The following is a 72,089-nucleotide window of genomic DNA, read 5'->3' on the forward strand; positions in this document are numbered from 1 at the left end:
AGACTAAATCCACATATTTCAAAAGATGAATGACTAAATTGGTCCAAAGTTTCGAAATGGACTAATTTCAAAATTCACTGAAAGTTAAGGGAGCAAAAACATATTTAACCCTTATCCAAACACAAGGTAACACTTAATACTTTTTTAGACTTTGTCTAGTCTAACTTCTATTATATATATATATATATATATATATATATATATATAATCATTCAAACCTATATAATAATGAAATGTTGTACACACTAAATAATTTTTTAGATGACCTATGATATTATATATTATTATTGTTATTAAAGTCATGGATTTCTTTTAATCTTCTCACTTAGGGATGACAAACATATCCATGTCTGCAGATATCCACGGATAAATTCTGCGACGAATAGTTGATACCCACGGTAACGGGTAGTAGGTATTCTAATATGCGTTTATATACGAGTCAGGTGCGAATATCATACTATCTATTACTCGTTACTCACAAAAAATTAAATTAAAATTAAATTTGTTTTATTAAACTAAATTTAATTAAAATTAAAAATATATTTTATTAGATTAAATTTAATTAAAATGAAAATTTAATTTATATTTTATTTTGTAATTTTATTTTAAAAATGTATAAAATATATATTTTTTTAAATATTTGTGGATATTCATGGATTTTAAAATATCTGTAGATATTTTTAAGCGAGTACCCAACGAGTAAATAGGTAGATTGCAGATGGAGTTTTAGATAATATTATTCGTGCTTGATTTGACCCGTTGTTATCCCTATTCTCACTTTCTTCCATTTTTTTACTTAACACACTATTATAAACATTCTTATGAAGGTTTAATGTAAAACTTTGAGAATAATTTTTCTTATCACGATCATAAAACTTGATGAAAATATTAGTCTATTATCATACACTTTATTTTTAGGTTAAATTACTCTTTTAGTTCCTCTATTTGTTATGAGATTTCAGTTTGATCCTCAAGTTTTTCGTTGTCTCAATTTGGTCATCATTTTCTTAAAAATGACTCAATTTGGTTCTCAACGTTAACTTTGACCAGACGATGTTAAAGTCAATGTCACATGTCAATTTATGGTTTTTTTGAATTATTTTAATTTTTTTGAATTTTTTAATTTTTTACACGTGTCACTTCATAATTGTGCCACGTATCAATTTTGTTACACGTAGCATAACTGTGAAGTGACATGTGTAGAAAATGAAAAAAATTAAAAAAATATTTAAAAAATTTAAAAAAAAATCAGAAATTGACATGTGGCGTTGACTTTAACATCGTCTAGTCAAAGTTAACGGTGATGACCAAGTTGAGTCATTTTTAAGAAAATGAGGACCAAATTGAGATAACGAAAAACTTGAGGACTAAACTGAAATTTCATGATAAATAGATTGACCAAAAGAGTAATTTAACCTTATTTTTATTACCATTATTTTTTATGTTTCTATTACCAAATTTTTTGCTAATTTTTTTAATTTCTTTATTTTACTTTTAAAATATTAAAATTAGTATATTTTAAAAGTAAAACATAAAGATAACCTTAAAATACAACTTATTGTTAAATGAAACACAACATAATGCACACTAGGATTTTTCAGAAAAGGATGGATATTGGAAGTGTGCATAACTCCATGTATAAATTCGTACTAACTTGATATAAAAAAATTGGCACTAAAATAATATACTAAGCAAAATTTTGATGTATTAACTTTTTAATATTTTTGAGCTAAAGTTATGAATCGCAACACGATTTCAATATTAGCTTTTAATTATAGTTCAAATGATTCTAATATAAATGTATTTTGATATTCCAATAAAATTGTTATAATATAAGGTTTGCTTTCCTTTTTTAGGTAAAAACACAAATTCTTTATATAAAAGTCTTCTTTTTTTAAGTACAATTTATTCATCTAGGTAACCTTCTTAAAAGTTAGAAAGACAAATTACTCCATTTTTTTTTAAATACCCTAATTTCTATGTCACTTCAACAATTTTGAATGAGAAATTCTTAGTTTTAAATCGTTAAAAATTTATAGTGAGCTGTTTGGAACATGTTAATGATGCTTTTAAAAGAACAAGGTAATTGAATTTTGTTTAAAGTTATTGTCATATTTTCATATAATCAATTAATTTACGTGTTCAAGTTTGATAAGATGAGAATACTACAACCGAGTTTACCTCGGGTTGTGCAGGATTGTGGAACTTATATTGCAGATTTAGTGTATGGATAAACCCATTTGTGCAGATGTTTTGAATTGTTTAAACCAGGTAGCTTCTTGCTCCTCTTCTTGTATATTTATATTATTTTCCTTTTTCTTAGGATGATTTTTTTTAATTGATGTTTCATTGAAGATCGCGGTACTTTGGAATGGTTGGGTTTCTACATTTCGAATTTCAGATTGGTACGTGATCATATTGATAACAAGCTTGAGGATGAGCTCGTAGGGTTACTCTATTTTAGGGTTGAAACTTGAATTTGTGATTTATTCCCTTGAGTTTTTTCAATCTCAATGTATAGAGCTGCTGTAAAAATTTTATTTTCACCTTGATACCCTAGTCAAATTAGTATTTTTTTAGTTTTTATATAAATAGTATTGATGTTATTGAACTGCATTTTGACTAGTTATAGACACCTCTTACCACCGACCTTGATTATTTGGCAAAAATGGGGGGGGGGGGGGGGGGGGGGGGTCGTCTAAAGCCTATATTTTGTACTGTGATCGTGCGAATGTTTCTAGATTGTTTTTTGTGAATCCTGGTTCTTATCTTGCATTAAAAATGGGTATGATTCTTATTCAAAACGGCTCTGAAGTCTGAACTGCGATATGTTGACCTAAGTTAGTGGAGAAATTGCAGGTGGATAATTCTGAAGATACTTACAAGTTTTGGGAATTTCAAGTGATAGAAAAAAGAAGATAAACTTATGGACCGACTCAATGGTGCTGCCAATCTAATGATAGTGTCAGATCTTGATTTTACAATGGTAGACATTATAATTTTGATAATGATCTGTTTAAGGATTAATGCTTGGGTGAAATCTGGTGAAAATTGTGTATCTCACTGCAGGTAGACCATGATGATCCAGAGAACCTTGCTCTTCTCAGGTTCAATGCGCTGTGGGAAGCTTATTATCGTCATGATTCTCTGCTAGTTTTCTCCACTGGGAGATCGCCTACTATATATGGAGATTTAAGAAAACAGAAACCTTTGTTGACTCCTGATGTCACTATAATGTCTGTGGGTACTGAGATTACATATGGTGAAACCATGGTACCTGATGATGGTTGGAAACAGTATCTGGATCATAAGTGGGACAGTGACGTGGTTTTGGAGGAAACATCCAAGTTTCCTGAACTAACTTTGCAAGTATGTATCTACCTTTCTTGTCGGAATTTTTATACGTTGAATCATGCTCAGAAGAATGACCTGAAATGAATTTTGGTATTAGCTATTATATAGAAGCATTGATATTCATTTATCAACTTGTTTTCTTTGAAATTTCTGGAGTAACTGCAGTCAGAAACAGAACAACGGCCTCATAAGGTCAGCTTTTATTTGGAAAAAGGGAAGGCCCCAAATGTCGTCAAAGCTCTCTCAAAATGTTTGGAGAAACGCGGGGTAAGATTATAGTTCATAGATGAACTTAAATGCAGAAATTTCTGTACTTCATTTGAAAGCTCTACCTACAATTTTTTTTGGATCTTCTGCCATCCTTTCAAATCTGTAAAGACAAACAACTGACAAATATATATAGATACTGAGTTGATTGGATTTGTCTTGATCTGATATTTTATTGACATTCTACAATTTCATTATATATTTATATTGCAGTAACTTCTGATATTACTTTTTTATCTTTTCCAGTTAGATGTGAAAATAATTTATAGCAATGGTATTGCTTTGGATGTATTACCCCAAGCTGCTGGAAAAGGAAGGGCACTTGCTTTTCTACTTGAAAAACTAAATGCTGATGGACTTGGACCACGCAACACTCTTGTTTGTGGTGATTCTGGAAATGATGCTGAACTGTTTACTGTGCCTGAAGTTAATGGGGTCCTGGTTCGTAGTATTATAAGAATTAACAACTTCAACTTACAGTTGTTTGTCTTGTCTGCAAATGTGATTGTACTGTGAAAAATTATCTTTCATCTCCTGAATTTGAAGGTCAGCAATGCACAGGAAGAATTGCTTCATTGGTATACAGAAAATGCATGGAGCAATCCCCAAATAATTCATGCAACTGAAAGATGTGCAGCTGGCATTATGCAAGCCATCGGCAACTTCTCTCTTGGTCCGAATGTGTCTCCAAGAGATATTGGAGATTGCATGTCCAGCAGGAAAGTTCTTGGTCCTAGCCATGAAGTAGTGATGTTCTACATATTTTATGAGAGATGGAGGCGTGGTGAAGTTGAGAATCCTAAGCAGTATATGCAAAATTTGAAATCAGTCTTTGTAAGTTTGATCCAATTGTAAGATTTTACTCACAACACAACTGCATTGCTAAGCCTAATCAGAGCTGAATCTTTTGCATACGTGAATAGTGGGTGAGATTTGGAATTGGAATACCTAGAACTGTTAGGGTATTGAAAGAAAGCAGAGAGAAATTTAAATTGCATGAGAAAAGACATGGTGGATTTGAAAAGACGTTGTTTTATCATAAAGAGTGAAAGGAGAAACACAACACATGAAGTTCCTGTTGATATGTGATATATGAAGTTTAGACTTTTATATCCCCAATTGAGGGACTTTTTATGTAGGTTTTGTCAATCTGAAGAGGAGCTGATGCTATTCTTTTCTCAATTTTTTTTTTTGTTTATTTGTAGCATTCTACTGGAAATTGTGTCCATCCTTCAGGAGTTGACCAACCTATGCATCAAGTTATAGATACCTTAGAAAAAGCTTTTGGTGACAAGAAGGATCAATACTATCGAGTGTGGATTGATGGTGTATCTTTTGCAGAGGTTAGTTTGGGTTCGTGGCTGGTCAAATTTGACAAGTGGGAGATATCTGGTGAGATTTTTCTTAACTTTAATTTATTATTTTTAAGTTCTATTCTTCAATTGGCATCTTTATTTTTAATTCATTAGTCTTGAGTTCTATTCTTCAATTTGCATCTTTATTTGCCTCATTGCTTTCTGTTTGATATGAGCATTTGGGCTAGCAAGAACAGGTCTAAGGTTGTAAGAATACTGGGAGTTGATGTGTTAATGTTTGAATTTTTTTTTCCATTTTGAGACATTAGATTTTGAAGAGAGTAACCTTTACTCTGAATAGAGAAATTTAGTAAAAGGGAAAAATGGATGTCTGTCTCTAAAATAGACAAACAAATCATGAGACAAAACACTATTCCATCTCCATGAAAAAATGGATTAGATTCCATCTAAGGAGCCTATTTCAAATTCCGGAACTAATTTCAATCTGTGTAATATCTAATATAAAGTGTAGAGATTAACTATAAAAGGCATACAACCTCTATTGTATCACCAAATACATAAAATAATTTTATAATCATCAACAACTTCACAATTTGTAAGTGTTTCAGCCAAATTATATCGAGTAATATTTATGACCATATATATACTTGAGAAATACCTCTGTATCTAATATTTACTTTCAAGGTATCAGTAATGGCCAGCTCTGCAGAGACCATGCAGTACTCATTCTGCAGAAAATTACATTGGATTTTTTTCATTATTATTAAACTCATCACTATATACCTTAGCATCTCAGTTATGCTAACATCCTAAAGAACACAAATTATTTGTCATCAAGGAACAACTTGAATATCCGAGAATTCCTTACATAACAAAGACAAATTAGTTTCTAACCAAGCCTCCTATATCCAGCCATTTGAGAATGTTCAATGACCTAAGCAATCCCCACTATATCAGCATACAAAGACTTCTGCACTCTCAAAAAAGATAAGAAACTTCCAAATATTTTTTCCTACTACCTCTAAACAGCCCCAGCGCCAGCGGCATTACCTGGACAGCCACAAGCTGCCCCATCTGTGCTCACTTTAAACCAACCTATATCCGGCCAAAGAACTTGCATTGGATTTTATGATCCAAATGATTGATAGCACGAGAGATAGTGATTGCTTATTTTCATGTGTTATTCTGTTAATAAATTGCCTAATTCAATGCAGCATGCTGAGCTTCCTTTTCTTGTTTTCAATTTTTACTCATTTTCATTGTACTATATGCTACTCCTCTGAGGCTGTGTAAACAAGTATTGGAAGATTTTCAGTCCTTTTATGCAGTACTTTTACCAATCCTCTTTCTATATTGCTTACAATTCATTGCCTTATTAGTCTCTGTACTGTCATCTAATCAGGGAATAAGTCACAGGGTTGTTTAACAAAGGTTTTGGTGAATTCAAAGGTAAGCCCTTGTACTCAATCTTCAACTCAGTTTTTCTTTAGCACATAATTTTATCTTAGTATTCTAATCTTCATAAATCTATTAATAGTTTTGGATTTTGGCAGGTTGATGCACCACATCATTATACCTGGATGCACTTGCATCAGACTTGGTTGGATGGCTTAGGAGAAAAGGATGAAGTGTCTTGGTTGTTGTAGTTTCTAATCACTTCTCTTTGGTTCAAGGTGAGTTGAAGCCGCAAGAATGCAAGATAAATTGTTAATAAGGGTATTTCATTTTATCTCTTATTGAATAATGATGTATTAAAAAAATTAGATAGGTCTTTTATTAAATTAACTAAACTAATTAGATCAAGGTTTCTAACTTGGCAAAGTATTTCTGATTAAATAAGCTAGATAGATATACTAAATAAAAATAACTTATATCAGACATTATTTGGTGTTAAGTATAGTAATCTGTGTAAGCAGTGTTTAATAAAACAAGTTTGTTGAAAAATATCTTTAAGATGAATAATTTAGTTTAGATGCAAAATAATCAGTTTATTTGCATTTTTTTTTTATGAAGTTGAAAAGGAAAAATATTTGTTGAAAAAAAATTATGAAGTTGAAAAGGAAAAATGCAAGAAAACAGTTTTCTTTTCCTCAAAGAGGAGTTAAAATCTTAGGATGTAAGGTATTCCAAACATGCTCATGTCATGTTATAAATTTGGGTTCTATGGTTTATTTAATTTTGACTTAAAATAAGAATGAAAATTTGAAATTTGTTAAAATGGTCTTACGGGTAAAGTTAAGTCTGGTTCGAATAGAAACATTAAGGATGGATTTGTTTAACTTGATCTTTTATTTATTGGCTAAAATATATGTTTAGTTCTTTGACTTATGTAATCTATTTAATCTGGTTTCTATATTATTAAAAATTCAATTTAAACTCTCAATCGTTAAATCAGCATCAATTTTTACATTAGTAATGTCTTATATATGTCATTATCAAACAAATTAGGAACAAAGAACAAAATGGAAGAACCTAATTGAAATTTTTACTAATACAAGAACAAAATTAAATAAATTACATAAAAACAGAAACCATTAGTCAACTAGATCTCTCCTCTTACTTGGATTGTTTAGGTAAAGACAGTCCTTATAAGACTAGTTATTGAAGAATTTTTCATGAATTGTTTTAGAGGATATAAAAGGAGTTTACATTTTGATTGGTTAGAATGGATGAACTTTAGGAGATATAGGAGAGTTTCCGTAAAATTAATTCCAGATGATATTATATGTGTTCTGGAAATTTTTTTCGAAATTCCATTCTAGAAAACTTGTTTCGAAATGTATTTCATGGATTTTGAAAAATTTATTCAGAAAATCTATATTTTGGATATCTCATTTTGAAAAGTTTACGAAACTTATAATCCAAAATTTACTTTTATGGTAAAATGGTTATTTTAAAAATTTGAGGGAATGCGTAAAGAAATTGTGGAGGTACAGGAAGTAAAACCCTGGAGTAACCCCTGTAGATTATGTTGTGAGGAATTAGAAATATTGGCTTGTTGGTATCGAGTTTGAGAGTGTTGGACCTCCGACAAATATTTTTGTTGAACTTATTCATGGTTGAAGGGAAATGTTTCTAGAAAGTAATACATTACCTAATCAAAATTATAAGACAAAAAAAATATTTTATCTGATGGATATACAATATAAAAAAATTATTTATGTCCTAATAATTGTATTTTATATAGAAAAAAAGTTTGCAAGAGTCAAAAAATTGTATCAAGTTTCCACAACGGGCTCAATGAACTTTTTCAGCCGGTATGCCTCATGCAAGGGTCTTTCTTCCTGTACTTCCAAATTTTTTTCTGCACCTTCGATTTTTTTTTAAATTCTCAAAATATCTATTTAAGGAAACTACGAACATCACACTCCCAAAATTATTTTCAGATGTTGACTTTCGAAAGTCAAAATATATGATTTTCGAAAGTCAAAATATATCATCAGACGTTGACTTTTGAAAGTCAAAATATATCATCGGAAGTCGATTTTTAAAAGTCAAAAGTCAAAATATATATCAGAAGTCGATTTTCGAAAGTCAAAAAGTATTATCGATTTTCGAAAGTCAAAAAGTATTATCGGAAATCGACTTTCGAAAGTTAAAAAACATTACTGGAAGTCAAAAAATTAATTGGATTTTAAATATTTTTAATTCTTTTTAAAATTTACGTTTTCTAACTTTTAATTGTTTTTTTAGTTTATTATTTATTGTTTTATTTATTTTTTATGTTTTCATATTTCTTAATATATATTTTAAAAATAAAATAATATTAAAATATATATATATATAATTTTATTTTTATTTAATATACTGAAAAATAAATATAAAAATAAAAATAAGTAAAATTAAAATAATATTAAACTGTCAATGAAAAAAACAAAAAAACAAAATATTTATTCTGCTTCATTTAATTTTATTTAATATTTAAATTTATTTTAAAATAATAAAACTTTAAATTAAAAAAGAAAAAAAAGAATATATATATATATATATATATATATATATATATATATATATATATATATATATATATATTCGTTTTTTCAAATTTAAAATTTCATTATTTACATACATATATATATATATATATATATATATATATATATATATATTATTTTAAATATGATTTTCTTCAATTTTTTTAATTGTTTTTAATTTTTAATAAATTATATTAAAATAAATTTAAATTTAAAAATAAAAAATATATAATTGAATTTTTTTTTTAAAAATTGATTAAAATTAAATATTTCAATTTTGAATAAAATTAAAAAAAATCAAATAAAATATAAAATACTATACACATTAAATATATAAATAAAATAATTATAATAATATCAATAAAATAAATAAAATTAAAAATAAAATAGAAAAATAATTTAAATTAATATAGTAAAACTTTAACTAAAAGCGGAATATATATATATATATATATATATATATATATATATATATATATATATATATATATATATATATATTTAAATTATTTTTCAATTTTATTTTTTAATTTTTTATTTAGCATTTTTTTACTTATTTTGTATTTTCTAAAGTAATTTTTCTTTTAATTTTATATATTTTATAACTTTTAATATTTTTAATATGTGTTTTAAAAAATAAAATAAAATAGAAGTTAGAAAACATAAATTTTAAAAATAATTAAAAATATTTAAAATAGAATTAATTTTTTGGCTTCCGAGTAATGTTTTTTGCTTTCGGAAGTCGACTTTCGGTAATAATTTTTGACTTATGGAAGTCGACTTCCGGTGATACATTTTGATTTTCAGAAGTCGACTTTCTGTGGTATATTTGGACTTCCGGAAGTTGATTTCCGGTAATATATTTTAACTTTCGAAAGTCGACATCCGGTGATATATTTTAACTTCCAGAAGTCGACATCTGGTAATATATTTTAACTTCTGAAAGTTGACTTTCGGTGATATTTTGACTTCTAGAAGTCCACTTTCGGTGATATATTTTGACTTTCGGAAGTCGACATCTAGAAATAATTTTGGGGGTGTGATGTCTATGGATTTCCTTAAATGGTCAGAGGATTTTTTTGGAAATTTAAAGAAAGTTTGGAGGTATGGAAAAAATGCTTGGAAATATAGGAAGAAAGACCCCTCATGCAACTCAAAACTGGGGGATTGTGTACCGACCCAATCGACCAGAGTCCAACCAAAAAAACCAAATATCCGCCATAAGCATGCCTAAAATTGATCCAAGTGAATACCATTAAATCACTGGGTTGTGCCTTTGAGAACCGGTCATAGTTTGGAGGGCTGGGTAGGTAAAGTCTTTAGCAAATAGTAACAAATTTTCATTCTTACGAGATGTTTTGGCAAAAGATAAAAATGTTTACATCTTTTTATCATCTTTTTATTTTATAAATATATGATTTATAATTTAAGTGTCCAAAAATAGAAAACCAAATTCATGACCTAAATAATTGAATATTTTTATTTAAAAGTACTATTTTGAATCGGATTACTCACTCTTTGCTTATTCTCTGATTTAGAATTCTAAATCTTGACCAAAACAAAATTCAATAAATTTTTTTGATTATTTACCTATGTGAAACTCAATTTACATTTCTAACCATGATAATCATCTGTTTATACTGATATATAAATATATGGGTTATCTTTTACATATAAGCATCCGAAGATTTTATACCGGAACAAAACCCATATCCAAAACACAAAGTTCCTCATGAATTACGTGTGCATTAGATTATGGTGATTTCTTGATGTACCGTTATAACAAAACGGTTTTACAGCGTCATGATCTGGTGTCTTATGCTGAGTCTTAGTCCACAAAGTTAAGTTCTCATAACTGAGCGGAAAGTTATTCATCGCTTTTGAAACGATCTAGTTGAATTTAGAAAGGACTAAAACGGTTATACGTATTGAAGATATATTTTATTACGAAGAATTTAGGAACTAACGTAACTAAAGAAAAAAAAATGATTTTCTGTTATTTTAGATTTTTTGCTTATAATCATGAAACCTGACTTAAAAGGGACACTTGAATTCATTCCCTTAATTAGTACTTAGTGGCATTCTCCAACAGAAAATTATTCTCATAAATGGTAGAGATTTTATTAGTTGATTATGGTATATTTATTGTATATATTTAAGTACATTTTGGAGATTACCTCTCGAGATTACAGCTGCAGAAATGTTCAATGGATAATTTGTCCCCTTGTTTTTTAGGCTAATAAGAGGTGGTGATCAATTCTTAAAATATACGGTTTAAGGGGAAGAGAGAAGAATTAGAAAATTCTAATAAGAGAAAATAAATTTGATTGATAAAGAAAGGGGAAAGTGTGTATTTCATGTCTATCGAGCTAAATTTTTGCCACTAAAATTATATCCAAAATTTGAAGTAACTGTTTAATGTTGCCTTTTAGTGTAGAATTGGAAGCAAATATGAAAGAATTGAGCTAACTCAAATTCTATTCTTAAAGCGCGTACTCATACAACTTTCAACTAGAACTGTTAAAACGCATTTGGACGTAATCAAATTAAAATTAAATTGTATAAAAATTGAATTATTTTAAAAAAAGAAAACTAACGAAAAATATTCTTACGCAAAAGAAAAAAAGTAGGTATACATCAACTTTGAAATGGTCTACTTTGAAAATTAATTTTGTTTTCAGTCTACTTGGAAAAATAAATGACAGATTTATTTGGAGAAAAAATTCCACGAATGCATTAAATATAGTTGATATAACAAGTGCACAAAATCTCTTCCTCATCTCTTCATAGTTGACTACGTACAAAATCTCTTCCTCACTTATTGACTCTATTTAAAGCTCATGAAGGAGGTTGTAGGACTCTCCCCGGGGAGGTTGTATGACTTTGTAAGAATATAAGTTTGTTTTATTAGTGAGGGAGATTATAAGACTTTGTGTGAGTCGGAGTTTGTTGCATTAGTTAGGGAAGTTGTAGGACCGTGAAAGTTTGAGTTTGTTATTTACTAAGGAGGTTGTAGGACTTTGATATTCTGAGTTTGTTTCATTGGTATGGAAGGTTGTAGATATTTATGTGAGTCTGAGTTTGTTTCACTGTTGAGGACATGACTCAAAAGAACGATGATTCTATATGTGAGTCTGAGTTTGTTTTCATTTTTAGAATATAAATTTTTAGGTTTCGTGAAAGATTATTGAGTTTGGAATGGATTTGATTTTCTAAATTAGAAATAAGATGTGTGAAAAAAATATTGAAAAAATTTAAATTAGGAAAGACAAGGTTTTTAAGTTGTCTGTGCTGATATACCTATTTTTTTTGGGAATGTACTTAATATTCTTTAATATACTTTACTTTTAATAAAGAGAAAGATTATGGGTAAAAGTTAAATTTTTATATGTTCCAAAATTCTAAACAATTTGAGATTTATTTTCAAAACATGATTTGTGTCTTTATGTTAGCTTACTCTTATGTTTGCTTGTGTTTTGTTTTTTACTGTGATGATCGTGTTCTTTGAACCGGAGCAAGAGTAACTCATGTGCTGATACACGACATTGAAGGATAAGAGTTGTAATTTACTATCATGTTGTAATTCTACAATTTACAATTTTATAAATTGTTCACGATTTTAACTATAATTTTTACTTTAATCTCATAAAAGAGAGTAGATAAGAGACGAGAGATCATACAGCCGTGATCTCAGGACTGGTTAATTTCAAAGATTTTGAATAATAACGATCGTTAAAAATTACATCTACGCTAATTACATGTGTAAAAATAATTTAAGAAATTAAAATAGAGTAAATTAAATTAAATTATTGAAATATTCTGAGAGGAGGCGAACGTTCCCTGTCTTTCATAGTGACTTTTCTTATGAGGATACAAGTAATGTTTTCAAAATTCAAGCGTAACGTGTACGTTAGGAGAAGGAGCAGAGGTAGTATAAAAGAGGTGTTTTGGTTGATTGAATCATAAATAAAATTGGCAGATTAATTACGAAGAGGAAGATGGTAGTATTGTTCCTTATACTCACCATCTTCACCCCTACAACATTTGCTGAGTTCACTGGTGAAGGTTCCCCTCTGCAAGATTTCAACCCACCACCACCGTCACCTCCGCCGCCACCACCGCCGCCATCACCACCACCACCACTACCGGAACAGACTCCTCCAGGACGCCTGCTAAAGAGGCAACCACCTCCTATCGCCCCTGTCCAGATGGACATCCCTCGTCATCGTCTTAGGCCGCCACCAATTGACGACGGGACAGGATATACTCCGTCGCCATAGCCTCCCACTATTTTATAGTATACACAATCTTTCCATTCTTCACCAAACAAATAAACATCTTAAGTTTCTTCCTTCTATTCTAAAAGGAAATTGCAGTTGATACATGTGTATAATTTTTGCAACCTCCTTTATTAGTTTGATGATCTGTAATATTTTAACTTACCTCTAGTTGAGTATGTTTATAAGTATTTCTTACCAAAACAAAAGTATCATTGATTTGCACTGTCAGAATCAAGTATCGATTTATTTATGATTAATATTGGCTTGGATTTTTTTTTTTATAATTTATATAAGGTTAAACATTCACGTTTTTAACATTACTAGTTTATATAAAATTTAAATAAATGACAAAATAAAAATACCAAAAATTAGAATTTTAAAATTTTCATTATATTTAATATTATTACATGTGTAACCATTATAACCATTATGTATATTAAAAAATTAAATAAAATTATATAATTTGATTTTTTTTTAATTTATACGTTTTAATTTATATTTTTAGTAAAAAAAAAAACTTGTATAATTTAAATTATATAAAAATGATGACTTCTTTTTCAAATATCTAAAGTTTTAAAAATAAAAATTATAAATGAGATAGTAATGTAAATGTTTATATCCAAAAATCAAATTTAATAAACAATTAATTATATTAAATTTATAACTAATATTCTTTAATTAATGTTAATATTTATAGTAATTAAAATATATTAATTGCATGAACATTGGTTTAAATTTTACTCACAAAAATGATTTAACAATTAAATGTTCTTATGAAAATAATTATGATATTTGTTTTGTTTGTTAAACTAAATCTAAATTTTACTTTTTACTTACATAAATTTATTTATCCAATTAAAAAAATACTGTAAAAAATATATAAGTTAATTAATAACTACTAATTTTAATAAAATACTAATAATAATACAAATAATTATTATTATTTCAATATAATTAATTTCTTTATATAATTTTATTTAAATATATAATTATGTATAGTTATAAATAGAATATTTAATAAAAAGTTTAATAATATGAAAATATTAAACAATTAATTGCAGTTATTTTTTATAACAAATTAATTAAAAACAAATAATATTATTTTATAGTTATATTAAATATAATAATAAATTATATTATTTCATAATATAATATACCAATTACTGAATTGAAGTTATAAACATAAATTATATTGAAATTCACGTCTTTTAAAGTTACATTTAATATAGTTATTACTATATTTGGAAAAACATTTACTTTGTACCTTTTCTTTCTTCCTTAGTTTTGTTTTTTTATATAGAATTCATCGATTGGTGTTTTGATTTTTTTGAGGAAGAAGTATTCATCTAGGTGTTATAGGTTTAAAAAAATCTAAAATTTTGTCTCCTTACTAATATGGATAAGATAAATCGATTTTCATCTGGGATTCATGATTTGATCAATTGAGTTTCCAGTAATCCATTCGTAGTATTTATTTTTTTATTTTATAATTATTTTTTTGAATCGATTTTGGATCTCTTGATTTGTTTCATGAATGTTGGTAGTAGTAAAAGGATTGGTTTTATTATAAATAGAATGATTGTTGACGAAATAGTAAGAATGATTGTAAACTTGAACGATTGTAAACCTAATGTTTTTGAATTTAATAATGTTTAGATGGATTGATTTACATGTTCAAGTATGTATTTGATTTGAATATTAAAAAGTCATTATATACAGGATAGGTAGAATGGAACAATGAATTGCCCTCCTTAGAATAACTCAATACATAAAACATGTTTTCAATATAAAGTTCTTGTGTTTATAAAAAATAAAAGTAAAAATTTGAATGCATATTACTTAAATTATGATAGTTTTGTACCAAGGACTTTTTAAAAGATTTTGTTTTTGTTATTATAAACAACAATAATAATACAAATTAGAATTTTTTTTACAATAACATAGTACTTAAACACATAGAACTTTAATGTTTTGATTATATCTAATATCATTACATTTAATCACTATTTAACAACTTTCTTCTGATCATTAAAAATACATAAGTTCTTCACCCATCTCCAATCTTGATGCTTTTTTTGGAGAATTTTCAATTAAAATTTTAAATTTGACTGATCTATGTACGTCATGAAAAAAAATATATTTGAATCTTCCTAAATAAACATTTTTTTTTTTCAGAATGTAAGGGTAAATCCTGCATAAGAAATTGTAATCTTTATAGAATAAGACATTTTATCAATTGTAGTATATAATTATGTCATTTAAACATGAATTTGGATTCATGACACTATTTACAACCAATTAAAATAATTTAAAATAGGTATTTCGATGAAATGCTTTGAAAAAAAATAACAAAATGACATTGGTTACTACCTAAATAAAAAAAAGAATTAATCTAATAATTTTTTTTTACTATAGAAACAATAATGTATAGAGAATTGTCATGTTGTATTTGAAACTTATAAAATGATATTAAAAAAAAATAATCTATTTTTGGTATACAGCCACTATTGCTACTTATAATGATATTGGCAATTTTAGAATGTCATATCCATTTCTAATAAAACACTCCAAAAATTAAGAATACATATTAAAAAATTCTTCTTACCATGTAATACTTTAATAGTATTTAATTAAAATTTTACATTTAGTATTAGGATTACATATGTAACCATTATAAGTAAAAAAAATATAATTGATATATAAGAGGAAAATAGTCTATATTAAAAGATTAAATAAGACTATATATTTTGATTTTTTAAGAATCTATATTTTTTAATTTATAATTTTAGTAAAAATGATGACTTTTTTCAAATATTTAAAATTATTAAGCATTATAAATGAGATACTAATGTAAATATTTATACCTAAAAATTAAATTTAATATTTATTTATATTATATTTAGAACTAATATTCTTTGATGTTAATATTTATATTTTATAAGTAATTAAAATATATTAATCGCATTAAAATTAGTTTAACGTTTACTCAAAAAATTTTTAATAATTAAATGTTCTTATAAAAATAAATTTTATATATGTGCGGAAGTAATGTATTTTGTTTGGTAAACTAAATCTAAATTTTACTTTTACTTTCATAAATTTATTTATCTATTTAAAAATGATATCGTAAAAGATATATAAGTTAATTAATATAGATTAACTATAATAATAATAAAACATATTTTATTTCATATATAATTTTATAAAGAACAAATAATTGTAATAAAAAAATCATATAGATTTAATTAGATGTATTTTTTTAAATATATAAAATGAGGGAAACTTATATTTATACAAGTAAATACAATATATTTAAAATATGTAATTGAATAATTTTATATAGAAAAAATATATTTATTATATCTTTTGTTTATGAAAAATAATATAAAAATTGCGAACTCATAGTAACTTAACAATAAAATTTGAATATAAGAAAAAAATAAAACATGAATACAAATAAATATATATAATAAAATATTAAAGAAATCATAAATTAATGTAGAAGGATTTCCTAAAAGAATATCATAAATAATAAGATTTTTAAAACAATACTAACTTAAAGATTTCTTTATATTGAATATTTGTTTTTAGGAACCTAATATAATAAAAATTAAGTTTTTCAGGAAAGAAACAAGATAGAAATTCTAAATTTTCTAAAAATTTGTTTGGTGTAAAAAAGATATACATTTTAAGTCATAAAAAATAACTATTAATGTATTTTTTAAATTTTAATTTAATATAAATTTAATTTTTTGTTCAAAATTTTTGAGAACTACCTTAGCTGTTTCTTGGATGTAACTACATTTTACCCAAACACAAAATTTCTCCCAAGATCTCACCACAAAATATTTATTGGCTTAAAATCATAATTATTCTTTTTTTTTCAATTTCTTTATGCTTTAGTTTTGAAGCTCATATTTGTGAATATATAACAAAAAAATGTAGAGAAAATTTATTTTTTTATAAGAAATAATGAAATGAAACAGAATTATAACAAAAATAGGAAACGAAAATGACCGTAAATTCTCCTTTAGAATTTCTCCCACATATCATTAAGGATACCTCATTGTTAACAACAAAAAAGAAAATTTGTTTGAAGTGAAATTAATTAAACAAAACTATGGTTTCAGTTTCTAAAACTTTTATTAAATATATGCATAATGTAATAATAAAATAATAATAGTACATCAATTATTTGACATGATCGTAAAACCTATTTCTCTTAGAAATGCTCTTAATTTAAAAATCTTTTTGGTTACCGTGCAAAAGGAGTACTTTTGTTGAACATAAATAGTACAATCAAAATGGGACTTTATTTGTCAAAGAAAAGTAAACATTGGTATCAATGTACATTTTGTTTAAAGATGAATTTCATACCTTCTTCTAGTAAAATAGTGAGATGAAATTTCATTATTTTCGTCCAATGAAATAATGAAGAAAACATATTTGTGGAAGATAAAAAGTAAGAATGCTAAGGTCACTTTAAAACTTTACCAAAGCTTTTCGAAGAAAGTAGTTAAATATTTGAATAAGAAAATTAAATTAAGAATAAAAATAAAATAAAGTAATGATGTTATATATAAAGATAAAATAAAGTAATGGTGATTTGAAGTATTAAGTAATTATGACAACTTTACAAAACTTCTTGAGAAAGTCACCTAAACTTGAAAAGACAAATTCAATTAAAACTTCAATATTGGCCACATATCAGTATTTGGGCAGTGCATTGAGTCCCACAAAGCATAATTGCTCACGTTGATAAGTGATGCTCACATAATTGGAAGATATGTGTTTCAAGTGCATTAAGACACCAAAACCCAAAATACTAATTGCTTTGTTCAAAGAAGAAGATGAAAAGTTAAGTGCTGGAAGACAAAAAATTGACTTTGATGAGTGAGAAGATAAGTGTTGGAAAATGAAGGTGAAAAGTTGGTAAGTTGGTGACGGTAGTCTTGGAAAACGAAAAACTTTGTAGCAGTGGTGTTGGCATGCTGAATTAATTTTGTTGGGAAGATGGAAAGTAGGTCTTTACTATTGAAGAAGCTAGTTGAAATTATGCAAGAATTATTTTTATGACTTTTCTGAAGATGCAAAGTAGGTTTCTATTATTTGGCTAGAAGGAATATTGGATAACATCATTGAAATTTGATTTTTTATTTTGAAAGTTGGTAACATCAACTAAACTTTTACTAACATCATTGTCGCATATAATATTTTGGATCTTACACGAAATGAGGAAGAAGAAATGTTGAAAGACAACAATACAACGAAAATGACACATTATGTATTTTTGGATTTGTGAAACATAAAAAAAAAAACAAATGCTAAGATGATAGATTTACCAAAAATAATAAATTTTATTATTTTAGGGATGTCCATCCAATGCAAATATTTTGTAGAAAGAAAAATTGTTCATTGCATTCTAGTGCTAAGACAAAGAAGTTTTACGATGTGAAAACTTTTTCATTGACACTTTGACAAAAAACTTTATGATTTGAGAATTTCAAAATGGGCATTTGGTCCCAGAAAATTGTTGGTCTTCATAATAAATAATAACAATGCATTATAAATACGCAAAATTTTCTTGTTTATCGAGGATTTGCCCGTTGATTTCAATGCATTAAGACCATAAAAAATGAATTGCTTCTAGTGACAATTAATGTTGTGTGAATTAATGCTTGGTGAAAATAAAGCTAAAGTCTCAATTATTAATTAATTTTCATTATATTACTTTCATTAACAATATTTGAGCATTAATTATTAAGCAAAGTATTTCAAACACATATTTTCATAATCTGAAAAAATAAATAAAAACAATCACATTTTTCAATTACAACTTATTGTAAAGAACTTTGATGTCGATGCTAATTTTGTTACACTCAACTTTGAAAAAAAAATCTATACCTTCCTCCAAAGTATGAAGAAGGAATGAATTAACATAACAATTAAATGCAGACTACACTTACCAAGATGTGAGGGTTTGACATGTAGTTGGACTTTTCAGTTATATAGATTGAAGTTGGACTTTTGAATTATTGAAATACAAATTCAATTAATAATTTTAATAAAAAAATTAAAATAAAAATGCCTAAATAAAAATAAATAAAAGATTAAAATCTGCGGTCACCGAATAATACAAAATGCTAATTTCAAATCCTAAAGATAAACTTTTTAGTTTATTAAACTATCAAAAACTGAGTTTTGAATTTGCCAAAATCAATTAAAGAAATAAATATCACTATATAAGTCAAACAAATTTGAAGCTCAATCTTTATATTTAAATAATTATATAATAAAGATTAATTGCTTATATAATAAAAATAAATCTTCAATCACCAATGACATATATATATATATATATATATATATATATATATATATATATATATATATATTTGTTAATATTAAAATGTTTGCTATCAGTACTATTGATTATTCTTATTATTGTTATTAATTGTTACTATTTTTATTATGATTATTAGTATACAAAAAATATTATTGAAAAAAAAATAAGTATGTCCTTTTGATATTGAAAAAATATTTACTTTACGTGATTTATGGTAATAATTTATAATCTCAATTGTTCTGTAGGATTCTAAAAGATTGAACATTATTTCAGATATACATCTCTATTGCATACATCATTACTTTGCATATATCATTATTGCATCCAAAAAAAAGTGTTTACATATAATTGAATTAAATTAAGTTAAATAGAATCATGTAATATATTATTATACATTATTATTAAATAGTAAATAACAAATGTCAAATATTAATAATTATATTTCTTATATTAAAATTAAAATAGCAAAATACAACTCATAAAATAATAATCCTAAATAATAAAAAATTGGTGTAAGAAGACCACGAGAGAGCATTGAATATTTTGGAAATGATTAACTGTTGCATGCTGCAGCCAAAAGGTGTGTCACAAGAAATCTGTTGTTATCTTTTCACACTTGAGTATGCGCTTGAGTATGCTTTGGAAGATGCAAAAGTTACCTAAAACATAAAAACAAAGTTTTTCAACAATCCACGTATTTGAAGCAGTCATAAAAAAGTACTTTATACTTTAATTTCAATTTTAAAGTATCTTCGATAATGCATAAGGAAAAAAATACCAAAGTACTTATTTGACCAAAAAAAATTATTATAGTCAAATACATATCTTTTCTTGTAAATGAACTGTAATGAAACCATCTTTAAACTTTGTAGCTAGTAAACTTGGTGTAGTGAGTGTCCATTGATATATCTATATGTCTGCAAGAGATTTGGTAAAAAAGACGATGTAGCAAATATATAATTATAAATGTAAAATAAATCCAATATTATTAAAGAAATGAGAAATGAAGAATTAACATATGAACAGCATGAACAATGCTAGGTTCACCAAAAAAATCAAAAAGAAAAAATAACATAACAAAGAAAATGAAGAAATACACCTAAACAACAATCGAAGAAATGAAAAAAAAAAAGTGACCTAAAATGGTAGCGAAAAAAAGACAAAAAAATGGTTAACGTGTTTGGATACAGAAAAAAAGTCCCAGAATACTTTGACAGAAGAAGAATCAACATTAAAGAGCTCATCCATTGTCCAAAAAAATTCATTTATCAAACAACAAAAACTATCCAGATCTTAAAGAAGAAGAAAATATTTGCTAGAGTAAAAAAATTTCGTACCTTTATTGTCGTCTTCAAATAATGAAAGATTCAACCTTTATTGTGTTCTTCAAATTTCTCATCCATCTCCCAGAAAACATTTATTTCTCAAAGAAAAAAAATATCAAAAAGCATTCAGATCTTAGAGAAGAAAAATACATCCGCCAGAGTCAACAACTTTCGTACTTTAATGTCGTTGTGAAAAAGTGAAAACTTAAAATATTCAACCTTTATTGTGTTCTTCAAATTTTTCATCCATCTCCCAAAAAACATTTATTCATCAGAGAAAAAAATATCAAAAAGCATTCAGATTTTAGAGAAGAAGAAAAGATCCGTCAGATTCAACAACTTTCGTACCTTTAATGTCGTTGTGAAAGAGTGAAAGCTTCAAAGATTCAACCTTTATTGTGTTCTTAAAATTTTCATCCATCTTCGAGAAAAAAAAATTATTCATCAAAGAAACAAAACATTCAGATTTTATAGAAGAAGAAAAGATTTGTCAAATTCAACAACTTTCATGTCGTCATGAAAGAGTGAAAACTTCAAAGATTCAACCTTTATTGTGTTCTTCAAAGATTTCATCCATCTTTGAGAATAAATTTATTCATTAGAGAAAAAAAAAAGAACATTCAAATTTTAGAGAAGAAGAAAAGATCCGCCAGATTCAACAACTTTCTTACCTTTAATGTCGTGATGAAAGAGTTAAAGCTTCAAAGATTCAACCTTTATTGTGTTCTTCAAATTTTTCATCCATCTTTGAGAAAAAAATTATTCATCAGAGAAAAAACATAAAAATACATTCAAATCTTAGGGAAGAAGAAAAGATTTGTCAGATTCAACAACTTTTGTACCTTTAATGTCGTTGTGAAAGAGTGAAAGCTTCAAAGATTCAACGTTTATCGTGTTCTTCACATTTAACTCTGCACAGTCGTAGCTTGTGTGGCCATGATGGTTAGTGTTGTGGTTCACGGTATGTTGAAGTTAATGGAGAGTTAGAGAAGAGAGTAAGAAGAGAGAGTGAGAGAAGAAAGTAAGAAGAGAGAGTGAGAGAATAGAGTAAGAAGAGAGAGTGAGAGAATAGAGTAAGAAGAGAGAGTGAAAGAAGAGAGTATGAAGAGAGAGTAAGAAGAGTGTCTAAGAGAAAAGAATAAGAAGAGAGAATGAGAGAAGAGAGTAAGAAGAGAGTCTGAAACATTAAAATGAGTGTTTCTGATTTATTTTTTCAAGGTTCAAAATTACGAAAGAGTGACACATAGTCCTTTTAACCTATTTTAGAATGGAAAATTTGAATTGAAGTAGTTCATAAATTGTATTTTATTGAGAAACTTGTCATTTGTTAGTTCTCAATTGTATATAGTATTAAATTTCAATATGCTCATCATTGAATATTTGAAATACAAAATAAACATTAGTACTCAATAATAGCTTATAAAATATGTGTAATTGATTTAACGTACCTATTTAAATTGATTTAATACTCCTAAGAGTTGGCAGTAGTAACAAAGACTACTTTTCACATCCAATACATGACATATTAACTGTATGGGTGGGCAAAAAATCAATTTTCATGATCCATTCTAATTTTTCTCTAATCCAATCTATTTAATATCTATTTTATTAAAAAATCAATCCGTTTAAAATTTATTTTATTGGATTTGGATTTCAATCTGATCTACATTTTATATATTTTATGGATTGGATATCCGTTCTCTAAATCTAGATTTTCAAAATGGATAATCCAAAATATCCAATCCAAATTTTCTATTTATATTTTTGGTTAGGTTACGCTAAAGGTTGAGACAGACTAACCCAAATTTAGTCGTATTTGATTGAGTTGGTGTGACCCTATACGAAATTTGGCCGAATTCAGTCATCGGTCCCGATCAAAATTTGGCCTAGCCGGTCCTGGACAAAATTTGGAAGTGTTCGGTCAAGTTGACCCCGCCCTAAATTTGACTACATTAAGCTGAGTCGACCCAGACAAAATTCGACCGTATTCGGCCGAGATGATTACGACCAAAATTTGGTCGTATTCAGCCTAGTTGGCTCCGGTCAAAATTCAGTCGAATTCAATTGAGTTGGCCCCGATTGAGATTTGGCCGAGTCGGTCCTGGCCCAAATTTGAACATATTCGGCTGAGATGGCCTAGGATGAAATTTGACCGTATTCAAATGAGTCGGTCACGATCAAAATTTGGTCGTATTCAACCGAGTCGACCACGATCGAAATTCGGCTGAATTCAATCGGGTTGGCTACGGTAAAAATTTGGTCGTGTTAGCCTCGACTGAAATTTTGCCGAGTCGGCCCTGACCCAAATTTGGTCACATCGTCCTCGATAAAAAATCTGCCAAATTATATGGTGTCGGCCCTATGGACACAAGTTTTTGAAAATTCAATTTAAATTTATTTTATGAAAAATGGATTTTGGATTTTGAAATTGATCCAAATATTTGAATATGGATTTAAATTTGATTCAAATATTTGGATTTGGATTTTAAAAAAATTCAATGAGAAAATGAATTTGGATCAAAAATCTAGTCAAATTATTTGGATTCAAAATGAATATGGATTGTATCATTAAAAATCTAATCCATGATCACCCCTGACCGCAGTCGGTATTTTCGTATTTCACTAAAATATGAAATTCAACAAAGTTAATCTATTTGAAAAGTAAAACAAAAAGATTTTAATAGTTTCATTGAAGTACTAAATAACTTAGGATAAATCTAAGGCAGATTATGTGACGACGAAAAAATTTACGATTTAAGACATTGTATATATTAATAGTAGTACTAAAAAGAAAAGTTATTATTAGTGATTACAATACATTATATGAAGTAAAATGACAATGCACACTGGAATAAAACATAACTTGTACCACAACGTTCATGTTTGGAGTTGACTTTTTATGTAATCAACAAAACCACACCACAATATTATCAGTGAAACAAATAAGTATCAATTGCCCATTAGACCTAACATATATGAATTTATTAGTGATGTTATTAGTTTAAAACGTGGACATTTAGTGAGTTTAACCTAGGCATTATAAAAAGGTGACATGTAAATCTTCTTTCGAGTTTATTGAATCTGGCGTTCAATGTAAGTCTTACATTCAATCTTTTTATTCTCAAACTTTTGTATAGATGGAATGTTACAAAATTAACAAATATACCAAATTACACAAGTAACAGTGAAAAGTTCAAGTATCATTTTTCAATATACTAATGTAGTTTAAGAAACAATATGTTTATTTACTACTAAAGGTTAAAAATTTTCAAATAAAGAAACATTTTGATGAATGAGAAATAAGTTTAAAGTTAAGAAAGTAATAAAATTCACACAATAAAAATAATTAATTTAATTTAAGAAAATATACGATAAAAGCTTTACATTGAGTTTCATGATTCAATTCAAATCAAAAATACCAAATAATATATTTCTAATTTTTTCTCTGCACTCATACCTCTTGTAACAAGTCTCAATTCTTTACCGACAAGTCTAAACTTGAAAAATAAAAATCCAATGTCTAACAATTTTTATTATAAGATCAAATTAATGATCAAGTTTCTCATGTTATGAATGACTAAATTCTTCACATTTATGTTTAACATGTGAAATCTATTAGCTATTTTATCCTAATGTTGCAAACTATCTTTCAATCAAATAGTACTTCTAAATATGCATCAATAATCATGCATTAAAACAAGGATATAACACAATTTTTAGGGTTTTAGTTTTCCTATTGTATTAGTCGTCTTTTCATATTCTTTCTACATTCTATTATTGTGTTTTTATTATTCATTAATGTAGAAATAAATTTCTAAGGATCAATTCACCAATTCAACATCAAACAACATGAATTGAGTTATTGCACCAATTTTTCATTGATTTGAGTTTGTTTGTCCTTTCCCTAATTTACAGTGATAAATTTGAATGCTAGATATTAGAATTCAAATCAGGAAAGGATTGAATCTTAATTTGATTATTGATACAAATTTGATTGAATGATAATGAAATTTAATTTGTATAGTTCAACTTAGTCTATTAATTGAATTGATTAATTGTTAAACTTCTATCTAATTCTTAAACTATGATCTTTGAATTATTTGGTTGTTACTTACCTATGTTCTATGCTAACTATGTATGTTTTTATGCTAATTAGGTGTAATTATTATCTTACCATGTCACATCTAATGCTCCTTGTCGCTGCATATTATTTTATACTTTTAAAATTTTATAATTTATAATTTATAATTTTATAATTTTAAATTTTATAATTTTAATATTTTAATTCAAAATTGAAAATATATTATAATTTTATATTTCACTATGCAAACTATAACATCATATAAACTCAATACCATATACAGAGTATTCAATTCTAAGAATTATACGATAATATTCTTGTAATTCCAAATCTCAATTACATTATCAAATGTCTTCCATGACCTTCACGTACAACTCCAAATTCGTTCACCAATGTTACATATGTTAGTAAGTTCTTATATTTGAAGACTATATAATTGGTATTGACTTTTTATGTTATGTATTTTAGAATGAAATATAAAATTATGATATATTTTCAATTTTTAATTCATATCATAAAATTATAATTTTATAGTTATACAATTTTGAATTAAAATAATTAAAATATAAAATTATACAATTATACAATTATAAAATTATAAAATTTAAAAATTATAAAATGGTAAATTATAAATTTTAAAATAATAAAATTATATATAGTGACAAGTCAACAAGGTAATACATGACGAGATCAATTACATGAGCCACCACTTAACAATTATATCACCCAATTAACAGCTGAAACCCATTGAAAAAAATGAAATTTATTGAGTACTCACTAAAAACACAAATTTACCATGAATTCAATCGAAGGTTTCAAGTTTATTAGGGACATAAAATATAATTAATGTTAAAACTTATGTATAACAGTGGTACAGGTACAAGGAAAAACTAATAGCGAGGAAAATGATAACACGTTTTTATTTTCTTCAAGTTGAAACTAAAAATTATATAATAATAATTATAAAGTATTATAATATTTCCAAGTCACCAGAAAGATCAACCTCTTTAAATGATTGTATCAACCTCTTTAAATGAGTGTAGGGGAGGATGTATCACTCAGATTATTTGGAAATTGGAAAAGGACATAACATGGAACATTTTAACAATTATTATGTAAACGAGAAATTCTACAAGTAACATTTATTCCTATTTTACAAAGTCCAAGTAATTACTTATGAAGCAAAATAAACATGAAATCCTCCAAGAGCATAAAAGAGAGACCGAATGCATAAACATTACCGTAATGTCTCACGCAGCATTAGGATTCCTGTCAATGATTCCTTAAAATTTGCTAAATGTATTGTCAATGATACATTTATCCTCTGTGTTGACTCATCAACATATTGAAAGTAAGCAAGCCTCCAACTTTTATGCAACAACAAGCTTCCAATCACAGCCCAAAATCCAATCAAATAGCCAAGTGCAATGACAGAGTAAAACCACAATTTCTCAACTTTATCCTCTTTGTCATCTTTTTCTTCATCTTCGTTACCACCTTTGAAATGATCATCAATGCACTTATTCGGCAGTGGATGTCCACACAGAAATGGGTTGCCGGCATAAATAAAAGGATCATCAAGGGTTGATAATTGAGTTCCTTTGGGAATTGGTCCTGAAAGGTTGTTGTAGGACAAATTTAAGTGGCTTAACCAAGTTAAACTAGTTATGCTTTCTGAAATTGCACCAGAAAGTTGGTCATGAGAGAGGTCAAGAGATTCTAGTGATTTCATGTCCCCTATCCTTTTGGGGAGTTGTCCTGACAAACGATTGTATGATAGATTTAGGCCATGCAATGCACCAAGTGATGTTATTCCATCTGGAATAGATCCAGTCAAATTGTTATTTGACAAGTCCAAGTTTACCACAAGTTTTAGATTTCTGGTATACTCTAGTTCCATTCCTTTCACGACCTCTCTAACATCTTGTTCATACCATTCAACAGTTCTACTAGATTGGTTGACAGAAATATTCTTTCGTGAGACCATACCTGTGAGATTTCCGATGCAATGAGGGATTGGACCAATCAAGTTGTTGTTTGAAAGGTCCAAAATCTGCAGTGCAGAGAGTTGGCACAATTGTAAAGGAATTGTTCCATTCAACCTGTTTTGCCGTAGCCTTAGAATCTGCATCGAGGAAAATATATTCCCCATCCATGAAGGGATAATCCCAGACAAATGGTTCTCTCCAACATCCAAAATTAAAAGTTGACTTAAATTTCTCAGGGATGATGGAAACTCCCCATGAAGGCTGTTATTGTTCAAATGTAACCATGCCAACGTGGGTAGATTACCCAGAGAGCTGGGAATGACACCTGATAGTTTGTTGGAAGCCAAATTTATAACATTGAGTCTTTGAGTAAGACTCCAACAATTAGGAATTTCATCAACTAACATGTTTCCTGAAAGGTCAAGACTGTACAAGGAGTCTATTTTGCACAATGAATCTGGAATGAGACCACTTATAAGGTTGTTTCCAAGAAGCAAGTGAGTGGCATTGGGCAAACTATCAGAAATATCTTGGGGAAGTGACCCACTGATACGATTATCGGTGAGATTTAAGTAGACAAGTTGTCTGGGCCATCTTATGTCAGACACCAAATTCTCCAAATGATTTAGGGATATGTCTAAATTCTGAAGGTTTAGAAGCTGACTAAGACCGTAAGGAATGTTTCCGTATAACTTATTTTCAGAGAGATAGAAGGTGGACAAATTTTGAAGTTGACCAATATTGGGAGGAATGGTGCCATTTAAAGAGTTTCGTGAAAGATCTAGATCTGTTAGGCTTACAAGTTGCACTAAACTCCTTGGAATGACCCCATCAAAATGATTGGAAGAGAGAATTAAAATTTTTAAACTGACAAGTTCCCCGATACAGTCAGGGAGAGAACCGGTGAAGTTATTGTTGGAAAGCACCAAATTCTGCAGATTGACGAGTTTTGTTATTATAGCACAAGGAAGTGATCCCACCAAATTACTGTCAGTCATGATCAATGAAATTAGATTTTCAAGCTGTCCCAACCATGGTGGCAAATGACCATTACATTCGTTGTGACTTAAATCCAAATACATCAAATCGTGGCTAATGCATTCAAACTGTGTATGGTTTCCAAGTGCATCACTTTGAAGTTTGTTTCTTGACATATCTAATTGTTTAAGATGGCAACAGTTTCCCAGAAGATGTGCTAGAGATCCCTCAATATGACTTACATCATTACCTGAAAGACTGAGGTATTGAAGACCCTTTAGCTCACCTAACCAGCCCGAAACAGAATGAAACTTGTTTTGTGAAAGGTCGAGAGAAACCAGGGAAGTCAGATTGCGTAAAGCAGATGGAAGTGAGCCATAAAGGGCATTACTGTCAAGAAATAGACGGACGAGGTTAGCAGAGGTTCCCAACCAGAAAGGAGTGGAATTAAGGTTGTTGTGAGAAAGGTCAATGACTGCAATGGAAGTCATATTTTGAAAAGCATCGAGAAACGGAGTCTGAAGTCCATTTTCTGCTAGATTGAGGTATTCCAGTTTGGAAAGGTTTGTGGTAACATGTTGATGGGTGTGCAACTTATCAAGTCCACAATTTCTAAATTCTATTTCTATCAAAGAAGGAAGCATGTTGAGTGACTGTAACAAATTTTGTGCCTTACCAAGATACACATCACTCATGTAAAGGTATTGGAGGGACGAAAGCTGAGAAATCCAGTAGAAGTCATCCGCATACAAATGAGAATTGAAGCTCAAATCAAGAATGAGCAATTTTGTGAGGTTTCCAAGATTGTACGGGATCCTACCACTAAAATGACTATCAGAGAGATAAAGGACTTGCAGATGCTGCAGGGTTTGAATGGATTCTGGTATTGAAGTATTATGAAAATTGTTTCCACTCAAATCTAAATAAGTTAGATATTTAAGATGCAATATAGAAGGGTGAAGATGTTTAGCTTCAAGGACATGGTCATAAAACTTACAGTCTGGTTGAAAAGCTCCTTGTAAGGGATAACAAGGATTTCTGAGATCAAGCTTGACAACATGGCCTGTAAGATTATTGCAAGCTACACCTTTCCATTGGCAACAACTACTTCCTTCCCAAGATGAAAGCCTTGATGGATCTTTGAAGCTTCCTTTGATACTTAGCAGAGCTTGTCTTTCTTCTTCATTGAAACCAAGTTGTGCATGGCCACATGAACATAACACTGCAAATGCCGCAGTCAAAAGGAAAATAATAGCAAAAGCCAAACTCAACATGTCTGCAGAAGAGTGTTAGAATACAAAGAACAGAGTTGACGAGGAGCAACAAAGTAGACAGTACTTAGGCGTCACTTGGTTTATCAAATAAAACTCTGAATACAGGAAACTGAAATATTGGTGATTCGGCACCACTGGTAAAGTGGTCAAACCCAAAGTGTGGAAATTTGATTTTTGTGGTTATTAGACATGTCGATAATTTAGATAAATTCATCATAAGTTTATATTTACATTTAGTTTTAAAATATATACTATAAGGAAAGATAAGTTAGATTAATAAAAGGACAATGATATTTTGACTATTAAATTTTGACAATTTCTCATGTGTCATTTTCTAAGTGGTTTTGAAATATTGAAAATGATAAAATAGAGAAATGGAGAACCATCTAAAAAATGTCACCTAAAAATGTAAGAGGAAATTATCAAAATTTAATAGTCAAAAAATTATTTCCTTTAATAAAATATCAAATCATTTTTTTATGTGTTTGGTAAAAGTGTCGATCTCACCCATACCCATAAAGTATAAGTCAACCTCAATCCACTTCTAAAATAGCTCTTCTTTTATTAGTTACATAACAAATATTGAAAATAGTTTCAAAAATACTTGTAAAATATTGAATGATGTTTGCTTGAGATAAGAAAAACACTTCTTGAAGAATTTTTTGGTTGATTCATTACTTTAGAGTTCAAAATTCTCTCTACATTTCGGAGTTTATCTTTTTTCAAAGTGTGATGTTGTTCCTTTTGATGCATTCTTGTGTGTTGTTGTTGTTTAATTAGAATGGCAAAGGTGTTCTTGCCATAAGATTTAATATCTTGGTTTGTGAGAGTTATATTATATAACAATTTTGTTTTATCTTATTCCACTACACTTACTATCCCACTACTTCTAAACAATAGAGTAGATATTAATTGTTTTTAGGTTTGTAAATATACTTATACACCATCACTGTAAGATATACATTGAATATTTCTAATTTAAAACCTTTCTCTTCAGTTCTAAGAAATAAGTGTTAACCAATATAAAAAGAAAAGTTATTTGTTCACCTCTCACTTTTTGTGTGATCTCTTACTTTTCTCATTTTTTGGAATATTAAATAAAATTTTAAATTCTCAATAAATGTGTATTCCTTCTTGATACATTGAGATTCAATAGAAACATTGATTATTCACCTCTTGTACTCAATCTACATTTTTAACATTGATAACCATCTGTTTATATACCGATAAATATATAGGATTACGTGTACATTAGGTTAGTTGATACCCATTTGACTGATAATTCCAAAATTTGAAGTCAGTGTTTACTTTTGGCTTTTAGGGTAGAATTGGAACCGAGTATGAAAAAAATGAGTCTAACTCAAATTCTACTCTCAACAAAATTTTTAAAACGTATTTGGACTAAATCAAATTAAAATTAAATTGTATAAACCATTGAACTATTTAAAAAACTACATTAAATTGTCATATTAATTTAAGAAATTAAATTATTTAGATTAAACTAGATTACATCTTGAAAATATATTTTAAAGAAGAATGTTAGAATGACAATATAAGTCAAATAATGTGTACAATTTAACAATTTAAAATAATTTAGAATAATTCAATTCATTAAATTAGGATATAATTTATTTAAATTATTATATAACTGTTGTGCTGTACATTTTGGAGATTACTTCCTGAGCTTACAGCTGCAGGAAAGTTGAATGAATAATTTGTCTCCGAGGAAAATAAGAGATGGTTATCAATTCAAATGAAATCTTAAAATGAAAGGTTTAATGCGAAGAGAGAAGAATTAGAAAATTCTACTAAGAGAAAATAATTTGACAATGAAAAGGGTAAGTGTGTATTTGATGTCCAACCGAGCTAATTTTTGCCATGAAAATTATATCCAAAATTTTGAAGTAACTGTTTAGTTTTGACTTTTAGTGTAGAATTGGAACCAAATATGAAAAAGACTTGAGTCGAACTCAGATTCAACTCTTAAAGCACGTGCTCATACAAATTTCAATAGAATTGTTAAAATTCATTTGGTCTTCTAATGCATTTGGCCTACTTTGAAAATTAATTTTGTACTAGCATTTATACCCGTGCAACGCACGGTTACGGGATTTTAAAAATTTAAAATTATTATATATTTATTAAATTAATTAAAAATTATTAAAGGATAATTGAATTTAATATAAATATTTTATTTTATAAAATTAAATAATATTTTTTTAATTAATTTTATGATAAAATTGTATTTAAATTATTTTATTTTTTTTAACAAAATGTATTGTATATAATTATTTTAAATAATATATTAGAATTGAATTAATTAAAATTAAGAATTAAACATAATTTTAAATAATTTACTGAGTAGACAATATTATTAAATATTATATTTCATAACATATTATTATATAGTTATAGTCATCAATTTTTTTTAATTTTTGAATTTATATATTTTTTATCATAAATATTAAATATGTTTATTAAAAAAAACTTTGTGTATATATATTTTTTATTGTTTTTTAACATTTCAAATTTAAATTTAAACTTTATTATATATATATATATATATATATATATTTATTTTATGAGAAATTTCTCATAATTTAAAATCAGAGAAAACATTTTAATTTTCAATGAATTATTTTTGAAATTTATTCTGAAAAGAATGAATATATTACATAATATTACCTATTATCTAATGTTTGAAAAATTGACTATGAGATGTAGAGATCATCTTTCAAGATATTAAATGAAAAAAAAAGTTTTCAATATAAATTCAATATAATGTAAAATTATATAAAATTATAAAATGATAATATTAAATTAATTCTATATAAATTTAAATTTAAATTGCTAATTATAAATTGATATAAATTTGAGAATATAAGCAGAATAATTAATATTACATCAATCAGTTTCAAAAACATTAATAGAAGAAAATGTTGGGTTCCAATACTATATTTTTAAACTGTCCTTTTAGTTTTATTAATTCTAATTAATAATTAATATTATTGAACAACAATAAAAGATTAAATATTAATGATTAATGATAAATAAATAACTAGTAACATTTTCGAAAAAATAACGTCATAATATAAAATTTGTATATTTTATATATACTTAAAATTGATAAATGACACTTTTTGAAATACCTTATACTCTAATTATATGTTAATTTAGTTTTAAATAATACTCCTTGATAAGTTATGAATCATCTATTAAGAGAATAATATTAAGAAATAATGTAATCTAAATATTAAGAATATATATATATATATATATATATATATATATTATAAATTAGATTTTTATTGATATTCGAAAGAATATACATGGAAAGGAAATTAATGTTGAAACCTTCTATTTCTAAGGACATTAATTGAAAAAACATTTGATTTTAAATGCAATATTCTTACATTATCATTTTTGTTTTATTAATATTCATAAATGTTATATAAAAATAATAAAATTTAAACTTTAAAACTATAAATGGAAAAAAAAATTGAAATATATTGAATATTAGATTCAGATCTTATCAATTTTTTCATATAAATTTTGTCTTTTTAGTGACTACCGGAGTCAAACATACCAAATATCATGTACAAAAAATATGTTTTTAAAATACGACAACACTTTACAATACATTATAACACTATTTTAGAAACCCTGAATGCATTATAACACTATTTTAGAAATCCTGAAATGAAGTATGGTAAGGTTTTTAGTGATATAATGAAGAATATTTAATAAGCCTATTACTGAATTAATGTAATGCACATTATTTATCTTTTTAAAATTGATTAATCTAAAAAATAAAATTTAAAATAAAGATTTGAAGTACAGGATCTCTAGTCTTCCAAATTTGATTGATGTTTGACATTACATTGAGTCCGACAAATTATAATTGTTGTTGTTCGTAATAAATAGAGTTATAGCTAGAAATGAATAAGTGTTGGAAGAGGCCAATTTTTTTCATTTATGTGAATCTGCCTTATTGCACGTTGGCAATGCATTGAGATAGAAAAATATTGAATTGTTTTTTGTTCGTAATTAATGTTCTCTAAAGTCCAATAATGCAAAATTCTTGGAAGACGAAAAGTTGTTTATATTTGACAACAAAAATATTGGAAGACAAAAAGAATATGAGAAGTTTTTCATTGGTAGTGTGACCAACATTTTTTCATTCATTCTATATATTGTTGACATTTATATTGGAAGACGTAATTGTTGATTTTTTGAAGCTTATTTAAGAAGCTACTTTGAAAATTAAGAAAAAAATAATTTCGTATGAATTAACAATTGTTAAAAATTAAAGGTTGAAAATTTTCCAAAACTCCAATTCTTGATATATTAAGAAAATAAAACATTTTTACAAATTAACTATTGTTGCTAAGAAATTAAGAGACTTTACACGTAAAAACTCTCCATATTTAACAATTAAAGGAATATTGAAAATTGAGGTAAACAAATATGACATTTCGTAACTCACGAATCTTTAAACTTTAAAGTTACAAATATTCAAACTCAAATTTAAAATTGTAAAATAACTTGGAAAAATTGTACTTTTCTTGTCAATAAAGGTATCTTTGTTATGAAGTTTTCTTTCATCTGTAGTTATATGACATGCTGATATGGTATTAGAAGAACAATTATTTTCTTCTACTGCTTGTTTAAATATTTCTCCCCTTGTTTGGTCATTTACATAGTATAAACTTTTTTCAGGAAGGTAGGTAGATTTTTTAAAACATTTTCCATTTAAAATTATAATACAATAAATTTAACTATAACATTGCATTGAGACACGCAAAAAATCATTTGTTTCTTCGTAATTAATGCTAATTAATGAAAAAATCGTGTTGGAAGAAACTGAAAAGTTATTTTTATTCTTCTCAACGTCTTTTAATTTTTGGAGGATGAAAAATAAATTTTGAAAAGTATAAAAAACTTCTTCAATAACCTAGTTATAAAAAATAAAAGTTTTAATTTTAAATTTGGTAAATAAATGTATTTAAAGTAAGTAATTTTATTTGTATTTATTATTATTATTATTATTAATTAATAAGAAATTATTAATTGATCAGATTCAAAAAAATGTGTAATATGTAATGATTATTCTTAAAACAAAAATTATAAAATACCTAATTTTGTTTATAGAAAGGAGAAATTATTAATATTTATATAAAAATATTTGTTAGTTACAAATTGGGCATTACGTATTTCTTTTTATTTTAAATTATAAATCTTTTTTCTACTCAGAAATTTTTAAAATGTGTGTTATGGATTTAACCTATTAAACTTTAATAAATATTTATTGGGGCATGAGCTTCATATTTTAAGTTTGTTTGTCCGAAAAATTTAAAAATTTTGGATTCTACCTTTATGATTTGCATTTATTTTAAAAATAAATTGTAGTTTATAATTTTCATTTACTTCACTATTATAATTCTCAAATAGTAAATATTAATATTATCCTATCAAATAACATTAAAATTATATTTGAAAGTATTCACTTTGAAGGCTGCGAAACATTTAAGTAAATATCGTATAATATCTGTAAATTCCACACTAAATCCTAATTAATTTATTGTATTACAAATTTTAATTTAATTTATTCTAAAAAAATTAGTTACCTTCTCCATAATTTAGTGGATGAACGATTTGTTTACTTGTGGCATAAACGTTTGAGACATATTTCGAAAGAAAGAATGCAAAGATTAGTTAAGAATGAAATCCTTCCGGATTTGAATGTGTGTATGGATTGTATTAAAGGCAAACAAACAAAACACACAAAGAAAGGAGCCATAAGAAACACTTAGCTTCTTGAAATCATACACACTAATATATGTGGTCTATTTGATGTAAATTCCTTCAATAAAGAGAAATATTTCATCACCTTTAGTGATGATTTTTCACGTTATGGACATGTCTATCCACTGTATGAGAAATCTCAATCAGTGAATGCCTTGAAAGTTTATATAAATGAAGTGAAAAGGCAATTAGGCAGAAAGGTGAAAATCGTAAGGTCAGATAGAGGTGGTGAGTATTATGGAAGATATGATGAAAGTGGATAACACCCTGGTCCGTTCGCTAACTTCCTTGAGAAACGTGGTATTTGTGCTCAATACACAATGCCAGACATACTACAACAAAATGGTGTATCAGAAAGGCGTAATCGGACTTTAATGGATATGGTTAGGAGTATGTTAAGTAATTCATGTTTACTTGTATCATTGTGGATGCATGCTTTAAAGACTGTCATGAATTTGTTGAACGAAGTTCCTAGTAAAGTTGTTCAAAAGACTCCTTTTAAGTTGTGGACGAGTAGGAAACCTAGTTTGAGACACATGCATGTTTGGGGTTGTCAGGCAGAAGTAAGAATATACAATCCGCAAGAAAAGAAACTGGATGAAAGAACAATCAGTGGATATTTCATTGGTTATCTAGAAAAATAAAAAGGGTATATGTTCTATCCATAGTACAAGAATCGTTGAAACTGGAAATGCTCAATTCATTAAGAATGGTGAAACCAATGGGAGTGAAGCTTCACAAAGTGTGGAGATTAAGGAAGTTAGAGTACAAGTTCCTATAGCTAGTATTTCTTCATCAAGAGTTATTGTTCCCTATGTTGTAGAAACTCACAACAATCAAGAAGAACAACAAATTTAATGATTCTGAGGTTAACAATGAGCCAATAGTAGAACAACCACAAGAAGTAGTATTAAGAAGATCTCATAGAGATAAAAAGTCTGTTATTTCAAATGACTATGTGGTTTATCTACAAGATTCAGAAAATGACTTGAGTATTGATAATGATCTAGTTTCATTTTCAAAAGTCATTAATGGTGATAGTTTTGATACGTGGTTATATGCCATGAAAGATGAGCTTAAATCAATGGCACATAATGACGTTTGGGACTTTATGAAATTGCTTGAAGGATGCAAGAGAGTTGGGTGTAAATGGGTCTTTAAGACTAAGCGTGACTCTCAAGGTAATATCGAACATTACAAGGCCAGACTTGTTGTCAAAGGTTTTACTTAGAAATATGGTATTGATTATAAGGAAACATTTTTGCCTATTTCTAAGAAAGATTCTTTTAGAATTATCATGGCATTAGTAGCTTATTATGATCTTGAGTTGCATCAAATAAATGTTAAAACTGCCTTTCTAAATGGGAATTTAGAAGGGGATGTTTATATGGATCAACCGGTGGGGTTCACTGAAGAAGGAAATGAACACATGGTGTGTAAACTTAAGAGATCAATATATGGACTTAAGCAAGCTTCTCGACAATTGTATCTTTAGTTCAATGATACTATTGTGTCCTTTGGATTTAAGGAAAACATTGGTGATCAGTGTATATATCTAAAGGTCAGTGGGAGCAAGTTTATATTTTTGATTTTGTATATTGATGATATCTTGCTTGCGACTAACGATCTTGGTTTATTAAGTGAGACTAAGAGATTTCTCTCTAATAACTTTGAAATGAAAGATATGGGTGAGGTATAATATGTGATAGGAATAGAAATATTTCATGATAGATCACAAGGACTGTTAGGTTTGTCTTAGAACACATATATTAATAAAGTTTTAGAGAGATTCAGAATAGATAAAAGTTCAGCATCTCCCGTTCCAATACAAAAAGGAGACAAGTTTAGTCTCATGCAATGTCCAAAAAATGATTTGGAACGGAAATAGATGGAAAATATCCCTTATGCATCTGTTGTTGGGAGTTTGATGTATGCTCAAACATGTACGTTGCCAGATATTAGTTTTGCAGTTGGTATGCTTGGTAGATACCAAAGTAATCCAGGACTGGAGCATTGAAAAGCTGCAAAGAAAGTTTAAAGATACCTATAAGGAACAAAGAATCACATGCTTACTTATAGAAAATTTGATTATCTTGAGGTGATAAGTTATACAAATTCAGACTTTGTCGGTTGTATGGATACAAGAAACTTTACATTTGGTTATGTGTATCTTTTAGCCGGAGGAGCGATTTCATGGAAAAGTGTGAAACAGTCTGTCATTGTTGCATCCACCATGACCGCTGAATTTGTGGCATTCTTTGAGGCCACAATTCAGGCTAATTGGTTGCGGAACTTTATTTCAGGACTTAGAGTAGTCGACAGTATTTCCAAGCCGTTGAAAATTTATTGTGATAATTCTGTAGCAGTCTTCTTTTCTAAGAACGACAGATATTCCAAAGGTGTTAAGCACATAGAGTTGAAATACTTTGTTGTTAAAGAAGAACTTTAGAAACGTAGAGTGTCAATAAAATATTTTAGCACAAATCTTATGATTGATAACCCTTCATAGGAAAATCTAGAAAATTGTGTCCTGAAGCATACGTCGACTAGCGGGTCAAACATAACCGCTAGGCGGTTTCTAGAAATTTCAAAAACACAAAAAGATTACGGGATTTTAACACAGTGCAAGGATCACAATCATATTATTCAACCTAGAATCATGTAATTCAATAAAAAAGAAATGTAAGATAGCTCCCCTAACATGGATTCCGTGCTTCCAATTGCAAACTTAAACTACTTCACGACCTTCCTTGCTCTTCATGAGCCATTACAAGGTGACTTTCCAACCCTCTAGGCTGCCCCCATTCTGACGGCTAGGGTTTTTGACCCTTCCTATCCTTGCCAAAAACAATTTTAGCAAAAAGAAACTTATTTCACATAAACTAAAGTTCGAACACGCAACCATCTAATCTTAAAGCAAGTGCAAAACCAATTCAACCAATTCATGTTTCATGATAATTCCTATACATATAGGATTATATTATCACTCATCACAGTCAAGCACATTATTATCAAAATAATACACACTTAAAATAACACACATCTATATCTAGCATGTGAAATCAATAAGCTACTCTATCCTACTCATGTTTCCCAAACTATCTTATGGATTAGCCGGTATTCCCACATATTCACCATATCTAGAACATGCAAGTTGAAGATCATAATAAGGTTTTCCAAACTATCTTTTGGATCAATTGGTAATCCCGCATGTGCAAAACTCATAGACTATGCAGTTAAAACAAGAATAAAACATAAGAGATGATAGAAAATTATTATATTCTATGAAAAATTCACATAGAATTAAGAATACATTACACCCAAACCCCATGAATGAGGGAGTTAGTTACTCCTAAACATATTGAATGCTAGAATATTGATAAAATCAAATGCTTCTAACCTTCAAATCGTGCAAATTACTATTTTATCTAAATTATCCACTGCACCATTGTTCACCTTTTTGGGATGAATGGATCACTAACACAAAAAAGGCTTTCCATGTCATAGGTTTCACGCCAGGTGACGTAAAAGCCCACGTAAAAAATGTACGGTGGAATTTTTGTAAATAATTTAAAGAGTTTAACGTTAGACACAACCACAACAAACACTAAAATCACCAATTGTGTCGGATATGAGTGTAAGTAACTTAAATTTACATCAGATATGACAGTAATCAACGTAAATTTCTTTTTATATTTTCATCTCGAGTTTTTCTCCTCATTCTTAAAGAGAAAAAAAATGCCAAAATGATCTTTTGATTAGGGTTTCATCTATGGTGTCAAAATGGTGGCGGTTTGGGGATACTTTTTCAACAAGTCTTTGGCTTTAGTGATGCACATCTCATGAAGAGTTCTTCTATTGATTAGTTTATTCGTTGAGGTTTGTTTTACTAAAGTTTTCATTTTTATTTGTGATCGTGATTTTTTTTTGGAAACTCAGTCATGACTTTGCATGAATGTCCCTTTTTTGTATTCAATGTTTATCAAATTCGAACATTAGTTCTCACCTGGGTTCATCTTTTTACCAATAAAAAAACTATGATGAAATGAGTTTCTTTGAACGTGTTTCAGTTCTTGTGTTGTACATCATGTGACTGATTTTTTATGAAGTTGAGAAGAATTAGTTATTAGCGAAGTCAAATTTGGAATAGAGGATGTGCCACTCAAGAGAAAATTGAGTTGTCCAAATTCAAGAGAACTTAAACGAAGGATGAACTTCTCCTTCAATACCCTTGAACTTGTTCTAAATTTAACATCTCTATTCTTATTCTTCAACTTGATTAAAATCCTTCATTTGATAACAACATGAAAGTTGTAAAGTTCAAAATTGCTTACTTTGTAATTTTTTTATTAGACGTAGGACTTTTTTACGTCAGAACTTCTAAAAAATCGACGTAAATTTACGTCGGTAGTTAGCAAATGTCTTTATCAAATATAAAAAGTTCAAAATAACATATATTAAGTCTTTCTTGTGTTAGTGGATTCACTTGAAATAAAATCTAAACAAAATTACAGGTTAATGTAATTAAAAATTGATCTTGTTATGTATGTTGTCAGTTGTAGCACCATCTAATTAAAAATTAGTGTAATTAATATTTACTATTTTTTTCTTCTACACCACTTATTTAGTTTCTCGATAAATGAAATTTTAGTTAAAATAAAACTCAAATAATATATATATATATATATATATATATATATATATATTATACTTTTTTTTAAATGTAAAATTTTCTATCCATGTTATAATTCTACAATTTACAATTTTATAAATTATTCACGATTGTAACTATAATTTTTTATTTTAATCTCATAAAAGAGAGGAGATAAAGAAACGAGAGAACAGACAGCTTTGATTTCAGGCTGATTAATTTCTATGATTTTGAATAATAATGATCTTCAAAAATTACAAGTACGCTAATTACATGTGTAAAAAAATTTAAGAAATTAAAATAGAGTATTAAATTATACTTTTGAAATTTTCTCATATAGGAGACTAACGTTTCCTGTTTTTCTGTCTTCTATAATGTCTTTTTTTTTAAGGATATAAGTAATGATTTTAAAATATTTTTCAAAAGTTAAGCGTAATTGGAGGATATTCGTGTAGTTATAGAAATTTTAAAAGTAATAATTCAATTAGGATTATTCGTCTAGTTATAGAAATTAGGAGGACAAAAATTGGAGTGTTATAATTGCAATGTCTGTCTCATAGCATATGATCATAGCAATGTAAAATCATTAAGAAATGTCTCTTTTTTAAGGATATATAAAGTAATGATTTTAAAATATTTTTCAAAAATTAAGCGTAAGGTGTAGGTTAGGACAAGTAACATGAGGCCGTATAAATAAAACGAAAATGATATATTAACAATCCATTTTTAACAACTTCTCTCACTACCTGACATGACAATGAGAGAGTATTTTTTCTTAAATTCCACGTAAGTCATGTTTTTGAAAGAAGCGCGGGAGAATAGAGGTTTTTGTGTTCGTATGAGGAGTGGATATCGATTACCTTGTGTTACAGAAATAATCAAGTGGCATAATAGTTACAAGTGCTTCGTCTTCCTATTGCTTTGAAGTTCTTCGTCTTCCACTGAAGCTCGTTCCTTTCACCTCAGCTGAAACCCCATTTTCTCGTTTCATTCATTTCATTCCATTTTTTGCCACGGTCTAGCTGGTGGAGGAGGTGTAGGTTGACGGAGTCGTTGGTGGTGGGTAAATCTTGTTGTCAATCTTTTTCTCCTTCTCATTTTTGTTCGAAAGCTGCCATTTTTTCAGTGTTGTTGTAACTGGTGTGAATATTGGAGGAGGTGCATTTGGTTTTTGTTTTGAAGAAGTTGTTGCGCGGTAAGTAAATCATTCATTGGACATTTCTATCTTTGGTTGTCATGGTGGGTTGTGATGTAGTTGGAATTTTGTTTCTGAAAGTGATTTCTTATTTTGTTTAGGGTTCATTTATATCCATTTTCGAGTTTTTTGGTTATTGTTTTGGAAGAAAGAAATGAGGTTACTTGTTGGGGTTTAATTTTCGTTGGTTACTGCATTTTGGTTTTGGGTGCAAGCTATATGTTACTGATTTGGTTTTTGTTGAAAGCGAAATGGCTGGGAAACGAAAAAGAAATTCGTCATCAGAGCAATTGAAGAAGGATGTGAATAGAGGAGAGGCATCTGGTAGCACAAAGAAAGCATCTGTGAGTGATGCGAAAGCTTGTGATAAGAAAGAGGTAACTTAAATAATAAATGTATATATGCATTAAATTTGGTATTTTTTTACATTGTTAACCTTTGTACTAATTGTAAGTTGAAATATTTTTATTTTTTTAGGTCTGCATTGAGCACCGATGCCAAACCAAATACATTGTTGAAGCAAATGCCTTACTTAGCAGTAGTCACCGTGGCAGACTTGAATTGACCCCTTTTTCTTCTTGCCTACGGATAAAGAAGGAGCTCAACATCAACTGTGCCTTGCTAAGAGAGGTTTTGAGTCGCTTGGCGGCGTGATTAAATTTGACACTTGAATAATAAAAGTTAACTCACACAAAGTCATAAGAAATAACGATTATAAATTGTTCACGTTATTTTCAAGTTTTTGCATATGAAGAACTCCTAGATTAAGTGCAAAGTTGTGTTATGATAACTGCCAACCTGAAGTTTTCTGCATAATATTGTTTCCCCCACCCACATAGAAGTAGTAGGCCTTAAGTTTTTAGAATTAAACATGTTCTCTTGGTGGATGAGTTGGGTTGGTATAACATGAAGCCATTTCAGTAGGTGCTGGTGTCAGAAGTCATTCCGGATTTAAGTGCGAACCCATGTGTCTTCTTCTGCTAACCTGTGTTATATGATTTCAACAAAATTGTTTAACACTTATTGGCTTCGATGATAAGTATCCCGTTTGGTGGCGTGAGTAAATTATCGACTTCATTAAAAAGGTTAACTCACACCAATTGATAAGGAATAATGTTTATATGTTTTGGAGATTGTTTTAAAGTTATTGCATATGAAAAACTTCCAGCTAAATGCAAAGTTGTGTTAGCGTAAATGTCAATCTGAACTTTTCTGCATAATATTAATGCAAACTTTATCATATATTAACCAAAAACAGAAACAAAAATCACTCTTTTCCACAAACATCAATGAAGACAAAAAATTTCTTGTAGTGGTTAACCCAAAACTTTTTGTACTCCACCAAAAGGGAAAGGGAAAAGGGAAATGACAAACCCACTACCAAAGTATCTTCCAAAACGGAGGAGCAACAAACTTTCACAATGACAGAAAAAGAAAACAACGGGCATGGACGAAGAACAAAATTACAGGGCTGACCAATAATACACTTCGGAGATGGAGGACGAAAAAACAGTGGGTAAGGAGGAAAACCAAACCTGGAGATGGAGAAACCACAAACTGCTCATCACCACTTCTTGAACCACTTCCATTGCACTCTCTGTAACTCTTCTCTCACTTGCTTGTCTCAGGTTTTAACTCCTCTCTCGCTTCTATCATTTCTGTGAATCCTTCCATCACTGTTTCTTTCAAAAACATTATTTAAGTAGAATTTAAATAAAAAAATACTCTTTTACTACTGTGTTAGGTAATGAGAGAAGTTGTTAAAAATGGGTCATTAACGTATCATTTTCCTAAATAAAATTGGTAGGTTATGAAAAGGAAGATGGGGTGCACTGGGGCGCTAGTTTTGTTCCTTATACTCACCATCTTCACCACAACTACACTGCCATATGCTCTCAACGCTCCGTTTGAATCTGAAGAATGGCTGCCACCGATAGGCGTCCCTCGCCCTTATCCTAGGCCGCCACCCATGCTCCGTACGCCTACCCTACCATAAACCATCTTTCTCATCTTCACAAAACAAATAAGCATCTTGAGTTTCTTGTTTATGTACCAAAAGGAAATTTATATATATATATATATATATATATATATATATATATATATATATATATATATAAAATTTTTGCAACCTCGTTTGTTATTTTGATGATATGTAATATTTTAAGTTATCTCGAGTTGAATATTTTTAGAAGTATTTCTTACGGAAAGAAAAAAAAATTATGATTGATTTACACTATTAGAATAAAAGTATCTATTTATTATATATGTTTAATATTGGTTAAGATTATCTTTTATCTCATATAAGCTTAAAAATTCATATTGTTAACGTTACCGTGGATTGATATAGGAGAAAACTCTCACCGGCATTAATAAAAAGATAACTTATCCTATATTTCTTAAAAGCTAAATTTAATGAATATTGGTTGAAGGATAATTTTAACTAACATCATCAAATGAGAAAATTACGTTTGATTTTGGTTGGAAACTAATGTTGATGTGGACATAAAAAAAGTAATGTTGATATCGTTGTTAGCTAGTGAAAAACGTTCATTACATTGGACAAAAACGTATTTTGATAGTGTTGGTTAAAAGGTAAACATGATCAATTTTAAATTAAATGAAACCACACAATATCAATTGAAAAAAAAAACTGTTGAGTTGACAATGTTTTAACGAGGTCAAGTTGATCATCTATGGTGAGAAGATTATTGTCTCTACATAATCGATCGGCACTCTCTATTCCTTGATGTGCGGGTTTAAAGAAGTGGGCTAACTCAAATTCTATTTAGAGATGGGAAATAAAACCGATTCCGTGGGTATTGTCCGAATTCGTCCCCGTTTTGACGTGAATCCCCGCATTAACCGGGTATGAGTATGGGTATGGAAAATCTCCGACTTTTTCAATTGGGTATGGGGATGTACATATCCCCGCCATAATATTCATTCCCGTTTAAATTATTAAAATATTCTCAATTCATTAAGTAACCACATATATATATATATATATATATATATATATATATTATTTTTTATTTATTCTAATTATTTGGTTTGTCATGAAACTTATTCGCATCTTAATTATATTTTTCATTTTATCATAACCTTTATGTAATATGTAATTATGTTAAAAAGATGTATGTCAATTAAATTTTTTTATGTCTCGCATTTGAATATTTCTATTATTTTTTAATATTTTTATTTATTGTATATTTTTCTTTTACATCATAATGTTTAATACTCTCAATTTAAGACATTTAATAGCACAAACCTTTCGTTTACTAGGTAATATAAAAAAATATCTTTACTTATTATTATTATTATTATTATTATTATTATTATTATTATTATTATTATTATTATTAGTTGTTGTTGTTTCATTTGAACAACTCTTTTGTTTCACTAAAACATTTTTTGTTATTTCTCAATCACTAAGTATATATGTTGACATTTGAAAAGTTTTCTTAGATCTCTAAGATATTTTTCAACTTATCATACCCTTAATTATACATTTTTTTTTCCTTTGTGCAATTTCTTTCAATAGTCTTTCAACTTGTTTGTAAACATTTGTTAATTTTTTAATATTTTTATTTCTTGTTTATTTTCATTATGTAGAATACTATTTCAATATATTTTATTTAATTATTTTTTATTTTCTAACTCATTATCAATCATACTGTAATTTTTCCACTATAATTGTATAAATAAGTTTTATTTACTACAATGTAAAAATTTAATGTAATTATCATGAATATTTTTTTATCACCATCAAACATAATTGAAGTTCAAAAGATACAATGTCTATATTAAAATTTTATTACTATGATTATTATTTGTTCTTTGTATCATTTTGATCAAATAATGTATTATAACTTTTATTAGTGTATAAAAAAAAGATTGATTACAATTTAAAATATTGAAGTAAACAAACATTTAAAATATATTTTAATTTGAATATTTGTTTTCCTTTTATATTTTTTTAAAAATATTTTTAAATTTTATCAACTAGGTTTCATTAATATTTGCAAATTTAATAAATGTGTTATTTCCCATGAAATTTTATTTGGTATTATAATCTAAAATGTAAACAATTATAATTTATTTTAAAATTTTATTATGATTATTATTTGTTCTTTGTATCATTTTGATCAAATCATGTATTATAACTTTTATTAGTGTATAAAAAAAAGATTCATTAGAATTTAAAAGATTGAAGTAAACAAACATTTAAAATATATTTTAATTTGAATATTTGTTTTCCTTTTATTTTTTTAAAAAAATATTTTTAAATTTTATCAACTAGGTTTCATTAATGTTTGTAAATTTAATAAATGTGTTAGTTCTCATGAAATTTTATTTGGTATTATAATCTAAAATGTAAGTAATTATAATTTATTTTAAACTTTTATTATGATTATTATTTGTTCTTTGTATCATTTTGTTCAAATGATGTATTATAACTTTTATTAGTGTATAAAAAAGAGATTCATTAGAATTTAAAATATTGAAGTAAACAAACATTTAAAATATATTTTAATTTTAATATTTATTTTTCTTTTATATTTTTAATAAAATATTTTTAAATTTTATCAACTATGTTTCATTAATATTTGCAAATTTAATAATTGTTTTGGTTCTCATGAAATTTTATTTGGTATTATAATCTAAAATGTAAACAATTATAATTTATTTTAAAGTATTTGATATCGAAGAAACAACCATCCTTCTACTATTAATATTTGATAATATTATGTTTGTTTTATCATAATTTTTTATTATTTTATAAAAATTAATTAAAATTAATATTGAAGTAGTAAGAAAATGAGTTTGGGTATGGGTACGAGATTATACCCGTTACCCGGTGGAGATGGAGATGGAACAAAAGTTTGATACCCGTTGAGTTTAGGTATGAGAATGGGGATGAACTTTTTTTACGGGAATATGTATGGGATAAGGAAACCCATGCCCGCCCCGCCCCGTTGTCATCCTAATTCTATTCTTAAAGCGCGTACTCATACAACTTTCAACTAGAACTTATAAAACGCATTTGGACGTAATCAAATTAAAATTGAATTATTTAAAAAAAAGAAAACTAACGAAAAATATTCTTACGCAAAAGAAAAAAAAGTAGGTACAAATCAACTTTGAAATGGTCTACTTTGAAAATTAATTTTGTTTTCAGTCTACTTGGAAAAATAAATGGGAAAGAGATTTATTTGGAGAAAAAATTCCACGAGTGCATTAAACATACCCGTTTAAAAAATACCCGACGTATTTTAATACCCGATACCTGTAAATATTTAAAAAATATATATTTTATAAATTTTTAAAATTAAATTTAAATAAAATTACAAAAAAATGTAAAATAAAATATAAATTTAATTAAATATAAATTTAATTTAATCTAATAAAATATAAATTAAAATTTAATTTTAATTAAATTTAACTTAATAAAACATAATTTTAATTTTAATTTTTTGCAAGTAACGGATACCCATATGTATGAATAGTATGAGATCTGCACCTGACCTGTTTATAAACAAGTATTAAAATACCTTCTACATGCGGATAACAAATACCCGCAGGTATTAACCATCCGTCACGGATTTTATCTGCAGATACTGCGAACACAAATATTTTTACCATCCCTAGATACACCTCTCTTTTCTGAAAGTCTACTTGATGTTCTTTCATATGCTTTACTTTTAATGAAGAGAAGGATTCTTAGGAAAATTTAAATTTTTATATGTTCTAAATTCTAAACGATTTGAGGTTTATTTTCAAAACATGATTTCTGTCTTGATATGTTAACTTACTCTTATGTTTGTTTGTTTTTTTTTATTTTTTTACTTTGATGATTGTGTTCCTTAAACTAAGGGATAATTCATGTGCTAATACACGACAATGAAGGATGAGAGTTGGGACACGAATAGATGTTTGGATAGTCTTAGAATTTTGTTTCACATTTATTTTACGGCGTTGTTAAGTTATGAATCTTAGAACCATAAAAGTAATAATTTGAATTAGGATTATTCGTGTAGTTATCGAATTAGGAGGACAAAAATTGGAGTGTTATAATTGTAATGTCTCACTCATAGCACATGATGATAGCACAGTAAAATCATTAAGCAATGTCTTTTCTTGTAAGGATATAAGTAATGTTTTAAAAATATTTTTCAAAAATTAAGCGTAACGTGTAGGTTAGGACAAGTAACATGAGGCTGTATAAAAGAGGTGTTATAGTTATGTTTTGATGCAATGCAGAATAAATAAAATTGGCAGGTTATGAATAGGAAGATGGGGTACACTGGGGCGCTAGTTTTGTTCCTTATACTCACCATCTTCACCGCCACAACAACACTAGCATATCTTCTCAACGCTCCGCGTCATGCAGTAGCAGTAGGACAACCCCCTAATGAATGGCCGCCATCGATAGGCGTTTCTCGCCGTCATCCTAGGCCGCCACCAACAAACTGACCACAAAACGACGGGACACCCATGCCCCGTAGGCCTACCCTACCATAAACCATCTTTTTCATCTTCACAAAACAAATAAGCATCTTCAGTTTCTTGTTTATGTACTAAAAGGAAATTGCACTAAATATATATATATATATATATATATATATATATATATATATATATATATAATTTTTGCAACTCCTTTGTTAGTTTGATGAAATGTAATATTTTAAGTTATGTCGAGTTGAATATCTTTAGAGGTATTTCTCAGAGAAAGAAAGAAAAAATTACGATTGATTTACACTATTAGAATAAAAGTATCAATTTATTATATATGTTTAATATTGGTTAAGATTATTTTTTATCTTATATAAGCTTAAAAATTCATATCGTTAACATTACCGTGGATTGATATATGAGAAAACTCTCATCGGCATGAATAAAAAGATAACTTATCCTATATTTCTTAAAAGCTAAATTTGATGAATATTGGTTCAAGGATAATTTTAAGGTTTAAATATACATTTAGTTCTATTTGGTCTTATTTTCGTTGTTTCTATTTAATTTGGTCGTCATTTTCATTTTGTGTTCAATTAGGTTCTTATTTTTGTCAAATTTTGGTTAATTTCGTAATTTTTATTAGCGGTGTTTAAATAGTTAACGTTTTTGAACAGTACATGTCATGTATCAGCTCCTGGTTTTTTAGACTTTTTTTTTTATTTTTTATGTTTTTTTTAATTCTTTTAATTTTAAAAAGATTGTCCACATGTGAAGCCATAATTGTGCTACTTGTCAATGTTAGTGCCACGTGTCAGTTTATGGTTGTGTTCTTTTTTTTTCAATTTAGTCTCTATATTTGTTATTTTTGTTTAATTTACTCCCTATATTCGTTATTTTTATTCATTTCTGTCCCAATTTTGCTTAAAATGAATCAATTTTATCCCTTTCAAATTGACCCAAATTTAATTTAGTTTATTGAGCATGAGATATAAAAACATGTTAAAAATAACACTTTTAGTTGCATAAATGTTCTTTGAATATTTTGAGGTGTGTTAGTGCAGTTGCAGCTAAGTTGAACTTGTTAGTTTTGAAATGGTTGAAATGCAAAGAAGGCCGAGTTGAATTGGCCAGTTAAAAATTTAGGTTATCTTTGAAAGCTAAAAACCACCTTTAATTGAATCAATTAGATCACCAAGTTAGGATGCAAAAGCTATTCAACTGTATACTTTCAATCGGTCAAAAACAGAATTAATCGATTGATTTTACTAAACATATTCTGTTATGGTATAATCACCGATTGAAATATAAAAAAAACAGTTGACTGAAATATTGGAAAAAATGCAGAAATGCAGATTCGAGTTTTAAACCAGGAACAGTGCACAAAAATTGTAATGTCCTAGCCGAAAATTACTTAATAATAAAAAAATAAAATAAAAATTTAGAGAATATATGAACAACCTCATTTATTAATATCCTCTTTTCCAAAACACGGGAAAATTTAAAGTCCAAAGTCCATGTGCCAAACTGAAATAAAACCACGGTGTTCAACTATAACAAATATAAAGTGTTTATAAAGCCAATACAAAAATAGTTTATAAACTTTTACATAAGAAAACTAATAAAACTCTCATAGTTGTTCCCCACTCCGTCGCTAACCATCCACACACTCACCTGCATCAACATTTGTTCCCATATAACGAGTTACATGATCATCGCCAAACACACACAGATAGGGTGAGCTCAATTATAAAAAAAATAAGTATAACATTTCATAAATTAAACATTTCATAACCGTAACCCATGTTAGCATTCCCTGTCCCTCAATTCCTCAACTTTTCAACCTTACATTAGACGTCTCTTGATTCTACACACTTTGGTGAGTTCACTGATTGATCTTTGTCGCACAAGTGTCTATTCGCCCCTCCGACTACAGGCCACCACCTAATAGTCCACACGTGGGAATGAATTTGCCACGGCCACCAAGTGGAGTTCCTCAAAAGGAACAGAAGTTCGTAGCTGTCCCCAGACTACCCAACTCTATCAGATACACTAAAGAGGGCAATCATCTGAAACCTCATCGTACAAGCCACGATCTCGCACACTCCACTAGACTTCCTAAGCCACCAGGCTACAACCTAGAGTGGCCACGTGTTACCCCAATACAAGTTACACTCGTATCTGGGGCCCCAGCCAAAGTATCACATCAAGACACTTATCCAAAGCCATGTAGAAATCCTTCACTTCGAACCAAATTTGCACCGAAAACCGCCTGACACGCATCTCATGTTGCTAGGCAGAACATGGTTCCAGATCGCCTGGCGGGCATCTCACACTGCCAAGCGCCAAGTGCCTTCCAGTATTTCTGTTGCTCCGCTACCGCCTGACGGGACACACCCTGCCGCTTGACGCCATGCAAGTCCAGTGACCACTGCCACTATTTTGGGTATCTATCGCCTAGCAGCTCGCCCCGCGCCGCCAGGCGCCATATTAGTAGCGCAATGCTACTGGTTTCTAGCATATCCAGCAAGTCCCAAGAGACCTCATGCTATGTCTTACACGGCATACAAACATATAATTCATGCACAAAGCAATTATCATACCCTTAAACAACCATGGTGCATTATGCTAACTAACCATCTTGATATCACAATTACCAATTTCGCACATAAGCTTTAAAATCACACAAACAATGAAGCATACCATCTAGGCCAACTCAGGGACATTAATCTCATCAATCCAAGCATATTCATATAACGAAATTACACTTTCACACACACTCTGCTTAGCATATTTTCTCAATTAAAATCATATCATCCCTCAAACAGTTGGAAAAACACCACGCATCAAGTAAAATATACATCAGTTCAATTTCCTACTCAAATGCAGTTTCCCATTGAAACCCTCTAGCTCAATGCAGCCAACCCCTTTTTGTTCATTTCCACGTTAAACATATCCTCATTCATATACATGCTTGTCTACTATTCCATACCCTATACACACAAAGTCCGATTTCACATAGAATCATGCAATAAAGTCCCAACCACAAAATTCCAGAACAAGCATCCTATTTGTCCATGTTCTGAGGTGTCGCTTGGCGATCGATCCTACGCCGCCAGGCGGTGCATCCCAACCTGGGTTCCACCCAGATTTTTCCACACCTGCACGCACTCTAAAAAACCCAATTCCCACTTTCAGCATAACACCTGACCTGGTTTTAATTTTCAATGTTACCCAAATTCATGCTACTCCAATCTTAATATCATCATCATAAAAATCAAAACCCATATCATGCAAAAGAATCATAGCCCTTGTTCCCAATCCCGACATGAACCCTAATTCCCCAATCATGCAAAGATTCACACAATTGTCACCAAATAAATAATCCCATATCATAATTCATCATTCCATTTGTCTACGTACAAAACGAATCCAATACAAACCCACCACACCAATGATAAACCAAACAAACAAATGAAACTGGACAACGCAGTATACGTCGCCTGGCGGGTCGCCCTCAGTCGCCTGGCGGGTCGCCCTCAGCCGCCAGGCGGTTCATAAAGAAACCCAGAAAACTGGGTTCAATCACGTGTGTTGCCTGGCAGGTCATTCATGGCCGCCAAGCGGTTTCTGAAATTTTCCAAAAACCCAAACGAAAACACGCAAAGGATACAGTCTCAATTCATTAGACACAACATGAAACATATAATTAAAGCTTAAAACATCAATTAGAAACTCCGCTAACCTAGATTTTACTTGCTCAAGGCAAAAGCTTGGCACCGTGAATCCCTTAAACTAGCTCCAATCCACTGCAATGAACCCTTCCTAGCTGCCTCCTAGGGTTTCTGTGTCTCTTCACATCCATGCCAAAGTGGGTTTTAACAAAAAGAAAGCTATTTTAATCAAGCCAAGGTTCGAACTTGCATCCCCACAATTACAAGGTAATGTGCACAACCAATTCAACCAATTCATGTTTCATGATGTTATTTATAAATCTAAAAGTTTATACTTTCTTATCACGTCCAACATATCATAAGAAAATAATAATAAAACAAATAACATAGAAATTGACATAGATAAAACTTGAATCCAAGTCCTCTCACACAATTAAGTACTCTTAAACACTTGAGCTAGTACTTTTTCACGTCACAAAAGTTAGCATTTATTACCATAAGGCTTCCACTACCTGCATTTATTAAATAATTATTTATTTAATTATTTAATTTTCTCGAATCTTACAAGAATGATGAAGACAGGTTCTAAATGATTATGCAAACATGCTCAATGCTGCAAATGTCATGAAAATATGCAAGAACATGAAAAAGATAATTAAAACACAAGTTCTTTAAACTTTGAATGAATATGCAAGAGAGAAAGGTTAGAGAAGAGATGAGATCACGAGATTTTTATACTCGTTCACTATTTCAACCTGAGCTTGACTTTGCACTATTTCAAAAAATTTACAAAGTATTCACCCTTACACTTTTAAAATATGCAAAAATCACACAAAAGACTCTTGAATCACACAAGAATCACACCAACACAACAAGAACCCTCTTGCAGACCTAAAAAACCACTAGGCACACACACAAAGCTTGAGAAAGATCAAACCTGAGTGGTAGCATAATCCAACCTACCACAAATCACTTTCTCCAAGCTTCAAACCAAGCCAAAAGTTCAAAGAATTGATCCAAGATCAATCTTCAACGATCTTAGGCACACACACAAAGCTTGAGAAAGATCAAACCTGAGTGGTAGCATAATCCAACCTACCACAAATCACTTTCTCCAAGCTTCAAATCAAGCCAAAAGTTCCAAGAATTGATCCAAGATCAATCTTCAACGATCTTTCCCATCTTCACCAAACAAATAAACATCTTAATTTTCTTCTTTCTCTTCTAGAACGAACTTCTAGTCAAAACAATTTATTTATATGTAGTTTTTTGCAACCTCCTTTGCTAGTTTCATGATCTGTACTATTCAAAATTATATAACATTAGTAAGAGAAAGAATTTACCCTATGTTTTGTAAAAATCCAAATTTTATCAATATTAGTTGAAGGATAATTTCAATTAACATCAATTGAAAAAATTATGTTTGTGATGACAAATCTTTAGCCATGGTCAAACATATGCAAGAAGAGAGTTTCATAGATTTGACCACATAGCCCCTTAGCCTTACCTTCATGAAGCGTGAGGCTAAAAGGCTTTTGGAGACCAAATCCCACATTTAATTATTGGGTTAAATATGTTTTTGGTCTCTTAACTTTTAGTGAAAGTTGGAATTAGACCCTCTTCGAAATTTTTAATCAAATTTTATTAAGTTTATTTTTATTTTACACTTCAAATGCGTTTCATGATATTATTTGAGTTAACATTGAAGCGAAAGTATGTCAAATGATGCAATCATGAAATGTGTTTGAAACGTCAAATAAATTTAACAAAATTTGGTTAAAAGAACTAAATCCACATATTTCTAAAGATGAAGGACTAAATTGGTCCAAAGTTTCGAGAAGGGACTAATTTCAAAGTTTACTGAAAGTTAAGAAACCAAAAACATATTTAACCCTTAATTATTTCATCATTAAATATATAAATTATGTTGAAATGATATAACTAAAAACATATTTAAAAAATAACTAAATAAACACTAATTTAAAATAATATTTTAACATTCTTTTATTAAATATATTCTTAATATTAATTCATGGCTATTAATTTTTTAATTCATTTAATTATTCAATGTTTGGAATATTAGATTTAATAGTCCATCCTATATATATATATATATATATATATATATATATATATATATATATATATATATATATATATATATATATATATATATATATAAAAGTCGTTGTTAATACTAAACGTCAAAACTAAACACAAAAACATTCACACTTAACTGTTGAATCCTTTTTACATTTTTTTATATTTTCAGCTTTTTAAAATTTAAATTAATCCTCTTATAAAAACAAATTATTTTAACCAAAAATATTATATAATTATTTAAAAAAAATCATTCATTATTTTTTTTTCAAAATAAAATAAAAATATAATACCAGATTTTGTGTTAAGGAAACTGAATTTGGATTAGTTTACCGATCAAAATTATTCTGCATATAAGGAAGGTCAGAATTAGACTTTCTAAAATTGATTTCCCAGCTTGTACAGTAGAATGTGTGTATATGATTATAACAGTATGTTATTTCTAGAAAATTTATGTACAACAGGTCGTACAGGGAAAAACTTTCGCAAGAGTCAGAAATGTGAACACACGTTATGTTCAAACAAAAAATTAAATAATTACTGAAATGGTACCTAACTTTTTGGTTGGGTTCAATTTGGTAGTTATATTTTTTATTTATTCAATACTTTAATTATCTAAAAAGATTTAATTTGGTTCTTTCTGTTAAGTTAGAGTTAACATCTTGTCTGTATAATATAGGTGTTAGATTAAAATATTTTTTATTTTTTTTAAATGAGTACATATTATCTGAAAATTGAAAAAGGATATAACCTACACTATTTTAGCAATTATTAGTTAAACTATAAATTCTACAAGTAGCATTTATTAATATTTTACAAAGTCCAAGTAATAATTTTCAAGCAAAATAAACATGAAATTCTCCAATAGCATAAAAGAGACAAAATACATAAACACTACCATAATATGTCACTCAGCATCAGGATTCTAGTCAATCTTTTCTTAAAAGAAAAGTTGCTAAGTGTGTTGCGAATGATACATTTATCCTGTGTGTAGACTCATAAATATATTGAAAGCAAACAAGCTTTCAACTTCACTGCACCAACAAGCTTCCAGTCACAGTCCAAAATCCAATAATATAGCCAAGTGCAATGACAAAATAAAACCACAAATTCTCTACCTTATCCTCTTTGTCATCTTTTTCTTCATCGTCATTGCCACTTTGCAAATTATCATCTGAACACTTATGTGGCAGTGGAGGTCCACACAGAAATGTGTTGCCAGCATAAACAAAAGAATCATCAAAGGTTGATAATTGAGTTCCTACGGGAATTGGTCCTGAAAGGTTGTTGTAGGACAAATTTAAATGGCTTAAAAAACTTAAACTAGTTATGCTTTCTGAAATTGCATAGGAAATCTCACAGGTATGGTCTCAAAAAAGAATATTTCTGTCAACCAACCTACCAGATCTGTTGAATGGTATGAACAAGATGTTAGAGAGGTGATGAAAGGAATAGAACTTGAGTACACCAGAAATCTAAAACTTGTGGTAAACTTGGACTTGTCAAATAACAATTTGATTGGAACTATTCCAGAAGAAATAACATCACTTGGTGCATTGCTTGGCCTAAATCTGTCATACAATCGTTTGTCAGGACATATCCCCAAAAGGATAGGGGACATGAAATCACTAGAATCTCTTGACCTCTCTCATGACCAACTTTCTGGTGCAATTTCAGAAAGCTTCATTGATGAGTCTACGTGCAGGATAAAAGCTTCATTGGCAATACATTTAGCAAATTTTAAGGAAAGATTGACAGGAATCTTGATGCTGAGTGACAAGTTGTGGTAGTGTTTATGCATTCTGTCTCTCTTTTATGCTCTTGGAGGATTTCATGTTTATTTTTCTTGATAAGTGATTACTTCGAGTTTGTAAAACAGTAATAAATGCAACTTGTAGAATTTCTTGTTTAACTAATAATTGCTAAAGTGTTGCGTGTTAAATCATTTTCCAATTTCTAAATAATCTGAGTGATACATCCTCCCCTACACTCGTGACTTGAGAAATAGTATATGTAATTATTGTTATATAAGTTTTAGTTTGAACATGAAGAAAATCAAAATGCGTGTTCATATTACCGACTCTTGCAAAAGTTTTCCCCGGTACCACTGTTGCACGTAAATTTTATACATTGTCATAGGATATTGCTCTTTTTATTACAAAATTAAATACTGAAAAATAGAATTAAAATATAAGAGGCCATGAACCTACATTCTTTCTCCAGCTCGGTGATAGAAAGAAGACCATGTGGGGGAAATACTAGACAATTAATTCATTTATTTATTTCTCATTTTTATTAGGAATTGTTAGACCAATTGGTTACTTAGGCTATGATCCTAGTAAGATAATTTGAGAACGAGTAAGAGGATTGATTTGAACGAGAATTAGAATAAAATGTTGTTATTGGAGGTAAAAATGGAGAAATCTGAACATAAAATTTATGAAAGTTACTAAATAATTTCAAGGATGTGAAAGATAAAAAATATTTTAATAAATTAAGTGATAAGATTACATATGATTAAATTAATAAAAATGAAGTGTAATTTTTTCTTAGTATTTTTATAGAGTTTACTCTTTATATTTGTATGTATGGTCTACATTTTGTAGTTTTCTATCATTTATTATTTATATTTTGTTTGCATCGTCTAACATTTGTATTTACAAACTATTTATATTTATATGCATGGTTTATTATTATAAGGTTAAAATATCTTTTTGATCCCAATTTTTGTCAAATATTTTTAAATAAGTCCTAATTTTGTTTTTGTGTTCAAATAGGTCCAAATTTTCGTCAATTTAGTTCAATTAGGTCCTTTTTGCTAACGTCGTTTAAATCATTAACGACCATGAACAGTGACAGTCACGTGTCACTTTGTGGTTTTTTTAAATTTTTTTAATTTTATTTTTATTAATTTTTTAATTTTTTTAAGTTTTTTTTAAATGTACACGTGTCAACCTAGTAGCGTGCCACATGTCACTTCGTGGTTTTTATGAATTTTTTTATTTTTTTTTTATCTTTTTTTGAAATTTTTTTAAAATTTTTAACATGTGGACATTTAAAAAAATTAAAAATTAAAAAATATTCAAAAAATCATGAAGTGACACGTGGCACGCTACTAGGTTGACACTGTACATTTAAAAAAAAACTTTAAGAAAATTATAAAAAGATTATAAAAAATTAAAATAAAAAAAATAAAAAAACCATGAAGTGACCCGTGATAGTCAATGTTCATGATCGTTAATGATTTAAACGGTGTTAGCAAAAAAGGATCCAATTGAACAAAATTGACGAAAATTGGGACCTATTTGAACACAAAACCAAAATTAGGACTTATTAGAAAAAACTTGATGAAAATTGGGACCAAAAAAGTATTTTAACCTTATTATAACTTTATATCATCTACTTTTCACATTTTTTGTATCGTCTTATTTTTGTATTTTTACAAGGTCTACTCAACAATTTTTATATGTTTATCATTTGTGTTATTAGAGAATCTACTATTACATTTTTTTATATTTCTTACTTGATATTTCATTTAAAGTTAAATTTGATTTCTTAATTTTAATTAACTAAATCTTAATATATTATTTAAAATAATTATATATAATGCATTTTGTTAAAAATATGTATAAATAATTTAAATACATTTTTATCATAAAATCAATTATAAAATTATTATTGAATTTTATAAAATAAAATATTTATATTAAATTTAATTATACTTTTATAATTTCAAATTAATTTAATAAATATATTATAATTTTTAATTTTTAAAATTCGGTGCCCGTGTATGGAAAGAAATACTAGTAATGTAACAAAATGAGACTAAGAACAAATTCTCGGAACGTGGGAACGCTTGACTCTGGCTGTTGTGTCAGTGAAGTGATTAATTAACGTGTTGAAGGCGGAAGCTGTAACAGTGAAATAAAGATTACTGTGACGAGAAGTAGGGATGGCAACGGGGCGGGGCGGGGACGGGTTTCGCTATCCCATACCCATCTCCGCATAAAAAATTCATCCCCATCCCCATACCCAAATCCAACGGGTATCAAACTTTTTTCCCATCCCCATCCCCACCGGGTAACGGGTATAATCTCGTACCCATACCCGTACCCGTGTTCTAACTACTTCAATATTAATTTTTATAAAAGAAAAAAAATTACGGTAAAGAAAACATAATATTATGAAATATTCAATATTAGGAGGATTTTCTTCGATGCCAAATACCTTAAAATAAATTATAATTGTTTACATTTTATATTAGAATACCAAATAAAATTTCATGTGAACCAAAACATTTGTTAAATTTGCAAACTACAACATTGATGAACTTAGTTGATAAAATTAAAAAATATTTCAAAAAAATATAAAAGGAAAACAAATATTTAAATTAAAATATATTTTAAATGTTTGTTTACTTCAATTTTTTAAATTCTAATGAATATCTTTTTTATACACTAATAAAAGTTATAATATATCACTTGATCAAAATGACACAAAGAATAAATAATAAACATAATAATAAAAGGAAAACAAATATTCAAATTAAAATATATTTTAAATGTTTGTTTACTTCAATTTTTTAAATTATAATGAATCTCTTTTTTATACACTAATAAAAGTTATAATACATCACTTGATCAAAATGACACAAAGAACAAATAATAAACATAATAATAAAATTTTGACATAGATTTTGTATCTTTTGAACTTTAATATATGTTGGATAGTGACAAAAAAATATTCATAGCAATTACATTAAATTTTTATATTGTAGTAAATAAAAGTTATTTATACAATTAAAGTGGAAAAAATTACAGTATGATTAATAGTGAGTTATAAAATAACAAATAATTAGATAGAATATATCGAAATATTATTCTACATGATGAAAATAAACAATAAATAAAAATATTAAAAGACTAACAAATGTGTGTTTTAGAAATAATTTGAGAGACTATCGAAAGAAATCGCACAAAGGAAATCAAATGTATAATTAAGGTATGATAAAATGAAAAATACCTTACAGAACTAATTATTAAATTATGTTTGAAGTGGTTAAAATTAAATAGAAATATCATTAGTGACCAAAAAATTTGTCATTAAATTACATATAAATTAGTAATTAAATTGGTCACTAAATCAAGTACAGATTCGATCATTGAATCGGTCACTAATTTAGTCATTGATTCAGACAATAAATCAACTACTACCACCAATGACGAAAAATAGTGACTGATATGGGTTACTGACTAAATCAGTCACCATTTCATGTTTTTCTTGTAGTGAATTATCATATACTATTCCTAAATATCATTATATATATATATATATATATATATATATATATATATATATATATATATATATATATAATTTTAACCACTTCAAACAGAATTTAAAGTGAAAAAATTACATTATGATTAATAATGAGTTATAAAATAAAAAATAATTAGATAGAATATATCGAAATATTATTCTACATGATGAAAATAAAAAAAATAAATAAAAATATTAAAAAACTAACAAATGTGTGTTTTAGAAATAATTTGAGAGACTATCGAAAAAAATCACACAAAGGAAATCAAATGTATAACTAAGGTATGATAAGACGAAAAATATCTTAGAGAATTAAGAAAACTTTTCAAATATTAACATATAATTAATGGTTGAAAAATAACGAAAATTATTTTAATGAAACAAAAGAGTTCTTCAAATTAAACAAAAATTAATAATAATAATAATAAGTAAAGAATTTTTTTTATATTATCTTAAATTGAGAGTATAAACATTCTCATGTGAAAGAAAAATTTATAATAAATAAAAATATTAAAAAATAATATAAATATTCAAATGTGAGGCATAATTTTTTTTTAATTAACATACATCATTTTAACATAATTACATAAAGGTTATGATAAGATAAAAAATATATTGGAGATGAGAATGAGTTTCATGACAAATGAAATAATTAAAAGAAATAAAAAATAGAAAAAAAAAAAAATATATATATATATAGGGGTTACTTGATTAATTGTAAATATTTTAATAATTTAAACGAGAATGGAGATATGGCGGGGACGGGTATTATGGCGGGTATATGTACATCCCTATACCCATCCCCATACCCAACTGAAAAAGTCGGGGATTCCCCATACCCATACCTATACCCAGTCAATGCGGGGATTCTCCATCAAAACGGAGACGGGTTCGGGCAATACCTACGGGGACGAATTTATTTGCCATCTCTAACGAGAAGACATAGGAGGGTTGACTTAAGAGCGGCAAGAGAGAAGAGATCAGAACCTTAATTTCAGGGCTGCTTAATTTATCTGATTTTTTAATAATAGTGTGTTGAAAATTACAGCTACGCTAATTACATGTATAAAAGTAATTTAAGAAATTGAATCAGAGTAAACTAAATTATACTTTTGAAATTTTCTCAGGAGAGGCTAACATCTGTTTTTCTGATTTTTATAATGTTTTTCTTGCGAGATGTAAGTAATGTTTAAAAAATAGAAAATAATTTTTTAATAATTAAATTTTTACAATATTTTTATAATCTTAAAACAGTTTTTTTTTATTTTTTTATATTTCAAAAATACTTAAAAAATATCACCTTAAATTATTAAATAAATCATTAAAAATTAACCGTCAAAATATCGTTTTCCTTAAAAAATATATTTCAGAAATTAAGCGTAACGTGTACGTTTGGAGAGAGGGGAGGTAATATAAAAGAGGTGTTATGGTTCACTGAAGCATAGATAAAGAAAATTGGTAGATGGCGTACTGTGGAAGGCTAGTTTTGTTCCTTGTAGTATTCACCGTCTTCAATTTCAGAAGTGAAGGTTCATATCGGCAATATTTCGGCCGACCATCATACGGCCCTCCTATCATCCAGATCCCTAAGAGTCGCACTCCTTACCGTCGTCATAAGCCGCCACCATAAATAAATAAAATAAAAGAGTTAAATATGTTTTTATTTCTCAAATTTCAGTAAAATTTAGAATTAGTTACTCTTCAAAAAATTTGACCAATTTAGTTCTTCAATTTTAAAAATACATGAATTTAGTCATTTTAACCAAATTTTGTCAAATTTATGTGACGTTTCAAGCGCATGTCAGGATAGTATTTGAAATATTTATACCGTTTGACACATTTTCGTTTCAGTGTTAACTCAAATATTATCATAAAATTTGTTTAAAATGTCAAATAAACGTAACAAAATTTGGTGAGAATGACACACGTATTTCTAAAGATGAAAAACTAAATTGATATAAAATTTTGAAAAGAAACTAATTTTAAAATTTACTGATTCTTGAGAAATAAAAACATATTCAACCTTAAATAAAATTGGTAGGCTATGGAAAGGAAGAGACGCTACTTTTGTTCCTTATGCTCGCCTTCCCTCGCTTCGCTTCTTCATCTTCACCTCTGCAACCTCCTTCCTTTGTTTTGTTTCATGATATATATGTAATATTCAAAGTTATCTCCTTTTATTTATGACAAACCTTCTCTGAGGATAATATTTGCTTCCATGCCCAACTAAAATCCAATCAAAATAATAATAAAGTCATACTCACTTTATAAATCACCAATTTTAGTTAACATTAATAACTTTTTTTAACTAATATTAATCACAATTACTTTCCATTAGTGCCGGAATAATTATCGTGCTAGACACACTTAAGAACATTTCGACCATGTATTTGACCTTAGTTTATTCGGATATTGGATTTTTTCGGCAGAAACACACTTTTGTCGTTTTATTTACGTGAATAATACACTGTATGTAATATTTACATAGCCCACTTTCTCTTTAGGTGGGAATTTGGTCCCAGGTATCCGAATTCCAGTCTTAGTTTTACATTTTTTTTTTATTTCTCATTTAGAATTCGGCCTCAGTGACCCGAATTTTGAGATTATTTTTTTTCATTTTTTATATAAATAAATTAAAATTATGGTTTTTGTATTTCTTTTTAATAAAATAGATATAAGAGTTAAATTTTTTTTCTTTTTTATGAGAAATGTTACATTAAAGGTTAAAATTATTTTTTTGAAAAATACATTTAGTATTATGTTTTTAGTTATTTTAGGTATTATTTGAAAATATGAAAAAATAATTATTTTTTTTTGTTTTTTGAATTTGTTGATTTAAAAATAGATTTTGTATTGTGTAGTAAGTTATTTTATGTGTAATTTGAAAATATAAAAGTCAATTTAATTTAATTTTTTTTATAATTTGTGTAGTATTAATGTTTTTTAATAGATGTTTATAAATATTGAAATTATAATTATCTTTTAATTTTGGATAATTTTAAAAAATTGTATATTATAAACATTGAAAATTTGTAAAAAATAATTTAAAAATGAAGGAAATAACTAAAATAATTTAAAACCATTTAATTATTGTATTTTAAATAATTTTGTTACTTGTTTTCGGTTGATGTAAAATAAGTAACAATAAAAGATAATAAGAAAATATGTACCATTGAATTGAATCAAGTATAAATTTATTGAACACAATTAAAAGTACAACATAAACTAAGTGATTTGATGTGGATCATCTAAGTGTAAGGTTATTAGGACAATGATTTCTTGTGTGTCCTTCAGTTCTACAATAGGAACACTTTCTTGATTGTCTTCCCTCCTTAATATTCATCTCAGTCCTAATTCTATTTGATTTAGGACGACCCCTCTCGCTTCTTTTTGTGGCTGGATGAGGCCAAACCTGTGACCCTTAGTATGGTGGCCAATATTCCTCATGTCTTAACTCGCCAAATAAATTTTCATATACTTTCATGATGACATCCAACCTATAATGGGGACTTATGTAGATGCTGAAGTCGTGATGTGCATTCTTGCAAGCTTCAATAACATGTGAACATGGTAGATGTATTTTTTAAAACTTTCCACAATCGCACCACCTTTCATCTAATCTGACTACAAATTTTCCTATAGGACGTACTTATTTGGGATTCACCATCTCCTCCACTCTGAATCTTGTGGTATTTCTATCAAATTCAACGATGTGGTGCGTGTTTGACTTAGAGTCTGCATCTTGTAGGAAGTTGGTCACATACTTAGAGTACACATGACCAACATTGACCATTGCAGTTATTTGCCTACCTCTTTTCGTGAAGTATGTGTTTCACCTGGTGTATGTGGCCAATACTATGGATGAAATTAGCAAATTCTTTGTCTTCTTCAAGATAGAATTTATTGCTTTCGCCAAATTTGTTGTTATGTGACCCCATCTTCTTCCTTGATCGTATGCAAGACATCACTACTCCCTTGGTATTTGGTCTACCCAAGCTGCTGCTTCTGGGTTGTCTTCTCTAATGATGTTGTAGTAGTAGGTATAGCGTGACTCCGTCAATGCGTACGCTAAAAATATAATTATAAGAAGAATTTATTTTCTAATAATGGGTGTGAATAAATAACAACCAAAAAAATGAAAAAGATAAATTTACATGTAATAACTTACCCATGTTGACGAGGTCCTTTTATAGAGTTGTATTCTTGAATCTTTTTGTAAAATTTTGTGCAATGTGTCGAATACAAAACACCTACATGCAGTTCCCTTCAGTCCAACCACTATTGGGTCTGTTGAATGCTGCACTGATTGAATTGTGGCGGTCTGACATTAAGCATAAATTTTGTTGAGGCGTAACGTGTGTCTTTAGGTTTTTAAGGAAAAAAAACAAACTTTGACGATTTAACCCTCTATTATAGCAAATGCAATGGGGAAAATGTTATTTCTTCCATCTTGTGCAACAACTAATAGAAGGGTGCCCCTATACCTTCCGTAAAGGAAGGTTCCGTCCACTTGCACTATTGGTTTGCAAAATAGGAAGCCATCAATGCATGGTTTGAATGTCCAGAACACTCTTCGAAAGTGTTGTTGGTTGTCTAGGACCTCCTCTCCATTTGTAATTGGACTGATTTTCAACTTGTATACAAACCCAGGCAAATAAGTTTGCATGGCTTGTAGTAGGCACGACAATCGGTAGTAAGAATCTTCCCAGTTTCCGTACACATCTTCAATTGCTTGTCGTTTCTCCAACCATGTCTTTCTATAGGTTGTGTTATATCCCATAGAGGTCTGGATGGAAGAAATTATTGTTGCAATTGGTGTGGAATGGTCTGACTCCACCATTTGTCTTACATGTTGAGATATTATTCTTGAGCTCAGGTGCATGTGGTCTTGCGTTATGAGTTGTGTGGCACATGTGTTCACACCTTCAACCTTTCTAATTTCGCACACTTGGTCCCTTGTACGTAATATTGCCTGGCATTTCCAAGGACACACGTGTTGCACACATTACACCCTCAACCTTGTTGTGTTTGAGTGTGTGGTTTTGTAGGTGCAATGGTTTGTTATGTGGTACCTATTTAAAGCATCTAGAAGTTGTTCCTTTGTTTGGAACCTCATTCCTTGGGTCAGTGTACCAACATCGTGTTCAAAGTTGTCATGCAACATTGTGTGGTGGTCATATGCGTTTGGGAATTCCTGGTGTGAGGTCTGTTTGTATTCTTCATATAATTCAAAGCGTTGTGGTGGGTTATAGGGGACATGTGTCTGAGAGTGAGGGTGTTGTTGTTGTATGGGATGGACATCTAGGGTTTGGTCATGGTCATCATGTTGATCAAAAAGTATATTGTCCTCATCTTCACTAAACGCGTCTAAAGATGTTGTAGGTAGACCTATGTTTTCAACTTCTAGATAGTTGGAGGAGAGAACCTTTGAGTATTGTGATGTGCGGGAGTTTGAAAAATATTTGAGTTAGACGGATCGGTTAGTAGGCACAAAAAAAAATTAAATTGACTTTTATATTTTCAAATTACACATAAAATAACTTACTACACAATACATAATCTATTTTTAAATCAACAAATTCAAAAAGACAATAAAAAAATTATTTTCATTTTTTCAAATAATACCTAAAATAATTAAAAACACAATACTAAATGTATTTTTTAAAAAAATAATTTTAACCTTTAATGCAACATTTTTTATAAAAAAATTAACTCTTATATCTATTTTATTAAAAAAAACAAAAACCATAATTTTAATTTATTTATATAAAAAACGAAAAAAAAAATCATCTCAGAATTCAGGTCAAAAGAACCGAATTCTGAATGAAAAATAAAAAAAAAAATACAAAACCAAGACTGAAATTCAAATCCCTGAAACCGAATTCCTACCTAAAAAAATATGCTATGCATGTAATCATATACAATGTACTATTCACGTCTGTGCAAAAAAATCTCTCTAATATTACAACATCATATCAATTAAAGTGATGTCATATCAATCAAATTGTTAAATTAATTAAGATAATTAGTCACGTAAATCAAATTCATTAGACAAAATTAATCAAAAACGACGTCTCTGAAGCAAGGATGATACCAATTTGAATACTGGGCTCGCATATGAATATATGGATTATATGGTTTACTTTCGTTCGATTTGGAATATAGCTTGCACACATTTTGGTTGCAGTAGGTTCACTCGTTCAGGGGCGAAGCGCTGGTACCGTGTTGAGGAGGTTTGGTAATTTCACACATTTCATATCTTTTGTTCAGTTTCATTTTTAAGAAATATTATTACCTATTCTTTAAGATTTTATTTCTAAGGGAAAAGCTTTTCTATAATTGGTGTTTTTTGCTTGTTTTTTCTCTTTTGGTTTCTAACTTTGATAGGGTTTTGGCTTGTGAAACTTTTGGATTGTGGTATTATATTGGTATTGCATTCATATTGTAGAACATGCATTATGTCCAGTAGAATATAACTTTAGCTATAATTCATTCATCATATGCATAGCAATTTAGGACCATTTTAGGATAGTTTAAAGCATTATTTCCCATTCCCCCATTGTTACAAACACAATTCAGGTTTGCCATGCCTAAATCACTCGTGACTTTATCATTTCTTTGGATGATACCTTGGTTGATCCTGCACTGTATTAGGAGGAAATCTAAGACTTTTGTAAATCTCTATGCTATTAGAAGTTTATATATCAATGAAATACACACTTCTTTTCCTCTGCCTCTTATCTTCTCCTCTCCTCCCTTCGCTCAGATTGTACCTGTGTTTTTCTTACCCGCGTCTTCTTCTTTCTCAGTTTGCAGATTTCTTTTACCTCATCACGTTCTTCTTCTTCTTGCTTTCATGGATTTCTACGGTAATTATGTTAACAATTCTAAACTAAAGTGTCTTATCTGAATAAAATTTATGTACAACAGGGTACAGGGAAAAACTTTCGCAACAGTCAGAAACATGAACACACGTTTTGGTTTTCGTCATGTTCAAACTAAAAACTATATAATAATAAAAATAATAATAATTAAAAATATCATTCGATTTCCCAAGTCACTACAAACATCAACCTTTCTTAAATGAGTAATGAGCATAGGGGTTTATCACTCAGATTATTTGGGAATTGGAAAAGGACATAACATGAAACATTTTAGCAATATGGTAAAGAAGAAATTCTACAAGTAGCATTTATTCCCATTTTACAAAGTCCAGGTAATTACTTATGAAGAAAAATAAACATGAAATCCTCCCAATAGCATAAAAGAGAGACAGAATACATAAAGTCTACCATAAAGTGTCACGCAGCTTCTTCAGGATTCCTGTCAATGATTCCTTAAAATTTGCTAAATGTATCGCCAATGATACATTTATTCTGTGTGTCGGCTCATCAACAAACTGAAAGTAAGCAACCCTCCAACCTCTCTGCAACAACAAGCTTCCAGTCACAGCCCAAAATCCAATAAAATAGCCAAGTGCAATGACAGAGTAAAACCACAATTTCTCAACTTTATCCTCTTTGTCATCTTTTTCTTCATCTTCATTACCACCTTTCAAATGATCATCAAAACACATATTCTGCAGTGGAGGTCCACAGAGAAGTGGGTTGCCAGCATAAATAAAAGGATCATCAAAGGTTGATAATTGAGTTCCTTTGGGAATGGGTCCTGAAAGGTTGTTGTAGGACAAATTTAAGTGGCTTAACCAAGTTAAACTAGTTATGCTTTCTGAAATTGCACCAAAAAGTTGGTCATGAGAGAGGTCAAGAGATTCTAGTGATTTCATGTCCCCTATCCTTTTGGGGATATGTCCTGACAAACGATTGTGTGACAGATTTAGGCCAAGCAATGCACCAAGTGATGTTATTTCTTCTGGAATAGTTCCAATCAAATTGTTATTTGACAAGTCCAAGTTTACCACAAAGTTTAGATTTCTGGTATACTCAAGTTCTCTTCCTTTCATTACCACTCTAACATCTTGTTCATACCATTCAACAGATCTAGTAGGTTGGTTGACAGAAATATTCTTTTTGAGACCATACCTGTGAGATTTCCTATGCAATGAGGGATTGGACCCATCAAGTTGTTGTTTGAAAGGTCCAAAATCTGCAGTGCAGAGAGTTGGCACAATTGTAAAGGAATTGTTCCATTCAACCTGTTTTGCCGTAGCCTTAGAATCTGCATCGAGGAAAAGGTATTCCCCATCCATGAAGGGATAATCCCAGACAAATGGTTCTCTCCAACATCCAAAATTAAAAGTTGATTTAAATTTCTCAGAGATGATGGAAACCCCCCATGAAGGCTGTTATTGTTCAAATGTAACCATGCCAACGTGGGTAGATTACCCAGAGAGTTCGGAATGACACCTGATAATGTGTTGGATGCCAAATTTATGACACCGGGTCTTTGAGTAACACTCCAACAATTAGGAATTTCACCAACTAACATGTTTCCTGAAAGGTCAAGACTGTACAAGGAGTCCATTTTGCACAATGAATTTGGAATGAGACCACTTATAAGGTTGTTTCCAAGAAGCAAGTAACCCGACATTGGGCAATCTATCAGAAATATCTTGGGGAAGTGACCCACTGATACGATTATCGGTGAGATTTAAGTAGACAAGTTGGCTGGGCCATCTTATGTCAGACACCAAATTCTCCAAATGATTTAGGGATATGTCTAAATTCTGAAGGTTTAGAAGCTGACTAAGACCGTAAGGAATGTTTCCTTGTAACTTATTTTCAGAGAGATAGAGGGTGGACAAATTTTGAAGTTGACCAATATTGTGAGGAATGGTGCCATTTAAAGAGTTTCGTGAAAGATCTAGATCTGATAGGCTTACAAGTTGCATAAAACTCAGGGGGCTTCTTCCTGCACCTCCAACACTTTTTCTATACCTCCAAAAAAGACCCTTATACCCTTATTTATTAAAGTGGTGAAAGTCGTTAGGACGCAGTAAATTTTATTTACTGCGTCACCAACCTCCTATACCCCCAAGCGTTTCGTTTCTTCTTCAGTGCTTTCGTTTAAAATCTTGCCCTCATTCTCTTCTGTTCCGTGGTCCCTGAAATTTTCCGTTTCATAAACTATATAATAACGCGTTTCAAACTTTTTATTATAATTCGCACAAGTCCCGGTTTAAATTTTCGTTTTTTGGAAATATTGATCTGTAATATATGCATATCCCTACTTTCTATTGATTATATGTTTTGTGAAACGGATTGTGTAATCTGTTTCATAAAAAAATTTACAAATTTTTTTATGAAACGGATTGTGTAATCTGTTTCATAAAAAAGTTTGCAAATTTTTTTATGAAACGGATTGTGTAATCTGTTTCATAAAAAAATTTGCAAATTTTTTTATGAAACGGATTACACAATCCGTTTCATACACTGTGAAACGGATTGTGTAATCCGTTTCCCATAAATTTTGATTTTCCCAGTGAAACGACTTTTCTAGTAAAAGTTTGAAACGCGTTATTATATAGTTTATGAAACGGAAAATTTCAGGGACCACGGAACAGAAGAGAATGAGGGCAAAATTTTAAAAGAAAGCACTGGAGAAGAAACGAAACGCTTGGGGTGTAGGAGGTTGGTGACGCAGTAAATGAAATTTACTGCGTCCTAACGACTTTCACCACTCTGATAAATAAGGGTATAAGGGTCTTTTTTGGGGGTACAGAATAAGTGTTGGAGGTGCAGGGAGAAGCCCCCTAAAACTCATTGGAATGACCCCATCAAAATGATTGGAAGAAAGAATTAAAATGTTTAAACTGACATGTTCCCCCACACAGTCAGGAAGAGAACCGGTGAAGTTATTGTTGGAAAGCACCAATATCTTCAGATTGACAAGTTTTGTTATTATAGCACAAGGAAGGGATCCCACCAACTTACTGTCAATCATAATCAACGAACTTAGATTTTCAAGCTGTCCCAACCATGGTGGCAAATGACCATTACATTCGTTGTAACTTAAATCCAAATACAGTAAATCGTGCCTAATGCATTCATTTTGTATATGGTTTCCAAGTGCATCACTTTGAACTTTGTTTCTTGACATATCTAATTGTTGAAGATGGCAACAGTTTCCCAGAAGATGTGCTAGAGATCCCTCAATATGATTTACATCATTACCTGAAAGATTGAGGTATTGAAGACCCTTTAGCTCACCTAACCACCATGGAACAGAATCAAACTTGTTTTGTGAAAGGTCGAGATAAACCAGGGAAGTCAGATTCTGTAAAGCAGATGGAAGTGAGCCATAAAGCGCATTACTATCAAGAAACAGACTTCCAACCAGAAGGGAGTGGAATTCAGGTTGTTGTGAGAAAGCTCAATGACTGCAATGGAAGTCATACTTTGAAAAACATCCAGAAACGGAGTCTGAAGTCCATTTTCTGCAAGATTGAGGTATTCCAGTCTGGAAAGGTTTGTGGTGCTAACAAGTTGATGGGTGTGCAACTTATCAAGTCCACAATTGATGAATTCTATTTCTATCAAAGAAGAAAGCATGTTGAGTGACTGCAACAAATTCTGTGCCTTACCAAGATACACATCACTCATGTAAAGGTGTTGGAGGGATGAAAGTTGAGAAATCCAGTAGAAGTCATCCGCATACAAATGAGAATTGAAGCTCAAATCAAGAACGAGCAATTTTGTGAGGTTCCCAAGATTGTACGGGATCCTACCACTAAAATGACTATCAGAGAGATAAAGGACTTGCAGATGTTGCAGGGTTTGAATGGATTCTGGTATTGAAGTATTATGAAAGTTGTTTCCACTCAAATCTAAATAAGTTAGATATTTAAGGTGCAATATAGAAGGGTGAAGATTTTGAGCTTCAAGGACATGGTCATAAAACTTACAGTCTGGTTGAAAAGCTCCTTGTAAGGGATAACAAGGATTTCTGAGATCAAGCTTGACAACATGGCCTGTAAGATTATTGCAAGCTACACCTTTCCATTGGCAACAACTACTTCCTTCCCAAGATGAAAGCCTTGATGGATCTTTGAAGCTTCCTTTGATACTTAGCAGAGCTTGTCTTTCTTCTTCATTGAAACCAAGTTGTGCATGGCCACATGAACATAACACTGCAAATGCCGCAGTCAAAAGGAAAATAATAGCAAAAGCCAACCTCAACATGTCTGCAGAAGAGTTTTAGAATACAACGAACAGAGTTGGCTAGGAGTAGACAATATTTTGGCACTTGGTTTATCAAATTAAACTCTGAATACAGCAACAGAAATATTGATGACTTGAGGTCAACTGGTGTGAACGTTAGAATTTTGAGGTTAATAGACACGTCGATAATTTAGATAAATTCATCGTGAATATATATTTACATTTAGTTTAATGATGATAAGTTAAATTAATAAGGCTTAAATACCTTTTTGGTCCTCATTTTCGTAATGTTTGTTGCGAATGGTCCTCATTTTGACAGAATGTTTAAAATAGTCATCATTTTAACCAAAGGTTTAAAATGGTCCTCATTTTCGCAATTCGTGTTTTATTTGGTCCTTTTCTGTAACGCCGTTTAAATCATTAACGGAGCATTGTACAGGTGACACGGTTTGTATTAGGGTGTGTTACGTGTATTGTACATATTAATTTTTCAATTTAGGGAAAATTTTGCAATTAGGGAAATTTTGTCATTTTCGTCTTTCTTGAGCTCGGATTTGTAGAGGAAGCAGCTAATATTTGCCCTTTCATCACTGGATTGCAGTTACACTCTTCATTTCAATTTTTCAATGCTCCGTTAATGATTTAAACGGTGCTACAGAAAAGGACCAAATAAAATACAAATTGCAAAAATGAGGACAATTTTAAACATTCGGTAAAAATGAGGACCGTTTAAAATATTCTGTCAATATGAGGACCATCCGCAACAAACACTACGAAAATGAGGATTAAAAAGGTATTTAAGCCAATTAATAAAATATCGAATGATTTTAAAGTATGTATATATTGTGTATAGAACTGTTAATCTCAGCCATAGTTCATGGGTCAACTTGAACCCAATAAATTTCCCTTTTATTGGTTCACCAAACGAGTGGATTTGAAAAAGTAGTAACCGTCAAAAGCACTATATAAAAGTGGGTTAGGATAAAGTACAATGTGGATTTCGACCAAAAAGAATTTAATTAACTATTACATATTTCTCAAAATCGTAGAGTCTTTCAAATATTCTAAATTGTAAATTCATCTCTAAATACTTTTCAAAATTGTATAAGTCCTTATAATATATAAAATTATAAATTAATTCCTATATATTTTGCACTAATTATAAATTGGTTCTTAATTGATTGTTTCTACTTGCAAATTAATTGAAAAGTTTGGGCCTAATCCAACTTACCTACTTAACCTAACTTATGTTTGCTCGATCCAATATTGTCGGATGTGGGCCCGACCTTGGTCAACCTTATTTAAGCCTCAATTTACGAGGTCTTATTATGAACTATGTCCGACTTGACTAAAGTTAAAATGAGTCCAATTCGACTTGTTTGGATGTTACCTGACTCAACTCAACCAAAAATGACTTGACTCAATTCGGCTTGACATGGAACTGACTTTATTCAACTCAATGTGGATCTAACATAACTTGGCCCGCTGAGGATTTGACATGACTCAATCAATGTGGGCACGACTTAACTCGACACAGGGTGGGCATGACTCAACTCAACTCAACTTGAGGTGGGGGCTCGCCTAGACTTGGCTTGAGGTGGGTTGGAACTTGACTCGACTTAGTTATAATTGACATTATCATGTTTTCTATTATGTTTTTTTATCTTTTATTGGTATTTTTATTATTATCTTTTAAATAATTAAGAGTTTCTTCAATAATTTTAGAAAAGGTAAGTATTAATTTTATCTTTTCTTGGATAATTAAGATTTTATTAGATAATTTTGAAAAAGATAAGTATTTGGATTTTTTTGTGAAATATTTTGTAGATATCATAAGATTGAAAAATATATCAAAGATATGAAATCTTAGAAGATTAAAAGATATATATATCTAGGATATTTAAGTAAAATTCATTCAAGTACAAATTCCAAATCCATTATAGTTCAGCCCATTCGCCCAACATTATGAAAATCATTAAATAAATTGCATCATAAATTTAGAAATAAATCTTTTGGGAATAGGGAACTTGCCCTTGAGGAAATATGACAAAGACACAGGCTTAAGACACTCATCATTATTATTTTCATCATTTATTCCTTTTCAACTGCCTAGAATGTCTAGGAATAATTAACTCCCTTATCAATTCGGATTGGATATAATGTATCTTCACTCTTTGTGATTTCTGCTATCCAATATACTTCTTTTCATTAGTTCTATCATTGTTCTTAATTGCATGATTATTGATTGCTTATTTGTTGGTATCTAATTATTGAAAAATAATTTAGAACCTTGATTATGATAGAATAACTAATAGATTTTTCTTCTAGACATAGAGTTTAATCAATTAATCATTATAAACATTTGAATTTAATGCGAACTTTTGGTAAAAACATCTATGGGATTAGGGTTTTTATTATTAAGTTAAGACTTGTCTCTAAGGAATTAGGGTTTGTTAGCTTGTGGTGTAAATGCTAGAGTAAAAATTAGAGGTATATTATTTAGTGTTTTCACATTGAATTGATACATGAAATCTAACCCCAGTAAAGTCTCTACTACATAGTTATTTCATAAATTTAATTGCT

At 29.0% G+C, this 72,089-nt stretch overlaps 3 protein-coding genes across 7 annotated transcripts; 1 reads left to right on the forward strand and 2 right to left on the reverse strand.

Moving 5' to 3' along the window:
• Positions 1-1,988: 1,988 nt before the first annotated feature.
• On the forward strand, positions 1,989-6,740 carry LOC114190059 (sucrose-phosphatase 1-like). 5 transcript variants are annotated; one of them, XM_028078821.1, is made up of 11 exons: positions 1,989-2,082; positions 2,196-2,271; positions 2,356-2,405; positions 2,860-2,986; positions 3,070-3,369; positions 3,520-3,621; positions 3,868-4,062; positions 4,168-4,455; positions 4,827-5,013; positions 6,340-6,386; positions 6,491-6,740. In XM_028078821.1, the coding sequence occupies exons 4-11, from the start codon at positions 2,927-2,929 to the stop codon at positions 6,581-6,583; spliced, it is 1,272 nt and encodes a 423-aa protein (XP_027934622.1). In that variant the 5' UTR covers positions 1,989-2,082; positions 2,196-2,271; positions 2,356-2,405; positions 2,860-2,926; the 3' UTR covers positions 6,584-6,740. The 5 variants fall into 5 exon arrangements, with proteins under 5 accessions (XP_027934622.1, XP_027934624.1, XP_027934621.1 ...); XM_028078823.1 differs by lacking the exon at positions 2,356-2,405; XM_028078820.1 differs by lacking the exon at positions 1,989-2,082 and having other exon boundaries at positions 2,114-2,271.
• Positions 6,741-26,047: 19,307 nt separating this feature from the next.
• On the reverse strand, positions 26,048-29,183 carry LOC114190309 (receptor-like protein EIX2). The gene has a single exon (XM_028079143.1). It carries the CDS (start codon positions 29,181-29,183, stop codon positions 26,181-26,183), a length of 3,003 nt encoding a protein of 1,000 aa, XP_027934944.1. The 3' UTR covers positions 26,048-26,180.
• A 36,367-nt stretch (positions 29,184-65,550) lies between these two features.
• On the reverse strand, positions 65,551-69,527 carry LOC114190320 (receptor-like protein 46). Its single transcript, XM_028079153.1, is given in 5 exon segments — positions 65,551-66,420; positions 66,423-66,930; positions 66,932-67,241; positions 68,105-68,678; positions 68,681-69,527. Coding segments are annotated over 5 exon segments (2,985 nt in total). The 3' UTR covers positions 65,551-65,674.
• Between the last annotated feature and the right edge of the window lie 2,562 nt (positions 69,528-72,089).

Source organism: Vigna unguiculata, chromosome 7 (assembly GCF_004118075.2).
Source record: "Vigna unguiculata cultivar IT97K-499-35 chromosome 7, ASM411807v1, whole genome shotgun sequence".
NCBI lineage: Eukaryota > Viridiplantae > Streptophyta > Magnoliopsida > Fabales > Fabaceae > Vigna > Vigna unguiculata.

Bases quoted from the DNA above. Each gene is read 5' to 3' on its own strand.
- LOC114190059 (XM_028078821.1), top strand. From the start codon at position 2,927: ATGGACCGACTCAATGGTGCTGCCAATCTAATGATAGTGTCAGATCTT. The intron at 2,987-3,069 runs GTAGACATTATA...ATCTCACTGCAG, and splicing joins CAGATCTTGATTTTACAATG to GTAGACCATGATGATCCAGA. The intron at 3,370-3,519 runs GTATGTATCTAC...GAGTAACTGCAG, and splicing joins TTCCTGAACTAACTTTGCAA to TCAGAAACAGAACAACGGCC.
- LOC114190309 (XM_028079143.1), bottom strand. From the start codon at position 29,183: ATGTTGAGTTTGGCTTTTGCTATTATTTTCCTTTTGACTGCGGCATTT.